The sequence below is a fragment of the Triticum urartu genome, chromosome 7 (assembly GCF_003073215.2).
Source record: "Triticum urartu cultivar G1812 chromosome 7, Tu2.1, whole genome shotgun sequence".
Lineage (NCBI taxonomy): Eukaryota > Viridiplantae > Streptophyta > Magnoliopsida > Poales > Poaceae > Triticum > Triticum urartu.
In genome coordinates, this window is record NC_053028.1 from 377,002,410 (window position 1) to 377,074,498 (window position 72,089).

Consider the following 72,089-nt stretch of genomic DNA (forward strand, 5'->3'; position numbering starts at 1 on the left):
CTTGGGACGAGATCCTTTCGTAGTGGTGGAGTGTTGTAACACCCCGGATGTAATTTACCTTATATGTATCCCAACTCTTGCCGTTTCCAGCGCTAAGTTATTTTATTTTTCCTCGGGTTCAGGTTTTTGTCTTCGTGTGTTGTTGCCTTTGTCATGCATCTCATATCATGTCATCATATGCATTGCATTTGCATACGTGTTCGTCTCATGCATCCGAGCATTTTTTTCCCCGTTGTCCGTTTTGCATTCTGGCGCTCCTATCTCCTCCGGTGGCCCTTTCCACCTGTTTTCATGTGTGGGGGTTAAACATTTCCGGATTGGGCCGAGACTTGCCATGCGGCCTTGGTTTACTACCGGTAGACCCCCTGTCAAGTTTCGTGCCATTTGGACTTCGTTTGATACTCCAACAGTTAACCGAGGGACCGAAAAGGCCTCGTGTGTGTTGCAGCCCAACACCCTCCCAATTTGGCCCAAAACCCACCTAAACCCCTTCTATCGTCTAGAGCGTTCGATCATGATCGCGTGGCCGAAAATTGTGCTTAATTTGGAGCCTCCTAGCTCCTCCTACCTATAAAACTAGGCCTCTCCCGAAATTTTCAGATCTTCCACCCCCAAACCCTAGACCTTTCCCTCTCCTCGCGCGCCGGACAAAGAAGCCGCTGACGGACATGTCTGCTGGACTCCTGCCGCCGCCACGTGGCGCTGCCTGAGTCGCCCGCCCGGCGCCCACCTCACCGAAGCCCGCCAGGCCCGCGCACGGGCCAGAGGCTGCCGCCCGCGCCGCCTTCGTCCCTCCCCTCGCCGGCCGCCTCCGCCGCCCGCTAGCTCGACTCCGGCCGCCGCCTCCCTCTCCGACCGCCGCCACCGTCGCCGAACTCTGCCGCAGCGCCTACCTCGCCGCCCCACGCCCCCGTGGAGGCCGCGTGGTGCCCGAGCCACACCACCTCGTCGTTCGGCCTCAGCCTCCCACGCGCCGGCTAGCGCCGCCAAGTCCGGCCACCGTGCTGCTCCTCCCCTCCGGCGAGCTACAGTGCAACGGCGGTGAACCTCGGGATCCGTTCCGGCCAGATCCAGATCTGGATCTGAAACTTCACGGTTGACCTTTTTACCCCCGAACCCTAATCTTTTTGCAAACTTTGGCATGCTATAACTCATCCGTAGCTCCGATTTGCGCGTGTAGCATACCAAAATGTTCGTCTCAGAGAGTACATCATTTCATCTCATTGCATCATTTTCATTTGAGCTCATCTTGATGCCCGAAATGCTGTTGGAAGAGGGCTATGTGATAAACTTGGCAGATCTGTTTCATCAAATAGCTATTTGTCATTTTTGCCATGATTAATGTGTGCTTGATATGCTCCTGAGCTCTACATGAGTTTTGTTATATGTCATGCCATCTTTATAGAGGTGCTTACCATGTATTTTTGTGATATGTGTGGTGACTAGCACAAGCTTGCAAAGTAGCGTAATCGGTAATGCTGATTTCAGGGACTTAGAATTTCACTAAGTCCTTGTCCTGATTTTGTCATTATGCCATATGTTCATGTTCTTTCCTAGTGATCCGTGCCTCTTTTGAGGATGATCAGTAAGGATGATTTGTTAACTTTGTGGTGCTCTATCCGTCCATGTCATTGGTTGCATTTATGGAGCAACCTAGCTTGAGTCAATCGAGCTCTACTTTTGCTATTTCGTGAATCCTGGCAGATTGTTGACTTGTTAGCGATTTTGCCGAGGATGTTGCTATTGATCCATGCATGCTATGTTGTTATTCTTGCCATGTCTAGCTTCTATGACATGTATTATTGATGGGTGTATGCTTAGTTTGTCATGCCATGCTCTGTAGAGAGTGCATCGAGCTCGTAAACATGCCTACTCGTAACAGATTTGCATGCTCCAGTTTTTCACTAAGTCTGTAATCTGATTATGTTTTTGCCATGTTCACATGCTTGCAATTGTATTTTCTGATCCCTTTTGGCTCAAGGTCACTAAGGGACTTTTGTTAAGTGCTTTGAGTAGCTTCATGTCATGCCTTGCTTTGCCATGTTAAGTTCCTGTAGCATATAGTTTTCATGCTCCAAAGTGTGCTACCTGATGTTAAATTCCAGACTTGTGTTAATTTCACTAAGTCTGAAACCTATTATCATTTGCACTTTTGCCATGCTTGTTTGAACCTGTTAATGGATGAATTGGCCGTATCTCAGTGTTCATATTTTGTCAAGCATCATGAGTGGATCCCTGCCATGTATTTTGTTTTCATGTTTGAGTGCTGTAGCATATTTATCCTGATGCTTTTAGATGGCTACTTGCTGATTATCGCAGACCGGTGCCATATTTGTTTTGCTTGCCATTTCCAAACCGTGCATCCGATTCCGGTGATCTTTATATCGATTTCAACCGAAATCACCTCACCTTTCCAGTGGCACTCTTGGATTTCCAGGTTGAGTCCAGGTTCAATCATTCCTTGTCAAATCTTGCATATGCATCACATATCGCATCCCGCATAGCATACCATGTTTGCATCATGTTGTTCGAGCATTGCACGTGGTTGATTGTGTTCCTTTTGCTTGTTTGTCTTGTTTGGGTAGAGCTGGGAGACGAGTTCGCTAATGAGGAGCCCGTTGAGTTTGCTTACGAGGATCAAGTCAACTCTGACAACTTTGCAGGCAAGATGATCATACCCTCGAAATCACTTCTATCTTTGCTTGCTAGACGCTTGCTCTTTTGCTATGCCTATGCTACGATGCCTACCACTTGCTTATCATGCCTCCCAAATTGCCATGTCAAACCTCTAACCCACCATGTCCTAGCAAACCATTGATTGGCTATGTTACCGCTTTGCTTAGCCCCTCTTATTGCGTTGCTAGTTGCAGGTGAAGATTGGAGATCGTTCATTGTTGGAACTTTGTTTATTATTGGGATATCACCATATTATCTTGTTTATCTTAATGCACCTATATACTTGGTAAAGGGTGGAAGGCTCGGCCTTTTGCCTAGTGTTTTGTTCCACTCTTGCCGCCCTAGTTTCCGTCATATCGGTGTTATGTTCCCGGATTTTGCGTTCCTTACGCGGTTGGGTTATAATGGGAACCCCTTGACAGTTCGCCTTGAATAAAACTCCTCCAGCAATGCCCAACCTTGGTTTTAACATTTGCCACCTAGCCTCTTTTTCCCTTGGGTTTCCGGAGCCCGAGGGTCATCTTATTTAAACCCCCCGGGCCAGTGCTCCTCTGAGTGTTGGTCCAAACTAGAGCCCCTTGCAGCGCCACCTCGGGGAAACTCGAGGGCTTGTTTTAGTTGTACGGATTGCTTATCCGAGTGTGCCCTGAGAATGAGATATGTGCAGCTCCTATCGGGATTTGTTGGCACATTTGGGCGGTGTTGCTGGACTTGTTTTACCATTGTCGAGGATGTCTTGTAGAACCGGGATACCGAGTCTGATCGGAATGTCTCGGGAGAAGGAATATCCTTCGTTGACCATGAGAGCTTGTGATGGGCTAAGTTGGGACTCCCCTGCAGGGATTTGAACTTTCGAAAGCCGTGCCTGTGGTTACGGGCAGATGTGAATTTGTTAATGTCCGGTTGTAGATAACATGAAACTTAACTTAATTAAATGAATCAACCGCGTGTGTAACCGTGATGGTCTCTTCTCGGCGGAGTCCGGGAAGTGAACACGGTGTTGGAGTAATGTTTGACATAGGTTGTTCTAGGATCACTTCTTGATCATAATTCTTCGTTCGTGCTTTGCCTTCTCTTCTTGCTCTCTTTTGCGAATAGGTTAGCCACCATATATGCTAGTCGCTTGCTGCAGCTCCACATATTACCTTGCCTTACCTATAAGCTTAAATAGTCTTGATCGCGAGGGTGCGAGATTGCTGAGTCCCCGTGACTCACAGATTACTTCCAAACCAGATGCAAGGACCGACGATACCATTCCAGACGATGCGCTTGAGATCAAGTGGGAGTTCGATGAAGACTCTCGCCGTTACTATGTGTCTTCCCAGATGATCAGTAGTGGTGCCCAGTTGGGGCGATCGAGGACCGTGTCGCATGTTGGGGTTGATCTTTTATTTTTGTACCGTAGTCGGACCATGAGTGTATTGGATGATTGTAATGTTAGTCATGTATTTGTGTGACGTGGCGAGTGTAAGCCAACTATGTTTCCTTTCCCCTTTTATATATTACATGGGTTGTTGTGAAGATTACCTTACTTGCAACATTGCTTTCAATGCGGTTATGCCTCTAAGTCGTGCTTCGACACGTAGGAGATATAGCCGCATCGAGGGCGTTACATTAAACCTACTGTATTCCAACTTCTCTATAGTTTATAAACTCTTTTACTAGCCATAAATTCATCAAAATAAGCAAACAACACACGAAAAATAGAATCTGTCAAAAACAGAACAGTCTGTAGTAATCTGTAGCTAACGCAAACTTCTGGAACCCCAAAAATTCTAAAATAAATTTTTGACGTGAGGAATTTATCTATTAATCATCTTCAAAAATAATTAACTAAATAGCAATCTCCAAATAAAAATGGAAGCAATTCTCGTGAGCGCTAAAGTTTCTGTTTTTTACAGCAAGATCAAAAAGACTTTCCCCAAGTCTTCTCAATGGTTCTACTTGGCACAAACAATAATTAAACACAAAAAATACAACCAAAAAAGATTCTAGATAAATTATTTATTACTAAAAAGGAGCAAAAATCAAGGCATAAAAATAAAATTGGGTTGCCTCCCAACAAGCACTATCGTTTAACGCCCCTAGCTAGGCATAAAAGCAAGGATAGATCTAGGTATTGCCATGTTTGGTAGGCAATCCATAAGTGGATCTCATAATAGATTCATAAGATAATTTAATTTTCTTTATAGGTAAGTGTTCCATGCCTTTCCTTAACAGAAATTGGAATCTAATATTCCCTTCCTTCATATCAATAATTGCACCAATCGTTCTAAGGAAAGGTCTACCAAGAATAATCGGACATGAAGGATTGCAATCTATGTCAAGAACAATGAAATCTACGGGCACATAGTTCCTATTTGCAACAATAAGAACATCATTAATTCTTCCCATAGGTTTCTTAATAGTGGAATCCGCAAGGTGCAAGTTTAAAGAACAATCATCAAATTCATGGAATCCTAGCAAATCCCATAAAGTTTTCGGAATCGTGGAAACACTAGCACCTAAATCACACAAAGCATAGAATTCATGATTTTTAATTTTAATAGTAGGTTCCCACTCATCATAAAGTTTTCTAGGGATAGAAACTTCCAACTCAAGTTTTTCTTCATAAGATTGCATCAAAGCATCAACGATATGTTTAGTAAAAGCTTTATTTTGACTATAAGCATGAGGAGAATTTAGCACGGATTGCAACAAGGAAATACAATCTATCAAAGAGAAATTATCATAATTAAATTCCTTGAAATCCAAAATAGTGGGTTCATTGATATCTAAAGTTTTTACCTCTTCAATCCCACTTTTACCAATTTTTGCATCAAGATCTAAAAACTCTGAATTTTTGGAATGCCTTCTAGGTAAAGGTGGCTCATCTTCAGTCCCATCATTATCAAGATTCATATTGCAAAACAAAGATTTAATAGGAGACACATCAATAACTTTTAGATCTTCATCTTTATTTTCATAGAAACTAGAACAACACGCTTTCACAAAGCAATCTTTCTTAGCACGCATCCTAGCGGTTCTTTCTTTGCACTCATCAATGGAAATTCTCATGGCTTTGAGAGACTCATTGATATCATGCTTAGGTGGAATAGATCTAAGTTTCAAAGAATCAACATCAAGAGAAATTCTATCAATGTTCCTAGCCAATTCATCAACCTTAAGCAATTTTTCTTCATGCAAAGCATTGAAATTCTTTTGCGAATTCATAAACTCCTTAACACTAGTCTCAAATTCAGAGGGAATCTTATTAAAATTTCCATAATAATTTTTGTAGGAATTACCATAATTATTAGAGGAATTACTAGGAAACGGCATAGAATTAAAATTACTTCTATACGAGTTATTACCAAAATTGTTCCTACCAACAAAATTCACATCCATAGATTCATTATTATTCTCAATCAAGGTAGACAAAGGCACATCATTAGGATCAGAGGAAACACTCATATTAGCAAACAATTTCATAAGTTCATCCATCTTTCCACTCAAAACATTAATTTCTTCTATCGCATGCACTTTTTATTAGTAGATCTTTCGGTGTGCCATTGAGAATAATTAACCATAATATTATCTAGGAGTTTAGTAGCTTCTCCTAAAGTGATTTCCATAAAAGTGCCTCCCACGGCCGAATCTAAAATATTTCTAGAAGCAAAATTCAATTCGACATAATTTTTTTGTATAATCATCCAAAGATTCAAACCATGTGTAGGGCAATTACGTATCATTAATTTCATCCTCTCCCAAGATTGTGCAACATGTTCATGACCAAGTTGCTTAAAATTCATAATATCGTTTCTAAGAGAGATGATCTTAGAGGGAGGAAAATACTTAGAGATAAAAGCATCTTTGCACTTATTCCATGAATCAATACTATTTTTAGGCAAAGACGAAAACCAAGCTTTAGCACTATCTCTAAGCAAAAACGGAAATAGCTTAAGTTTAACAATATCATTATCCACATCTTTCTTCTTTTGCATATCACACAAATCAACAAAGTTGTTTAGATAGGAAGGGGCATCTTCACTAGGAAGGCCGACGAATTGATCTTTCTTGACAAGATTCAACAAAGCAACATTAATTTCACAAGATTCAGCATCGGTAAGAGGAGCAATCGGAGTGCTAAGAAAATCATTGTTGTTGGTATTGGTAAAGTCACACAATTTATTATTGTCTTGAGCCATCTTGACAAGCAAGCAATCCAACACATAAGCAAACAAGAAGCAAGCGAAAAAGAGGCGAACGGAAAAAGAGAGGGCGAATAAAACGGCAAGGGTGAAGTGGGGGAGAGGAAAACAAGAGGCAAATGACAAATAATGTAATGCAAGGGATAAGAGTTTGTGATGGGTACTTGGTATGTCTTGACTTGTGCGTAGACTCCCCGGCAACGGCGCCGGAAATGGCTCGTTGTCGGGAGTCAAATCTTGACTTGACTTGGCACGAATCTCCCCGGCAACGGCGTCCTTCTTGCTACCTCTTGAGCTCTGCGTTGGTTTTCCCTTAAAGAGGAAAGGGTGATGCAGTAAAGTAGCGTAAGTATTTCCCTCAGTTTTTGAGAACCAAGGTATCAATCTAGTAGTAGATCACGCTCGAGTCCCACGCACCTACACAAACAAATAAGAACCTCGCAACCAACAGGATAAAGGGGTTGTCAATCCCTTCACGGTCACTTACGAGAGTGAGATCTGATAGATATGATAAGATAATATTTTTGGTATTTTTATGATAAAGAGAAATAAAGATGCGAAGTAAAATAAACGGCAATAGAAATAGCTAAGTGTTGGAAGATTAATATGATGGAACATAGACTCGGGGGCCATAGGTTTCACTAGTGGCTTCTCTCAAGAGCATAAGTATTACAGTGGGTAAACGAATTACCGTCGAGCAATTGATACAATTGAGCATAGTTATGAGAATATATAGGTATGATGATGTATATAGGCATCACGTCCGTGACAAGTAGACCGAAACGATTCTGCATCTACTATTATTACTCCACACATCGACCGCTATCCAGCATGCATCTAGAGTATTAAGTTCATAAGAACAGAGTAATGCTTTAAGTAAGATGACATGATGTAGAGGGATAAACTCATGCAATATGATATAAACCCCATCTTTTTATCCTCGATGGCAACAATACAATCCGTGCCTTGCTGCCCCTGCTGTCACTGGGAAAGGACACCGCAAGATTGAACCCAAAGCTAAGCACTTCTCCCATTGCAAGAAAGATCAATCTAGTAGGCCAAACCAAACTGATAATTCAAAGAGACTTGCAAAGATAGACCAATCATACATAAAAGAATTCAGAGGAGATTCAAATATTGTTCATAGATAAACTTGATCATAAACCCACAATTCATCAGATCTCGAAAAACACACCGCAAAAGAAGATTACATCGAATAGATCTCCAAGAGAATCGAGTAGAACTTTGTATTGAGATCCAAAGAGAGAGAAGAAGCCATCTAGCTAATAACTATGGACCCGAAGGTCTAAAGTAAACTAATCACACATCACCGGAGAGGCCATGGAGTTGATGTAGAGGCCCTCCGTGATTAATGCCCCCTCCGGCGGAGCTCCAGAAAAGGCCCCAAGATGGGATCTCTTGGGTACAGAAGGTTGCGGTGGTGGAATTAGGTTTTCGTGGTGCTCCTGGATGTTTGGGGGGTACGTGGACTTATATAGGAGGAAGAAGTACGTCGGTGGAGCAATGAGGGGCCCACGAGGGTGGAAGGCGCGCCCAGGGGGGTAGGAGCGCCCCCTGCCTCGTGTCCTCCTTGATTGTTTCTTGACGCCACTCCAAGTCTCCTGGATCACGTTTGTTGAGAAAATCATGTTCCCGAAGGTTTCATTCCGTTTGGACTCCGTTTGATATTCCTTTTCTTTGAAACCCTAAAATAGGCAAAAAACTGCAATTTGGGCTGGGCCTCCGGTTAGTAGGTTAGTCCCAAAAATGATATAAAAGTGTAAAATAAATCCCATTAACATCCAAAATAGATAATATAATAGCATGGAGCAATCAAAAATTATAGATACGTTCGAGACGTATCATATCGCTCACGAGAATTGCTGCCATTTTTTTTACTGGAGAGTGCTATTTAGTTAATTCTTTTTGCAGATGATTAATAGATAAATTCCTCACGTCCAGCAATTTATTTTAGAATTTTTGGTGTTCCAGAAGTATTCGAAACCTACAGATTACTACAAACTGTTCTGTTTTTGATAGATTCTATTTTTCGTGTGTTGTTTGCTTATTTTGATGAATCTATGGCTAGTAATAGAGTTTATGAACCATAGAAAAGTTGGAATACAGTAGGTTTAACACCAATATAAACAAAGAATTAGTTCATTACAGTACCTTGAAGTGGTGGTTTGTTTTCTTTTACTAACGGAGCTCATGAAGATTTTCTTTTAAGTTTTGTGTTGTGAAGTTTTCAAGTTTTGGGTAATGATTTGATGGATTATGGAACAAGGAGTGGCAAGAGCCTAATATTGGGGATTCCCAAGGCACCCCAAGGTAAAATCTAAGGACAACCAAAATCCTAAGCTTGGGGATGCCCCGGAAGGCATCCCCTCTTTCATCTTCGTCCATCGGTAACTTTACTTGGAGCTATATTTTTATTCGCCACATGATATGTGTTTTGCTTGGAGCGTCTTGTATGATTTGAGTCTTTGCTTTTTAGTTTACCACAATCATCCTTACTGTACACACCTTTTGGGAGAGACACACATGAATTGGAATTTATTAGAATACTCTATGTGCTTCACTTATATCTTTTGAGTTGGATAATTTTTGCTCTAGTGCTTCGCTTATATCTTTTAGAGCACGACGGTGGTTCTGTTTTATAGAAATTATTGATCTATCATGCTTCACTTATATCATTTTGAGAGTCCTTTAGAACAGAATGGTAATTCACTTTGGTTATAAATTTTAAATGCTAAGAGAAGCTGGATGCTTGATAGATGGTTTTGAGATATAAAGGTGGTAATATTAGAGGTGTTCTAGTTGAGTAATTGTGAAATTGATGAATACTTGTGTTGAAGTTGGCAAGTCCCGTAGCATGCACGTATGGTAAACGTTATGTGACAAATTTGAAGCATGGGGTGTTCTTTGATTGCTTTCCTTATGAGTGGCGGTCGGGGACGAGCGATGGTTTTTTCCTACCAATCTATCCCCCTAGGAGCATGTGCTAGTGCTTGGTTTTGATGACTTGTAGATTTTTGCAATAAGTATGTGAATTCTTTATGACTAATGTTGAGCCCATGGATTATACACACTCTCACCCTTCCATTGTTGCTAGCCTCTTCGGTAACGTGCATTGCCCTTTCTCACCTTGAGAGTTGGTGCAAACTTCGCCGGTGCATCCAAACCCCGTGATATGATACGCTCTATCACACATAAGCCTCCTTATATCTTCCTCAAAACAGCCACCATACCTACCTATTATGGCATTTCCATAGCCATTCTGAGATATATTGCCATGCAACTTTCCACCGTTTCATTTATTATGACACGCATCATCATTGTCATATTGCTTTGCATGATCATGTAGTTGACATCGTATTTGTGGCAAGGCCACCATGCTTAATTTTTCATACATGTCACTATTGATTCATCGCAATCCCGGTACACCGCCGGAGGCATTCACATAGAGTCATATTTTGTTCTAAGTATCGAGTTGTAATTCTTGAGTTGTAAGTAAAAAGAAGTGTGATGATCATCATTATTAGAGCATTGTCCTAGTGAGGAAAGGATGATGGAGACTATGATTCCCCCACAAGTCGGGATGAGACTCCGGACGAAAAAAAAAGAAAAGAAGAAAAGAGGCCAAAAGAAAAAAAAGAAGGCCCAAATAAAAAAAGATGAGAGAAAAAGAGAGAAGGGACAATGTTACTATCCTTTTTCCACACTTGTGCTTCAAAGTAGCACCATGATCTTCATGATAGAGAGTCTCCTATGTTGTCACTTTCATACACTAGCGGGAATTTTTCATTATAGAACTTGGCTTGTATATTCCAATGATGGGCTTCCTCAAATGCCCTAGGTCTTCGTGAGCAAGCGAGTTGGATGCACACCCACTTAGTTTCTTTGATGAGCTTTCATATATTTATAGCTCTAGTGCATCCATTGCATGGCAATCCCTACTCCTTGCATTGACATCAATCTGTGGGCATCTCCATAGCCCATTGATTAGCGGCGTCAATGTGAGACTTTCTCCCTTTTTGTCTTCTCACACAACCTCAATCATCATATTCTATTCCACCCATAGTGCTACGTCCATGGATCGCGCTCATATATTGCGTAAAAGTTGAAAGAGTTTGAAAAGGCTAAGTATGAAACAATTGCTTGGCTTGTCATCGGGGTTGTGCATGATGAGAGCATTTTGTGTGATGAAAATGAAGCATGGCAAAACTATATGACTTTGTAGGGATACGTTTTCTTTGGATATGGTATTTTGATAAGACATAATTGCTTGATTAGCCTACTTGGAGTATTACTATTTTTATGTCAACAATAAACTTTTATCTTGAATCTTTCGGATCTGAACATTCATGCCACAATAGAGAAAAATACATTGAAGAATATTCTAGAAAGCATTCCACATCAAAAATTCTGTTTTTATCATTTACCTACTCGAGGCCGAGCATGAATTAAGCTTGGGGATGCTGATACGTCTCCAATGTATCTATAATTTTTGATTGTTCCATGCTATTATATTATCTGTTTTGGAAGTTAATGGGCTTTATTTTACACTTTTATACTATTTTTGGGACTAACCTATTAACCGGAGGCCCAACCCAAATTGCTGTTTTTTTGCCTATTTCAGTGTTTCGCAGAAAAGGAATATCAAACGGAGTCCAAATGGAATGAAACCTTCGGGAGCGTGATTTTTGGAACAAACGTGATCCAAAGGACTTGGAGTGGACGTCAAGCAATCAATGAGGCGGCCACGAGGCAGGGGGCGCGCCTACCCCCCTGGGCGTGCCCTCTCCCTCGTGGCTCAGCCGACCTACTTCTTCCTCCTATATATGTTCACATACCCCGAAAACATCCAGGAGCACCACGAAACCCTATTTTCACCGCCACAACCTTCTATACCTAAGAGATCCCATCTTGGGGCCTTTTCCGGAGCTCCACCGGAGGGGGCATTGATCACGGAGGGCCTCTACATCAACTCCATGGCCCCTCCGATGATGTGTGAGAAGTTTACCTCAGACCTTCAGTTCCATAGTTATTAGCTAGATGGCTTCTTCTCTCTCTTTGGATCTCAATACAAAGTTCTCCTTGATTCTCTTGGAGATCTATTCGATGTAACTCTTTTTGCGGTGTGTTTTTCGAGATCCGATGAATTGTGGGTTTATGATCAAGATTATCTATGAACAATATTTGAATCTTCTCTGAATTCTTTTATGTATGATTGGTTATCTTTGCAAGTCTCTTTGAATTATCAGTTTGGTTTGGCCTACTAGATTGATCTTTCTTGCAATTGGAGAAGTGCTTAGCTTTGGGTTCAATCTTGCGGTGTCCTTTCCCAGTGACAGGAGGGGCAGCAAGGAATGTATTGTAGTGTTGCCATCGAGGATAACAAGATGGGGTTTTCATCACATTGCATGGGTTTATCCCTCTACATCATGTCATCTGGCTTAAAGCGTTACTCTGTTCTTATGAACTTAATACTCTAGATGCATGCTGGATAGCGGTCGATGTGTGGAGTAATAGTAGTAGATGCAGGCAGGAGTCGGTCTACTTGTCACGGACGTGATGCCTATATATATGATCATACCTACATATTCTCATAATTATGCTCAATTCTATCAATTGCTCGACAGTAATTTGTTCACCCACCGTAATACTTATGCTATCTTGAGAGAAGCCACTAGTGAAACCTATTGCCCCCGGGTCTATTTTCCATCATACAAGTTTCCAATCTATTTTATTTTGCAATCTTTACTTTCAATTTATATCATAAAAATACCAAAAATATTTATCTTATTATTATTATATCTATCAGATCTCACTCTTGCAAGTGGTCGTGAAGGGATTGACAACCCCTTTATCGCGTTGTTTGAGAGGTTCTTATTTGTTTGTGTAGGTACGAGGTGACTCGCGCGTGGTCTCCTACTGGATTGATACCTTGGTTCTCAAAAACTGAGGGAAATACTTACGCTGCTTTGCTGCATCACCCTTTCCTCTTCAAGGGAAAACCAACGCATGCTCAAGAGGTAGCAACCCATCAAATCTTACACTGGCGATTTAAAGTCAAAATCCAGGGCGGGTTAATACCCAACAATCCAGGGCGACTCATAGTCATATCCAGCCTGTGAAAAAATTACATTGGTGGCTTATAGCCATAGTAAACTCAACATGGAGCAATATAACCCGGTGCTGTATAACCCTGCAACTTCTCATTTGTAAGAGGTTTCCGCAAAACAGAAATAGAGATCATTGAAGGAAATATGCCCTAGAGGAAATAACCCGATTGTCGGAGAGGTATCTCTGGGCCCTCTCGGTAATGCACATCACATAAGCCTTGCAAGCATTACAACTAAAATGTTATTTGTGAGATGATGTATTACGGAACGAGTAAAGAGACTTGCCGGTAACGAGATTGAACTAGGTATTGGATACCGACGATCGAATCTCGGGCAAGTAACATACCGATGACAAAGGGAACAACGTATGTTGTTATGCGGTCTGACTGATAAATATCGTAGAATATGTAGGAGCCAATATGGGCATCCAGGTCCCGCTATTGGTTATTGACCGGGGATGTGTCTCAGTCATGTCTGCATTGTTCTCGAACCGTAGGGTCCGCACGCTTAACGTTACGATGACAATTATTATGAGTTTATGCATTTTGATGTACCGAAGTTAGTTTGGAGTCCCGGATGTGATCACGGACATGACGAGGAGTCTCGAAATGGTCGATACATAAAGATTGATATATTGGAAGCCTATGTTTGGATATCGGAAGTGTTCTGGGTGAAATCGAGATTTTACCGGAGTACCGGGAGGTTACCGGAACCCCCCGGGAGCTATATGGGCCTTAGTGGGCTTTAGTGGAAAGGAGAAAAGGGGCAGCCCAAGGTGGGCCGCGCGCCTCCCCCCTCCCCTAGTCCTATTAGGACAAGGAGAGGTGGCCGGCCCCCATCTCTCTCTTTCCCCCTCGGGGAATCCTATTCCAACTAGGATTGGGGGGGGGGGGAGTCCTACTCCCGGTAGGAGTAGGACTCCTCCTGCGCCCTCCTCCTGGCCGGCCGCCCCCTCCCCCTTGGATCCTTGAGACACACAAGTTGATCCTTGAGATCGTTCCTTAGCCGTGTGAGGTGCCCCTGCCACCATATTCCACCTCGATCATATTGTAGCGGTGCTTAGGCGAAGCCCTGCGACAGTAGAACATCAAGATCGTCACCACGCCGTCGTGCTGACAGAACTCCTCCCCGACGCTTTGCTGGATCGGAGCCCGGGGATCGTCATCGAGCTGTACGTGTGCTAAGAACTCGGAGGTGCCGGAGTAACGGTGCTTGGATCGGTCGGATCGGGAAGACGTATGACTACTTCCTCTACGTTGCGTCAACGCTTCCGCAGTCGGTCTGCGTGGGTACGTAGACAACACTCTCCCCTCTCGTTGCTATGCATCACCATGATCTTGCGTGTGCGTAGGAATTTTTTTGAAATTACTGCGTTCCCCAACAGTGGCATCCGAGCCTAGGTTTTATGGTTTGATGTTATATGCACGAGTAGAACACAAGTGAGTTGTGGGCGATATAAGTCATACTGCCTACCAGCATGTCATACTTTGGTTCGGCGGTATTGTTGGACGAGACGACCCGGACCGACATTACGCGTACGCTTACGCGAGACCGGTTCTCCCGACGTGCTTTGCACATAGGTGGCTTGCGGGCGACAGTCTCTCCAACTTTAGTTGAACCAAGTGTGGCTACGCCCGGTCCTTGCGAAGGTTAAAACGGAGTCTATTTGACAAACTATCGTTGTGGTTTTGATGCGTAGGTGAGATTGGTTCTTGCTTAAGCCCGTAGCAGCCACGTAAAACTTGCAACAACAAAGTAGAGGACGTCTAACTTGTTTCTGCAGGGCATGTTGTGATGTGATATGGTCAAGGCATGATGCTGAATTTTATTGTATGAGATGATCATGTTTTGTAACCGAGTTATCGGCAACTGGCAGGAGCCATATGGTTGTCGCTTTATTGTATGCAATGCAATCGCGATGTAATGCTTTACTTTATCACTAAGCGGTAGCGATAGTCGTGGAAGCATAAGATTGGCGAGACGACAACGATGCTACGATGGAGATCAAGGTGTCGCGCCGGTGACGATGGTGATCATGACGGTGCTTCGGAGATGGAGATCACAGGCACAAGATGATGATGGCCATATCATATCACTTATATTGATTGCATGTGATGTTTATCTTTTATGCATCTTATCTTGCTTTAATTGACGGTAGCATTATAAGATGATCTCTCACTAAATTATCAAGAAGTGTTCTCCCTGAGTATGCACCGTTGCGAAAGTTCTTCATGCTGAGACACCACGTGATGATCGGGTGTGATAGGCTCTACGTTCAAATACAACGGGTGCAAAACAGTTGCACACGCGGAATACTCAGGTTATACTTGACGAGCCAAGCATATACAGATATGGCCTCGGAACACGGAGACCGAAAGGTCGAGCGTGAATCATATAGTAGATATGATCAACATAGTGATGTTCACCAATGAAACTACTCCATCTCACGTGATGATCGGACATGGTTTAGTTGATTTGGATCACGTGATCACTTAGAGGATTAGAGGGATGTCTATCTAAGTGGGAGTTCTTAAGTAATATGATTAATTGAACTTAAATTTATAATGAACTTAGTCCCTGATAGTATCTTGCTTGTTTATGTTGATTGTAGATAGATGGCTCGTGCTGTTGTTCCGTTGAATTTTAATGCGTTCCTTGAGAAAGCAAAGTTGAAAGATGATGGTAGCAATTACACGGACTGGGTCCGTAACTTGAGGATTATCCTCATTGCTGCATAGAAGAATTACGTCCTGGAAGCACCGCCTGCTGCTGGAGCAACACCAGATGTTATGAACGTCTGGCAGAGCAAAGCTGATGACTACTCGATAGTTCAGTGTGCCATGCTTTACGGCTTAGAACCGGGACTTCAACGACGTTTTGAACGTCATGGAGCATATGAGATGTTCCAGGAGTTGAAGCTAATTTTTCAAGAAAATGCCCGGATTGAGAGATATGAAGTCTCCAATAAGTTCTATAGCTGCAAGATGGAGGAGAACTGTTCTGTCAATGAGCATATACTCAAAATGTCTGGGTATAATAATCACTTGATTCAACTGGGAGTTAATCTTCTGGATGATTGCATCATTGACAGAATTCTCCAATCACTTCCACCTAGCTACAAGAGCTTCGTGATGAACTATAATATGCAAGGGATGGATAAGACAATTCCTGAGCTCGTCGCAATGCTAAAAGTTGCGGAGGTAGAAATCAAGAAGGAGCATCAAGTGTTGATGGTCAACAAGACCACTAGTTTCAAGAAAAAGGGCAAGGGGAAGAAGAAGGGGAACTTCAAGAAGAACAGCAAGCAAGTTGCTGCTCAGGACAAGAATCCCAAATCTGGACCTAAGCCTGAAACTGAGTGCTTCTACTGCAAGCAGACTGGTCACTGGAAGCGGAACTGCCCCAAGTATTTGGCGGATAAGAAGGATGGCAAGGTGAACAAAGGTATATGTGATATACATGTTATTGATGTGTACCTTACTAAGCTCGCAGTAGCACCTGGGTATTTGATACTGGTTCTGTTGCTAATATTTGCAACTCGAAACAGGGACTACGGATTAAGCAAGACACTGGCTAAGGACGAGGTGACGATGCGCGTGGGAAATGGTTCCAAAGTCGATGTGATCGCGGTCGGCACGCTACCTCTACATCTACCTTCGGGATTAGTATTAGACCTAAATAATTGTTATTTGGTGCCACGTTAAGCATGAACATTATATCTGGATCTTGTTTGATGCGAGACGGTTATTCATTTAAATCAGAGAATAATGGTTGTTCTATTTACATGAGTAATATCTTTTATGTCATGCACCCTTAAAGAGTGGTCTATTTTTAAATCTCGATAGTAGTGACACACATATTCATAGTGTTGAAGCCAAAAGATGCAGAGTTGATAATGATAGTGCAACTTATTTGTGGCACTGCCGTTTGGGTCATATCGGTATAAAGCGCATGAAGAAACTCCATACTGATGGGCTTTTGGAACCACTTGATTATGAATCACTTGGTACTTGCGAACCGTTCCTCATGGGCAAGATGACTAAAACACCATTCTCCGATACTATGGAGAGAGCAACAAATTTGTTGGAAATCATACATACAGATGTATGTGGTCCAATGAATGTTGAAGCTCGTGGCGGATATCGTTATTTTCTCACCTTCACAGATGATTTAAGAAGATATGGGTATATCTACTTAATGAAACATAAGTCTGAAACATTTGAAAAGTTCAAAGAATTTCAGAGTGAAGTTGAAAATCATCATAACAAGAAAATAAAGTTTCTACGATCTGATCGTGGAGGAGAATATTTGAGTTACAAGTTTGGTTCACATTTGAAACAATGCGGAATAGTTTCGCAACTCACGCCACCCGGAACACCACAGCGTAATGGTGTGTCCGAACATCGTAATCGTACTTTACTTGATATGGTGCGATCTATGATGTCTCTTACAGATTTACCGCTATCATTTTGGGGTTATGCTTTAGAGACAACCGCATTCACGTTAAATAGGGCACCATCAAAATCCGTTGAGATGACACCTTATGAACTATGGTTTGGCAAGAAACCAAATTTGTCATTTCTGAAAGTTTGGGGCTGCGATGCTTATGTGAAAAAGCTTCAACCTGATAAGCTCGAACCCAAATCGGAGAAATGTGTCTTCATAGGATATCCAAAGGAACTATTGGATACACCTTCTATCACAGATCCGAAGGCAAGACTTTTGTTGCTAAATTCGGAAACTTTCTGGAGAAGGAGTTTCTCTCGAAAGAAGTGAGTGGGAGGAAAGTAGAACTTGACGAGGTAACTGTACATGCTCCCTTATTGGAAAGTAGTACATCACACAAACCAGTTTCTGTGACACCTACACCAATCAGTGAGGAAGCTAATGATGATGATCATGAAACTTCCGAAAAAGATACTACTGAACCTCGTAGATCAACCAGAGTAAGATCTGCACCAGAGTGGTACGGTAATCCTGTTCTGGAAGTCATGCTACTAGATCATGATGAACCTACGAACTATGGAGAAGCGATGGTGAGCCCATATTCTGCAAAATGGCTTGAAGCCATGAAATCTGAGATGGGATCCATGTATGAGAACAAAGTGTGGACTTTGGTTGACTTGTCCAAAAATTGGCAAGCAATTGAGAATAAATGGATCTTCAAGAAGAAGACTGACGTTGACGGTAATATTACTGTCTACAAAGCTCGACTTGTCGCAAAAGGTTTTCGGCAAGTTCAAGGGATTGACTACGATGAGACCTTCTCACCCGTAGCGATGCTTAAGTCTGTCCGAATCATGTTAGCAATTGCCGCATTTTATGATTATGAAATTTGGCAAATGGATGTCAAAACTGCATTCCTGAATGGATTTCTGGAAGAAGAGTTGTATATGATGCAACCAGAAGGTTTTGTCGATCAAAGGGAGCTAACAAAGTGTGCAAGCTCCAACCATCCATTTATGGACTGTTGCAAGCCTCTCGGAGTTGGAATAAACGCTTTGATAGTGTGATCAAAGCATTTGGTTTTATACAGACTTTTGGAGAAGCCTGTATTTACAAGAAAGTGAGTGGGAGCTCTGTAGCATTTCTGATATTATATGTGGATGACATATTACTAATTTGGAAATGATATAGAATTTCTGGATAGCATAAAGGGATACTTGAATAAGAGTTTTTCAATGAAAGACCTCGGTGAAGCTGCTTACATATTAGGCATTAAGATCTATAGAGATAGATCAAGACGCTTAATTGGACTTTCACAAAGCACATACCTTGACAAAGTTTTGAAGAAGTTCAAAATGGATCAAGCAAAGAAAGGGTTCTTGCCTGTGTTACAAGGTGTGAAGTTGAGTAAGACTCAATGCCCGACCACTGCAGAAGATAGAGAGAAAATGAAAGATGTTCCCTATGCTTCAGCCATAGGCTCTATCATGTATGCAATGCTGTGTACCAGACCTGATGTGTGCCTTGCTATAAGTCTAGCAGGAAGGTACCAAAGTAATCAGGAGTGATCACTGGACAGCGGTCAAGAACATCCTGAAATACCTGAAAAGGACTAAGGATATGTTTCTCGTTTATGGAGGTGACAAAGAGCTCACCGTAAATGGTTACGTTGATGCAAGCTTTGACACTGATCCGGACGATTCTAAATCGCAAACCGGATACGTGTTTACATTAAACGGTGGAGCTGTCAGTTGGTGCAGTTCTAAACAAAGCGTCGTGGCGGGATCTACGTGTGAAGCGGAATACATAGCTGCTTCGGAAGCAGCAAATGAAGGAGTCTGGATGAAGGAGTTCATATCCGATCTAGGTGTCATACCTAGTGCATCGGGTCAATGAAAATCTTTTGTGACAATACTGGTGCAATTGCCTTGGCGAAGGAATCCAGATTTCACAAGAGAACCAAGCACATCAAGAGACGCTTCAATTCCATCCGGGATCTAAGTCCAGGTGGGAGACATAGAGATTTGCAAGATACATACGGATCTGAATGTTGCAGACCCGTTGACTAAGCCTCTTCCACGAGCAAAACATGATCAGCACCAAGGCTCCATGGGTGTTAGAATCATTACTGTGTAATCTAGATTATTGACTCTAGTGCAAGTGGGAGACTTGAAGGAAATATGCCCTAGAGGCAATAATAAAGTTATTATTTATTTCCTTATATCATGATAAATGTTTATTATTCATGCTAGAATTGTATTAACCGGAAACATAATACATGTGTGAATACATAGAAAAACAGAGTGTCACTAGTATGCCTCTACTTGACTAGCTCGTTAATCAAAGATGGTTATGTTTCCTAACCATGGACAAAGAGTTGTTATTTGATTAACGGGATCACATCATTAGGTGAATGATCTAATTGACATGACCCATTCCATTAGCTTAGCACCCGATCGTTTAGTATGTTGCTATTGCTTTCTTCATGACTTATACATGTTCCTATGACTATGAGATTATGCAACTCCCGTTTGCCGGAGGAACACTGTGTGCTACCAAACGTCACAACGTAACTGGGTGATTATAAAGGTGCTCTACAGGTGTCTCCAAAGGTACATGTTGGGTTGGCGTATTTCGATATTAGGATTTGTCACTCTGATTGTCGGAGAGGTATCTCTGGGCCCTCTCGGTAATGCACATCACATAAGCCTTGCAAGCATTGCAACTAATGAGTTAGTTGTGAGATGATGTATTACGGAACGAGTAAAGGGACTTGCCGGTAACGAGATTGAAGTAGGTATTGAGATACCGACGATCGAATCTCGAGCAAGTAACATACCGATGACAAAGGGAACAACGTATGTTGTTGTGCGGTTCTACCGATAAAAGATCTTCGTAGAATATGTAGGAGCCAATATGAGCATCCAGGTTCCGCTATTGGTTATTGACCGGAGACGTGTCTCGGTCATGTCTACATTGTTCTCGAACCCGTAGGGTCCGCACGCTTAAGGTTTCGATGACAGTTATATTATGAGTTTATGCATTTTGATGTACCGAAGTTTGTTCGGAATCCCAGATGTGATCGCGGACATGACGAGGAGTCTCCAAATGGTCGAGACATAAAGATTGATATATTGGAAGCCTATATTTGGATATCGGAAGTGTTCCGGGTGAAATCGGGATTTTACCGGAGTACCGGGAGGTTACCGGAACCCCCCGAGAGGTATTTGGGCCTTAGTGGGCTTTAGTGGAAGAGAGGAGAGGTGGCCAGGGCTGGGCCGCGCGCCCCTCCCCCCTAGTCCGAATAGGATAAGGAGAGGGGGGCGGCGCCCCCCCCCCTTCCTTCTCTCTCTCCTCTTTCCCCCTCCCGAATCCTATTCCAACTAGGAAAGGGGGGGGAATCCTACTCCCGGTGGGAGTAGGACTCCTCCTGGTGCGCCCTCCTCCTGGCCGGCCGCACCCCCCCTTTGATCCTTTATATACGGGGGCAGGGGGCACCCCTAGACACACAAGTTGATCCACGTGATCATATTCTTAACCGTGTGCGGTGCCCCCTTCCACCATAGTCCTCGATAATATTGTAGCGGTGCTTAGGCGAAGCCCTGTGACGGTAGTACATCAAGATCGTCACCACGCCGTCGTGCTGACGGAACTCTTCCCCGACACTTTGCTGGATCGGAGTCCGGGGATCGTCATAGAGCTGAACTTGTGCTAGAACTCGGAGGTGCCGTAGTTTCAGTGCTTGATCGGTCGGGCCGTGAATACGTACGACTACATCAACCACGTTGTGCTAACGCTTCCGCTGTCGGTCTACAAGGGTACGTAGATCACACTCTCCCCTCTCGTTGCTATGCATCACCATGATCTTGTGTGTGCGTAGGAATTTTTTTGAAATTACTATGTTCCCCAACACTGTGGATGGAGTTTGGTGGGATCCTATCCAGCCATGCCCGCGTCGATCCTGAAAGGCATAACGCGACGTGTCAGAGGGTGTTTCCTTTGTCGCCTTGTGCTAACTCAACAAACGTTAGGTAGTCACTGAGCCGGAGTTTGGGTTTGGTATCCCCCGAATACTTTTCGACCCCGTGCATAAGGAATGGCTGAGGGAATTGATGTGTAACGACAACGTAGCCAAAACATGCAGGCGTGATGCTAGACGTTAGCCGAGGGGTCGGGGCTTCATATTCTGGTCAGAGGCATTCCATGACCTGGACTCTTAGATGACCGCGATGAAGGAAATATGCCCTAGAAGCAATAATAAAGTTGTTATTTATTTCCTTATATCATGGTAAATGTTTATTATTCATGCTAGAATTGTATTAACCGGAAACATAATACATGTGTGAATACATAGACAAATAGTATGTCACTAGTATGCCTCTACTTGACTAGCTCGTTGAATCAAAGATGGTTAAGTTTCCTAGCCATAGACATAAGTTTTCATTTAATTAATGGGGTCACATCATTAGAGAATGATGTGATTGACTTGACCCATTCCGTTAGCATAGCACTTGATCGTTTAGTTTGTTGCTATTGCTTTCTTCATGACTTATACATGTTCCTATGACTATGAGATTATGCAACTCCCGTTTACCGGAGGAACACTTTGTGTGCTACCAAACGTCACAACGTAACTAGGTGATTATAAAGGTGCTCTACAGGTGTCTCCGAAGGTACTTGTTGGGTTGGCATATTTCGAGATTAGGATTTGTCACTCCGATTGTCGGAGAGGTATCTCTGGGCCCTCTCAGTAATGCACATCACTTAAGCCTTGCAAGCATTGCAACTAATGAGTTAGTTGCAGGATGATGTATTATGGAACGAGTAAAGAGACTTGCCGGTAACGAGATTGAACTAGGTATTGAGATACCGACGATCGAATCTCAGGCAAGTAACATACCGATGACAAAGGGAACAACGTATGTTGTTGTGCGGTCTGACCGATAAAAGATCTTCGTAGAATATGTAGGAGCCAATATGAGCATCCAGGTTCCACTATTGGTTATTGACCGGAGACGTGTCTCGGTCATGTATACATTGTTCTCGAACCCGTAGGGTCCGCACGCTTAAGGTTTCGATGACAGTTATATTATGAGTTTATGCATTTTGATGTACCGAAGTTTGTTCGGAGTCCCGGATGTGATCACGGACATGACGAGGAGTCTTGAAATGGTCGAGACATAAAGATTGATATATTGGAAGCCTATATTTGGATATCGGAAGTGTTCCGGGTGAAATCGGGATTTTACCGGAGTACCGGGAGGTTACCGGAACCCCCCGGGAGGTATTTGGGCCTTAGTGGGCTTTAGTGGAAGAGAGGAGAGGTGGCCAGGGCTGGGCCGCGCGCCCCTCCCCCTAATCCGAATAGGATAAGGAGAGGGGGGCGGCGCCCCCCTTCCTTCTCTCTCTCCTCTTTCCCCCTCCCGAATCCTATTCCAACTAGGAAAGGGGGGAATCCTACTCCCGGTGGGAGTAGGACTCCTCCTGGCGCGCCCTCCTCCTGGCCAGCCGCACCACCCCTTTGATCCTTTATCTATGGGGGCAGGGGGCACCCCTAGACACACAAGTTGATCCACGTGATCATATTCTTAACCGTGTGCGGTGCCCCCTTCCACCATAGTCCTCGATAATATTGTAGCGGTGCTTAGGTGAAGCCCTGCGACGGTAGTACATCAAGATCGTCACCACGCCGTCGTGCTGACGGAACTCTTCCCCGACACTTTACTGGATCGGAGTCCGGGGATCGTCATCGTGCTGAACGTGTGCTAGAACTCGGAGGTGCCGTAGTTTCAGTGCTTGATCGGTCGGGTCGTGAAGACGTACGACTACATCAACCGCGTTGTGCTAACACTTCCGCTGTCGGTCTACAAGGGTACGTAGATCACACTCTCCCCTCTCCCATCAATTAGGATTTGTCACTCTGATTGTCGGAGAGGTATCTCTGGGCCCTCTCGGTAATGCACATCACTTAAGCCTTGCAAGAATTGCAACTAATGAGTTAGTTGCAGGATGATGTATTATGTAACGAGTAAAGAGACTTGCCGGTAACGAGATTGAACTAGGTACTGAGATACCGACGATCGAATCTCGGGCAAGTAACATACCGATGACAAAGGGAACAACGTATGTTGTTATGCGGTCTGACCGATAAAGATCTTCGTAGAATATGTGGGAACCAATATGAGCATCCAGGTTCTGCTATTGGTTATTGACCGGAGACGTGTCTCGGTCATGTCTACATTGTTCTCGAACCCATAGGGTCTGCACACTTAATGTTTTGATGACAGTTATATTATGAGTTTATGAGTTTTGATGTACCGAAGGAGTTCGGAGTCCCGGATGAGATCAGGGACATGACGAGGAGTCTCGAAATGGTCGAGACGTAAATATCGATATATTGGATGACTATATTCGGACATCGGAAAGGTTCCGAGTGATTCGGGTATTTTTCGGAGTACCGGAGAGTTACGGGAATTCGCCGGGGAGTATATGGGCCTTATTGGGCCATATGGGAATAGAGGAGAGAGGCCAAAAGGAAGGAGGCGCGCGCCCCCCCTCTGGTCCGAATTGGACACGGGGTGCAACCCATTTTTCCTTGTTCCTCTCCCCCTCTTTCCTTCTCTCCCACTCCAACAAGGGAAGGAGGAGTCCTACTCCCGGTGGGAGTAGGACTCCCCCCTTGGCGCGCCCTCCTCCTAGGTCGGCCACCTCCCTCCCTTGCTCCTTTATATACGGGGGCAGGGGGCACCCCATAGACACAACAATTGATCATTGATCTCTTAGCCGTGTGCGGTGCCCCCCTCCACCATAATCCTCGATAATATTGTAGCGATGCTTAGGCGAAGCCTTGCGACGATAGAACATCGAGATCGTCACCACGCCGTCGTGCTGACGGAACTCTTCCCCGACATTCTGCTGGATCGGAGTCCGGGGATCGTCATCGAGCTGAACGTGTGCTAGAACTCGGAGGTGCCGTAGTTTCGGTGCTTGATCGGTCGGGCCGTGAAGTCGTATGACTACATCAACCGCGTTCTTATAACGCTTCCGCTTCCAGTCTACGAGGTTCGTAGACAACACTCTCCCCTCTCGTTGCTATGCATCACCATGATCTTGCGTGTGCGTAGGAATTTTTTTAAATTACTACGTTCCCCAACAGTGGCATCCGAGCCTAGGTTTTATGCGTTGATGTTGTGCACGACTAGAACACAAGTAAGTTGTGGGCGATATAAGTCATACTGCTTACCAACATGCCATACTTTGGTTCGGTGGTATTGTTGAATGAAGTGGCCCGGACCGACATTACGCGTACGCTTACGCGAGACTGGTTCTACCGATGTGCTTTGCACACAGGTGGCTGGCGGGTGTCAGTTTCTCCAACTTTAGTTGAACCAAGTGTGGCTACGCCTGGTCCTTGCGAAAGTTAAAACAGCACCAACTTGACAAACTATCGTTGTGGTTTTGATGCGTAGGTTAGAACGGTTCTTACTAAGCCCGTAGCAGCCACGTAAAACTTGCAACAACAAAGTAGAGGACGTCTAACTTGTTTTTGCAGGGCATGTTGTGATGTGATATGGTCAAGACATGATGCTAAATTTTATTGTATGAGATGATCATGTTTTGTGAGGGAGTCCTGGATTATGGGGTGTTCGGGTAGCCGGACTATACCTTCAGCCGGACTCCTGGACTATGAAGATACAAGATTGAAGACTTCGTCCCGTGTCCGGATGGGACTTTCCTTGGCGTGGAAGGCAAGCTTGGCGATGCGGATATTCAAGATCTCCTACCATTGTAACCGACTTTATGTAACCCTAACCCTATCTGGTGTCTATATAAACCGGAGGGTTGTAGTCCGTAGGCAATCAACTCCATATACAACAATCATACCATAGGCTAGCTTCTAGGGTTTAGCCTCCTTGATCTCGTGGTAGATCTACTCTTATACTACCTATATCATCAATATTAATCAAGCAGGATGTAGGGTTTTACCTCCATCAAGAGGGCCCGAACCTGGGTAAAACATCGTGTTCCCTGCCTCCTGTTACCATCCGGCCTAGAAGCACAGTTCGGGACCCACTACCCGAGATCCGCCGGTTTTGACACCGACATTGGTGCTTTCATTGAGAGTTCCTCTGTGTCATCGCCTTTAGGCCAGATGGCTCCTTTGATCATCAACAACGATACGGTCCAGGGTGAGACTTTTCTCTCCGGACAGATCTTCGTCTTCGGCGGCTTCGCTCTGCGGGCCAATTCGCTCGGCCACCTGGAGCAGATCGAAAGCTACGCCCCTGGCCATCAAGTCAGGTTTGGAAGCTTAAACTACACGGCTAACATCCACGGAGACTTGATCTTCGATGGGTTCGAGCCACGGCCAAGCGCGCCGCACTATCTCGAGGGGCATGACCTAGCTCTACCTCCGGACAGTGTCCTGGAGGCCGCACACGCATCGGTTCCGACCCCTAACTCGGGGGCTTCGATCTCAAAGGCGATCGAGCCAAACGCTAGCCCCGCACTCTGCATGATCCGTGACTCCGAGGATCCCGACTCCTTTCCGAACTCCGAACTCCCCGCGCTCCCGCCGATCGAATCCGATTGGGCGCCGATAATAGAGTTCACCGCCGCAGACATCTTTCAGCATTCGCCTTGTGGCGATATCCTGAACTCTCTCAAGTCTCTCTCCTTATCAGGAGAGCCCTGGCCGAACTACGGTCAGCGAGGATGGGATACGGATGATGAAGAAATTCAAAGCCCACCCACCACCCACTTGGTAGCCACTGTCGACAATTTAAACGACGTGCTCAACTTCGACTCTGGAGACATCGACAGCATGGATGACGATGCAGGAGATACCGACGAACCAACGCCCATAGGGCATTGGACAGCCACCTCATCTCACGATGTGTACATGGTGGATACCCCTAAAGGAAGCGACAACGAGGAAAAAGGGGATGGGACGGGAGATCGACCCCCCGAAAAGCAATCAAAGCGTCGGCGTAAACGCCGACCCAAGCCCCGCCTTGACAAAAACCCAGCCATAGAGCAGGACGAACTGGTAGACAACGAACAGGCCTTAGAGCAACCGTCCGAACAGGGCAAGATGGATAGAGAAACCGAACATCACTCCTCTGGTGAAAACGGCATTCCGGACGACCTCACGCCGAATAAACCTATGGAGCAGAAGCGGAAACTAAAAACAGCGGAAGATGCACTCCGGATTAGATGGAGCAAAGTAATCAATACCACAGATAAGTACGGCGACAGTCGCCGCACTAAAAGCTATCCGAAAAGAAAGCTATTGCTTGAATTCGACGAAGAGGCCCTAGAGCCCTCACATACAAAAAATGAAAAAGCCACACGGTCGGATAGACGACCCCATAAAGCGGAAAGCGGCACCGCACCTAAATCGGCATGCGACCCACTTAAGGACTCGCATCATGGCCCAGTCAGGTCCATTTATGGGCCAAGAAAGCAAGCTCTCGTAAGCAACGCTATGAAGCCATCATCAGAATCCGGCACACCCAAATACAGGGGCGCCGCACACCCCCTATGTTTTACCGATGAGGTCCTGGACTATGAATTCCCAGAGGGATTCAAACCAGTAAACAAAGAGGCATATGATGGAACAACAGACCCTGGAGTTTGGATCGAGGATTATATCCTCCACATACACATGGCTAGAGGAGATGATCTCCACGCCATAAAATATATACCCCTTAAGCTTAAAGGGCCAGCCTGGCATTGGCTTAAAAGCCTTCCCGAAAACACAATTGGAAGCTGGGAAGAGCTCGAGGATGCTTTCCGAGCAAACTTTCATGGGACCTATGTCCGCCCTCCGGATGCAGACGATCTTAGTCACATAACTCAACAACCCGAAGAATCAGCTCGGCAGTTCTGGAATAGATTCCTCACTAAAAAGAATCAGATAGTCAACTGTCCGGACGCCGAAGCCTTAGCAGCTTTCAGGCATAACGTCCGAGACGAATGGCTCGCCAGACACCTCGGCCAAGAAAAGCCAAGAACAATGGCCGCACTAACAAGCCTCATGACCCGCTTTTGTGCAGGGGAGGACAGCTGGTTGGCAAGGTGCAGCCCCAGCAACCCAAGTACATCCGAAACTAGGGATGGAAACGGAAAACCATGACGCAACAAGGACCGTCGCTGGACTAAGGACAAAAGTCCGAAGAGCACGGCAGTCAATGCCGGATTCAAAGGCTCACGACAAAATCAGGAAAAATCGCCCCCAGGATAACAGGGATGATCCATGCAACCTAAATAAAGTCTTGGACAGGATATGTCAGATACACAGTACTCCTGGGAAGCCTGCTAACCATACCCACAGAGACTGTTGGGTTTTCAAACAATCTGACAGACTCAATGCCGAACACAAGGGGCTCGACACACCAAGCGAAGACGAGGACGAATCCCAAAAGCAGAGCACTAGGAAACAAAAGAACTTCCCACAAGAAGTAAAAACAGTGAACTCACTTCACATAACAAAACGTGTGGCGCCCGTAAATGTATGCACCACACGGCCCATCCCCAAAGGGTCCTGCCACTGGTTGTCAAAACCGATCATCTTCGATCAGCTAGATTATTCTAGGAATATCAAGAATGTAGGCTGGACTGCCTTGATACCCGATCCAATAATTGGCGGACTCCAGTTTTCAAATGTCCTTATGGACGGCGGCAGTGGACTAAACCTGATATATCAGGATACAATCCAGCACATGGGGATAAACCCAGCAAGAATCCGCCACAGCAAAACCTCCTTTCAAGGGGTAATACCTGGTCTGGACACCCATTGTATGGGTTTTCTCCGGCTCGAAGTCATATTCGGCTCTGCCAATAACCTCTGCCGCGAAAAGCTGACCTTCCATATCGTCCCTTCTCAAGTCGCTATCAAGCACTACTGGGACGCGAAGCTTTCACTCGCTTTAACGCAATACCGCATTATGCATCTCTTACGCTTAAGATGCCCGGTCCATGAGGCATCATCTCTTTGAAGGGGAAGCACTAAAGTGCACCTCCCCAAGCGGAGGACTGTGCGGCCGCTTTGACAGCCCCACAGCAAAATGGCCTCACCGGCCAAAAAAAACTTTGAAATAGGTCATTCAAGGCCACGAACGCGGATAGACGAGTTCGGTGCAAAATCATCATTGATGCAGGCCTAGAAGCCATATACCCCCGCACTAGGGGCTCCACGCATATACAATAAGAGACAATAAAGCTCAATCTTATATATCTTACGTTATACTTTGCTTATTTTAAACTTTTTCGGCACGACCCGTTTTCAACTCAGTTCCTCTCTTTTACAGATGAACGTCGTGCGGCGCCCGTCCAGGTTACGGCACAACGGAGACACAGGCGCAGACGTGCAGTAGGGACCCATCCTAAAGGATTCTTTTCAGATTAAGACCCTGCGTAAACCTTTTTTACTGTCTCTTGTTGCTACACATCCCTTGGTTTTTTTCTTTCTGATATAACCAAGGAGGAGGCTGGTGTCTTGGCATGTGGCCACGTCAGAATTTTTGCACGTACCTGGACACTAGGGGCTTTTTTAATAAAGAGTGTTGTTTCGCCCGCACTCATAAAGACCGAACACCTTAGGGAGTGTTCGGCGTCGCGAGTTTTGGCATTATATGCATCAGCTCCGAATCATGTCTTTGGTCAAATGTTGGGTTGCCCGGCTCCTGAGTTCGGCTACCTTACGTTCCGCTCTATCGGCTAAGGTAGCACCAGGAGAACTACTGCGATTGTGCCCCGTTTCGGCCGGGCGAGCACCTCAGTAGAGAAAGCCGAAAACTGACTGTCATGATGTAGCGTGAGACTGGTCAGCCACTCGATGACCTATCGGAATCTATCGGATTCCTCCGCTTTAATGAAGGGCCGCTTCCCGGTCAGGCACATACGTGCCCGAACTCGGACGAGCGCAGTTGCCACCAAGGGGCTACCTAAATAGTCTCACTGTCAAACTCCTATGGCTAAGTGAAAGTGTTAAAGCATTATAGTCCAGTTGCCTGGCCCGCTGCGCTATCACCTCCTTTGTAGGACCAAGACGTTGGGTTAAGTGTGAAAATGCGTCTTCTGCGAGCACCCCCGCACTATGTGCGTGGGGGCTGAAGCCAACGACTGCCATCTTTCAGATTCTATATATATATATATATATATATATATCTTAAAACGGCCGCACAGGAGGTGTTCCCAATACTTGGAGGCACAAGTATAAAAAAGGCCACTACAGTTTATCAAAATATTACTTTATTATTACATATGCTATCATAACATAGCATCTTTCGGGCATTGCGTCTCTATTACATGAGCGCTTTCAAGAACTTCCTGAAAATAGTGCTCGGAGGGTACTCGGCTTTTGTCCGAATCTCGGGACGCAACAACGGTGGTCTCCAACTCTGCCCAGTATGTCTTAACACGGGCAAGAGCCATCCTATCACCCTCTATGCATGCTGACCTCTTCATTGCATTTATACGCAGCACCGCGTCAAGGAATTGCTGCACCAAGCTGAAATAACTCTTCGGCTCCGATCTCCTCGGCCACAGGTGACCCATGACGTACTTCATGACGAGTCCAGACAACCTATTCAGTTCGGCCCATTGAGCCAAACGATCATCCACTGCCAGTGGACGCTCTGGATTGTGAAACTACGACCAGAAAAGCTTTTCCACTTCGCGATCTTTCTGATCTCGAAAGTGTTCGGTCGCATCAGCAGCACTCGCTGCCAAGTCCAGATAGGTATCCTCCACACTCCACATCCGGTCCAACGGAGAAAACTTCGGATCACAAAATTTCCTTCGCAGCATAAAGGGCTTTCCAGCCACAATCTGTTCGGCCTGACGTAGCTCCTCCTTCACAGCTCTCATCGCAGAGCGCGCGTCCTTGGCATTGGCAACGGCCTTCTCTAAGTCCGTCTGTTTCACCTGGTCTTCTTTTTCAAGAAGTCTGCAACGGTCTGTAGCGCTTTTTAACTTTTCGGCCATCTCGGCCATCTCTTCCTTGCTTCGGCAATGAGCAGCCTGTTCGGCTCTCAGCTCTTCAAGGGATTTCCTGGTGGCTGCATCACTTTCGCTGGCTTGTTCTTTAACTCAGGCAAGTTCTGCCCTAAGACTCTCCATGGCGGCCGCACCATCTGCGTCAAGCACACACATCGTAAGACATAGGCATAAAACTGTTCTTACCTGATGCCGCCCGAGGAATTACATACCTTGAGCCTCATCAAGCCGCTTATTGACAAGCGTGATGTCGGCATCTGCCACGTCCAGTTGTCGCTTTAGTTCGGCAAAATCTTCAGTTCGGCTCGATTCCGGACACCCTGCCGCCTACATTCAAAGGCGACATCTTAGACCTGGGATTATGATCCTCCGCGTGCCGTCATTTCTTGACGACACGCAGAGTCTCAGGGGCTACTATCTACACAGTGAAGGAAATATGCCCTAGAGGCAATAATAAAGTTATTATTTATTTCCTTATTTCATGATAAATGTTTATTATTCATGCTAGAATTGTATTAACCGGAAACATAATACATGTGTGAATACATAGACAAACAAAGTGTCACTAGTATGCCTCTACTTGACTAGCTCGTTAATCAAAGATGGTTATGTTTCCTAACCATGAACAATGAGTTGTTATTTGATTAACGAGGTCACATCATTAGTTGAATGATCTGATTGACATGACCCATTCCATTAGCTTAGCACCCGATCGTTTAGTATGTTGCTATTGCTTTTCTTCATGACTTATACATGTTCCTATGACTATGAGATTATGCAACTCCCGTTTGCTGGAGGAACACTTTGGGTGCTACCAAACGTCACAACGTAACTGGGTGATTATAAAGGAGCATTACAGGTGTCTCCAAAGGTAGATGTTGGGTTGGCGTATTTCGAGATTAGGATTTGTCACTCCGATTGTCGGAGAGGTATCTCTGGGCCCTCTCGGTAATACACATCACATAAGCCTTGCAAGCATTACAACTAATATGTTAGTTGTGAGATGATGTATTACGGAACGAGTAAAGAGACTTGCCGGTAACGAGATTGAACTAGGTATTGGATACCGACGATCGAATCTCGGGCAAGTAACATACCGATGACAAAGGGAACAACGTATGTTGTTATGCGGTCTGACCGATAAAGATCTTCGTAGAATATGTGGGAGCCAATATGGGCATCCAGGTGCCGCTATTGGTTATTGACCGGAGATGTGTCTCGGTCATGTCTACATTGTTCTCGAACCGTAGGGTCCGCACGCTTAACGTTACGATGACAGTTATTATGAGTTTATGCATTTTGATGTACCGAAGGTTGTTCGGAGTCCCGGATGTGATCACGGACATGACGAGGAGTCTCGAAATGGTCGAGACGTAAAGATTGATATATTGGAAGCCTATGTTTGGACATCGGAAGTGTTCCGGGTGAAATCGGGATTTTACCGGATTACCGGGAGGGTTACCGGAACCCCCCGGGAGCCAAATGGGCTAACATGGGCCTTAGTGGAAAGGTGAGAAGGCAGCCCACATAGGGCTGCGCCTCCCCCCCTCTCCCTAGTCCTATTAGGACTAGGAGAGGGGCCGGCCACCTCTCTCTCCCTCTCCCCTTTAAGGAATCCTATTAGGAATAGGATTGAGGGGGGGAGTCCTACTCCCGGTAGGAGTAGGACTCCTCCTGCGCCTCCCTCCTTGGCCGGCCAGCCTCCCCCCTTCATCCTTTATATATGGGGGCAGGGGACACCCCAAGACACACAAGTTGATCCTTGAGATCGTTCCTTAGCCGTGTGCGGTGCCCCCTGCCACCAAATTCCACCTCGATCATACCGTTACAGTGCTTAGGCGAAGCCCTGCGTCGGTAGTACATCAAGATCGTCACCACGCCGTCGTGCTGACGGAACTCTTCCTCGATGCTTTGCTGGATCGGAGCCCGAGGATCGTCATCGAGCTGAACGTGTGCTAAGAACTCGGAGGTGCCGGAGTAACGGTGCTTGGATCGGTCGGATCGGGAAGAAGACGTACGACTACTTCCTCTACGTTGTGTCGACGCTTCCGTTGCGATCTACAAGGGTACGTAGATCATACTCTCCCCTCTCGTTGCTATGCATCACCATGATCTTGCGTGTGCGTAGGAAATTTTTGAAATTACTACGTTCCCCAACACACAGGGCGCATCTTACTCATGCGCAACTGACAAAAGTATACATTATCTAATGTACCTCGAAACCCGTTAGCAAACTTTTGACGGCCTCATACAATCCGCTCTCTACGGATGAAATCCTTTCAATCACCGTGCCCATCAATGCGTGGTGCTCCTCTGAGATAGAAGCTCGCCCCAGCAGAATCTTTAGCTCCTCCGACCGAGCACCAGACGGTGCCGGGCTCGTCCCATGACCTCTTTCGAAGGCCGGACGCGGAGAACCTTGGGGGGCCGCATAGCCACCTTCCGCCCCTACCGGATTTGGAGAAACCCTCCGCGACGACACCTCAGGGTCGCCCACCTCGCTAGGCAGCACGGCAGGGGTAGGTGTCCCGCTCTCCATCATCTCCGAAAGGAGATCCCCCGAAGACGAGCTCTGCTGAGAAGGGCTGAGGTCCGAGCTACAATATAAAGGTTTGGTTAATCTTCTCAGATATAAATGAAGGACTTCCCTCATCCCTCAAAAGGAAAATCTTTTCTCCACTTACGGCTCACTGGAGGGCTGATCCCCTTGAGGGCATAGTCCGGCCGAGGAACTCCCCGGTGTCGGACCCTCTGACGAGGATTTTCTCCCCCATTTCGAGGCCATGGTTTCCGGGTCGTCAGAGGTGGCTCTCTTCTTCCCCTTAGGAGAGGAATTGTCGTTTCCTCCCTTCGGAGCAGCCTCCTTCGAGGAGGCCATAGCTTCCTTGTCCTCCCCCTCCAAAGGCATTATCTCCAGCATCCTTACCAGCACGGGATCCGTCCTGGTTTCAGGAAGGGGAGCCGGACACCTGATCAGCTTTGCCTTCGCTATCCACTCCTGTTTAAAAGGACGGCTCTTTTAGGGGCAAGTTTATGACAATTATACGGATAGAAGGTCCGGACGCAAGGTTGCTTACTTGAGTATCCGGGCGATTGCAGCTTAGGCCTGCGTCCTTGGTTAAATCCGGACACAACTTTTGTGATCCGAAGAACAGTCTATACATCTCCGCGGGCGTTGCGCCCATAAAGTTCTGGAGAGCTCGCGGTCCCTCTGGATTAAACTCCCACAAGCGAAGGGGGCGGCGTTTGCCGGGCAATATTCGGCGAATCAGCATGACCTGCGTCACCTTCACCAAGCTGAGGTCTCCTTCCAAGAGATCCTTAATCCGGCCCTGTAACAGGGGCACGTCTTTGGGCAAACCCCAATCTAACCCTCTGTTAACCCATGACGCTAGCCGTGGTGGGGGAACCGAGCGAAAGGCAGGAAGCGCCACCCACTTGGTGCTCCGGGAAGCGGTGATATAAAACCACTCTCGTTGCCACAAGCCTAGCTCCTCTTGAAAAGAGCCCTCGGGCCATGGAGCATCAGCATTTTTGCTTATAACAGCGCCTCCGCACTCTACGTGCCGTCCCTTGATCATCTTCGGCTCCACTTTGAAAGTCTTGAGCCATAATCCAAAGTGAGGGGTAACACGAAGGAACGCTTCGCATACAATGATAAACAAGGAGATATGGAGGATGGACTCCGGAGCTAAGTCGTGGAATTCCAACCCGTAATAAAACAGCAGTCCCCTCACAAAGGGGTCCATCGGGAAGCCTAACCCCCGAAGGAAGTGAGACACGAACACTACGCTCTCACCGGGCTGGGGACTGGGGATAGCCCGCATTTGAGCAAGCAACCTGTGTGAAATTTCGGCAATCAAGAACTTAGCCTCTCTCAACTTTAGCACGTCCTCCTCCGTGACGGAGGAGGGCATCCATCGGCCTTGAAGGTCGGAACCGGACATTGTCGAAGGTCTGAGGCGCCCGGAATCTGGAGCCTAGGGTGTTGGAACTCGAGGCGAGGGGCGAACTTGTTTTGGGATTGGAGAAAAGGAGTAAGGCCCTAGTCTCTTTATAAGAGGTTGAATACTAGGAGCCCTCCCCGTAACCGTTCGGGACTCGCCTTTAATCGAGAAAACATGCTAACGGGCACGATTGGGTTACCCACATCCGTATTGATGTGAATCTCGTAAAAGGGGGGCACACGATCTCTGCTTTGACAAGACGTGCCAAGGAAACCGCCTCGCAAAACACGCTGAGGTGGAAAAGTGAAAACGATTCGAATGAAGGACTTGGCTGTAGTGTGATGACGCACTGTGGAATACGTCAGCAGAATTGATTTGTGTTAATATTATTCTCTCTAGGGAAATATGTGGAAGCTTATTTTGCAGAGCCGGACACTACTCTTGGTGTTTACAATCTTCTATGAAGAACTTGGAGGAGGAACCCTCCTTGCAATGCCGAAGACAATTTGCGCACCGGACTCGTCGTCATTGAAGCCTGGTTCAGGGGCTACTGAGGGAGTCCTGGATTATGGGGTGTTCGGGTAGCCGGACTATACCTTCAGCCGGACTCTTGGACTATGAAGATAAAAGATTGAAGACTTCGTCCTGTGTCCGGATGGGACTTTCCTTGGCGTGGAAGGCAAGCTTGGCGATGCGGATATTCAAGATCTCCTACCATTGTAACCGACTTTATGTAACCCTAACCCTATCCGGTGTCTATATAAACCAGAGGGTTGTAGTCCGTAGGCAATCAACTCCATATACAACAATCATACCATAGGCTAGCTTCTAGGGTTTAGCCTCCTTGATCTCGTGGTAGATCTACTCTTGTACTACCTATATCATCAATATTAATCAAGCAGGACGTAGGGTTTTACCTTCATCAAGAGGGCCCGAACCTGGGTAAAACATCGTGTTCCCTGCCTCCTGTTACCATCCGGCCTAGACGCACAGTTTGGGACCCACTACCGGAGATCCGCCGGTTTTGACACTGACATTTTGTAACCGAGTTATCGGTAACTGGCAGGAGCCATATGGTTGTCGCTTTATTGTATGCAATGCAATTGCGCTGTAATGCTTTAGTTTATCACTAAGCGGTAGCGATAGTCGTGGAAGCATAAGATTGGCAAGATGACAATGATGCTACGATGGTGATCAAGGTGTCGTGCCGGTGACGATGGTGATCGTGACGGTGCTTCGGAGATGGAGATCACAAGCACAAGATGATGATGGCCATATCATATAACTTATATTGATTGCATGAGATGTTTATATTTTATGCATCTTATTTTGCTTTGATTGACGGTAGCATTATAAGATGATCTCTCACTAAATTTCAAGATAAAAGTGTTCTCCCTGAGTATGCACGATTGCCAAAGTTCGTCGTGCCCAGACACCACGTGATGATCGGGTGTGATAAGCTCTACGTCCATCTACAATGGGTGCACGCCAGTTTTGCACACACAGAATACTCAGGTTAAACTTGACAAGCCTAGCATACGCAGATATGGCCTCGGAACACTGAGACCGAAAGGTCGAGCGTGAATCATATAGTAGATATGATCAACATATTGATGTTCACCATTGAAAGCTACTCCATTTCACGTGATGGTCGGTTATGGTTTAGTTGATTTGGATCACGTGATCACTTAGAAGATTAGAGGGATGTCTTTCTAAGTGGGAGTACTTAAGTAATATGATTAATTGAACTTAAATTTATCATGAACTTAGTCCTGGTAGTATTAGCATATCTATGTTGTAGATCAATAGCTCGCGATGTTGCTCCCCGTTTAATTTTTTATATGTTCCTAGAGAAAACTAAGTTGAAAGACGTTAGTAGCAATGATGCGGGTTGGATCCGTGATCTGAGGATTATCCTCATTGTTGCACAGAAGAATTATGTCTTTGATGCACCGCTAGGTGATAGACCTATTGCAGGAGTAGATGCAGACGTTATGAACGTTTGGCTAGCTCAATATGATGACTACTTGATAGTTTAGTGCACCATGCTTAACAGCTTAGAATCAGGACTTCAAAGACGTTTTGAACGTCATGGACCATATGAGATGTTCCAGGAGTTGAAGTTAATATTTCAAGTAAAAACCCGAGTTGAGAGATATGAAGTCTCCAACAAGTTCTATAGAGAAAAGATGGAGGATAATAGCTCAAGCAGTGAGCATGTGCTCAGATTGTCTGGGTACTACAATCGCTTGAATCAAGTGGGAGTTAATCTTCCAGATAAAATAGTGATTGACATAATTCTCTAGTCACCATCACCAAGTTATTAGAACTTCGTGATGAACTATAATATGCAAGGGATAATGGAAAAGATTCCCAAGCTCTTCGTGATGCAAAAATCGGCGAAGGTAGAAATCAAGAAAAACATCAAGTGTCGATGGTGGACAAGACCACTAGTTTCAAGAGAAAGGGCAAAGGGAAGAAGGGGAACTTCAAGAAGAACGACAAACAAGTTGCTGCTCAAGTGAAGAAACCCAAGTCTGGACCTAAGCTTGAGACTAAGTGCTTCTACTGCAAAGGGACTAGTCACTGGAAGCGGAACTACCCCAAGTATTTGGCGGATAAGAAGGATGGCAAAGCGAACAAAGGTATATTTGATATACATATTATTGATGTGTATTTTACTAGTGTTCGTAGCAACCATAGTATTTGATACTGGTTCAGTTGCTAAGAGTAGTAACTCGAAACGGGAGTTTCAGAATGAATAGAGACTAGTTAAGGGTGAAGTGACGATGTGTGTTGGAAGTGGTTCCAAGATTGATATGATCATCATCGCACACTCCCTATACTTTCGGGATTAGTGTTGAACCTAAATAATTTTTATTTGGTGTTTGCGTTGAGCATGAATATGATTTGATCATGTTTATTGCAATACGGTTATTCATTTAAGTAAGAGAATAAATTGTTGTTCTATTTACATGAATAAAACCTTCTATGGTCATACACCCAATGAAAATGATTTGTTGGATCTCGATCATGGTGATACACATTCTCATAATATTGAAGCCAAAAGATGCAAAGTTAATAATGATAGTGCAACTTATTTGTGGCACTGCCGTTTAGGTCATATTGCTGTAAAGCGCATGAAGAAAATCCATGCTGATGGGCTTTTGGAATCACTTGATTATGAATCAGTTGATGCTTGCGAACCGTGCCTCATGGGCAAGATGACTAAGACTCCGTTCTCCGGAACAATGGAGCGAGCAACAGATTTGTTGGAAATCATACATACTGATGTATGTGGTCCGATGAATATTGAGGCTTGCGGCAGGTATCATTATTTTCTGATCTTCACAGATGATTTGAGCAAATATGAGTATATCTACTTGATGAAACACAAGTCTGAAATATTTGAAAAGTTCAAAAAATTTCAGAGAAAAGTGGAGAATCATCGTAACAAAAATAAAAGTTTCTACGATATGATCGCAGAAGTAAAATATTTGAGTTACGAGTTTGGCCTTCAGTTAAAACAATGTGAAATAGTTTCTCTACTCACGCCACCTGGAACACCACAGTGTAATGGTATGTCCGAACGTCGTAACCGTGCTTTATTAGATATGGTGCGATCTATGATGTCTCTTACCGATTACCACTATCGTTTTGGGGTTATGCATTAGAGACAACTACATTCATGTTAAATAGGGCACCATCTAAATCCGTTGAGACGACACCGTATGAACTGTGGTTTGGCGAGAAACCTAAGCTGTCGTTTCTTAAAGTTTGGGACTGCGATGCTTATGTGAAAAAGTTTCAACATGATAAGCTCGAACCCAAATCGGAGAAGTAAATCTTCATAGGATACCCAAAAGAAAATGTTGGGTACACCTTCTATCACAGATCCGAAGGCAAGTTATTCATTGCTGAGAATGGATCCTTTCTAGAGAAGGAGTTTCTCTCGAAAGAACTGAGTGGGAGGAAAGTGGAACTTGATAAGGTAATTGTACCTTCTCCCTTATTGGAATGTAGTTCATCACAGAAATCTATTCCTGTGACTACTACACCAATTAGTGAGGAAGCTAATTATGATGATCATGTAACTTTAGATCAAGTTACTACCAAACCTCGTAGGTAAACCAGAGTGAGATCCGCACTAGAGTGGTACGGTAATCCTGTTCTGGAGGTCATGTTACTTGACCATGACGAGCCTACGGACTATGAGGAAGCGATGATGAGCCCAGATTCCGCGAAATGGCTTGAGGCCATAAAATCTGAGATGGGATCCATGTATGAGAACAAAGTATGGACTTTGGTTGACTTGCCCGAGGATCAGCAAGCCATAGAAAATAAATGGATCTTCAAGAGGAAGACGGACGCTGGTAGTAGTGTTACTATCTACAAAGCTAGAATTGTCGCAAAAAGGTTTTCGGCAAGTTCAAGGTGTTGACTACGATGAGAGTTTCTCACTCGTATCTATGCTTAAGTCTGTCCGAATCATGTTAGCAATTGCCGCATTTTATGAAATCTCGCAAATGGATAAACAAAACTGCATTCCTTAATGGATTTATTAAAGAAGAGTTGTATATGATGCAACTAGAAGGTTTTGTCAATCCTAAAGGTACTAACAAAATATGCAAGCTCCAGCGATCCATCTATGGACTGGTGCAAGCATCTCGGAGTTGGAATATACGCTTTGATAAGTTGATCAAAGCATATAGTTTATATAGACTTGCGGTGAAGCCTGTATTTACGACAAAGTGAGTGGGAGCACTACAACATTTCTGATAAGTATATGTATGACTTATTGTTGATCGGAGATGATGTAGAATTATTCTGCGAAGCATAAAGGAATGTTTGAAAGGAGTTTTTTTTCAAAGAAAGACCTCGGTGAAGCTGCTTACGTATTGAGCATCAAAATCTATAGAGATAGATCAAGACGCTTGATAAGTTTTTCAATGAGTACATACCTTGACAAGATTTTGAAGTAGTTCAAAATGTAACAGTCAAAGAAGGAGTTCTTGCCTATGTTACAAAGGTGTGAAGTTGAGTAAGACTCAAAACCCGACCACGGCAGAAGATAGAGAGAGAATGAAAGTCATTCCCTATGCCTTAGCCATAGGTTCTATAAAGTATGCCATGCTGTGTACCAAACCTATTGTATACCCTGCCCTGAGTTTGGCAAGGGAGTACAATAGTGATCTAGGAGTAGATCACTGGACATTGGTCAAAATTATCCTTAGTGGAATAAGGATATGTTTCTCGAGTATGGAGGTGACAAAAGGTTCGTCGTAAAGAATTACGTTGATGCAAGTTTTGACACTGATCCAGATGACTATAAGTCTCAATCTGGATACATATTGGAAGTGGGAGCAATTAGCTAGAGTAGCTCTGTGCAGAGCATTATTGACATAGAAATTTGCAAAATACGTACGGATCTGAATGTGGCAGACCCGTTGACTAAACTTCTCTCACAAGCAAAACATGATCACACCTTAGTGCTCTTTGGGTGTTAATCACATAGCGATGTGAACTAGATTATTGACTCCAGTAAACCCTTTGGGTGTTGGTCACATGTCAATGTGAACTATGGGTGTTAATCACATGGTGATGTGAACTTTTGATGTTAAATCACATGGCGATGTGAACAAGATTATTGAATCTATTGCAAGTGGGAGACTGAAGGAAATATGCCCTAGAGGCAATAATAAAGTTATTGTTTATTTCGTTATATCATGGTAAATGTTTATTATTCATGCTAGAATTGTATTAACCGGAAACATAATACATATGTGAATACATAGACAAACAATATGTCACTAGTATGCCTCTACTTGACTAGCTCGTTGAATTAAAGATGGTTAAGTTTCGTAGCCATAGACATGAGTTGTCATTTGATTAACGGGGTCACATCATTAGAGAATGATGTGATTGACTTGACCCATTCCGTTAGCATAGCACTTGATCGTTTAGTTTGTTGCTATTGCTTTCTTCATGACTTATACATGTTCCTATGACTATGAGATTATGCAACTCCCGTTTACCGGAGGAACACTTTGTGTGCTACCAAATTTCACAACGTAATTGGGTGATTATAAAGGTGCTCTACAGGTGTCTCCGAAGGTACTTGTTGGGTTGGCGTATTTCGAGATTAGGATTTGTCACTCCGATTGTCGGAGAGGTATCTCTGGGCCCTCTCGGTAATGCACATCACTTAAGCCTTGCAAGAATTGCAACTAATGAGTTAGTTGCCGGATGATGTATTATGGAACGAGTAAAGAGACTTTCCGGTAATGAGATTGAACTAGGTATTGAGATACCGACGATCGAATCTCGGGCAAGTAACATACCAATGACAAAGGGAACAACGTATGTTGTTATGCGGTCTGACCGATAAAGATCTTCGTAGAATATGTGGGAACCAATATGAGCATCCAGGTTCTGCTATTGGTTATTGACCGGAGACGTGTCTCGGTCATGTCTACATTGTTCTCGAACCCGTAGGGTCCGCACGCTTAAGGTTTCGATGACAGTTATATTATGAGTTTATGAGTTTTGATGTACCGAAAGAGTTCGGAGTCCCGGATGAGATCAGGGACATGATGAGGAGTCTCGAAATGGTCGAGACGTAAAGAGATATATTGGACGACTATATTCGGACATCGGAAAGGTTCCGAGTGATTCGGGTATTTTTCGGAGTACCGGAGAGTTACGGGAATTCGCCGGGGAGTATATGGGCCTTATTGGGCCATACGGGAATAGAGGAGAGAGGCCAAAAGGAAGGAGGCGCGCGCCCCCCCTCTGGTCCGAATTGGACAAGGGGTGCAACCCATTTTTCCTTGTTCCTCTCCCCTCTTTCCTTCTCTCCCACTCCAACAAGGGAAGGAGGAGTCCTACTCCCGGTGGGAGTAGGACTCCCCCCTTGGCGCGCCCTCCTCCTAGGCCGGCTGCTTCCCTCCCTTGCTCCTTTATATACGGGGGCAGGGGGCACCCCATAGACACAACAATTGATCATTGATCTCTTAGCCGTGTGCGGTGCCCCCCTCCACCATAATCCTCGATAATATTGTAGCGGTGCTTAGGCGAAGCCTTGCGACTGTAGAACATCAAGATCGTCACCACGCCGTCGTGCTGACGGAACTCTTCCCCGACATTCTGCTGGATCAGAGTCCGGGGATCGTCATCGAGCTGAACGTGTGCTAGAACTCGGAGGTGCCGTAGTTTCGGTGCTTGATCGGTCGGGCCGTGAAGACGTACGACTACATCAACCGCGTTGTGATAACGCTTCCGCTTCTTGTCTACGAGGGTACGTAGACAACACTCTCCCCTCTCGTTGCTATGCATCACCATGATCTTGCGTGTGTGTAGAATTTTTTTGAAATTACTACGTTCCCCAACACCCGAAGATCTGGGTGGAAGCTGAGGGGGCCGCGAACGAATCCCCCTTTTTTTTAGAAAAGGAGAATGACCCCCGGCCTCTGCATCTGGACGATGCATACGGCCACAAACGTCTAACTTCTTGCACTCACGGCTTGTATTGTGTGTTGGAGGTCGTCAGCGCATAGCGTCTCGTCGTACCTCTTGACATTGCCTGCCTCCCGGCCTTTTGGTGTCAGGTCATTATTGGGCGGTCTATGGGCACCCGTTGCATGGTGTGTTTGCTTCTCTTGGAGCTCGGTTGTCCTGTGAACAACTTTGATGAGGTTGGCGAGGATTCTGGGGTCAGCGGGTGCGGCTCCGAGCTTGTTGACCAACATGACCCCTTCTTGTATGCCCAGCGCTGCTGTAAGGCGCTCCGTTGGGTTGTTTTCGTTAGTGGCTTCCTTGTCATTCTCACAATTAACGGCCTCTGGCTTTTGTTGATGGCCTCCATGCCATACTCGCCTGGTGTGGTTTATCATTGCTTATTCCTTTTTTGCGGCTACTTCTGATAGCGTGTGGCGCACAGCCCCAGGCTTGAGGATCTCGCGAAGCTCATCCTCTTGGGATTGGGGTGGGTTGCCCTCATGGGTTGTTGGGCTCGGGAGCTTCGTGGATTTTTCCACCATTGTGGTGGTTGAGTGCGGTGCACTGCTACTTTTGCGAACATCGCCTTGTGTAGACAAATCGGCTGCGGGGCGTATGGTTCGGCGCCTTCCTCTGTTTCCTGTTGTTCGCAAAATTTCAAGGTGTTTTGCTGTTCGCCTCGGCCTTTCTACTATGGAGATCTGATTTTAGTTGGCGAGGTTGCAGCATTTTCAGACTCGGCCTCTTTTGGTGAGGTCGGTTCGCCGTCTGCGTCCTTGTGGTCTGGTAATGTGTAACGACCCGAGACCGATGCTCTAAACGTCTTCCATATATTTTGAGTTTCATCGTGCATGTTTTATTTGTTTGTTACATTTTATCATGGCATCATACGCATTGCATCCGCATCTTTTAAAGCCTGCATCTGTTTGTAGTTGTCGCATCTCCTCATTGTCTTCATTGTCCTTTCTGAGGCTAACCAGGTTTTTTCCGAGTCCCTCTTGTCTGACCACCTAATCTCTCTGCAGAGTCATGGACCACCCCTTCACAACCTCGCGCGCGTCCGAAACTCGCCCCTGAACCCGAACTGCTCAGTCGTCACCATTGGGTCCGAATCATCCCCAAACATCCCTAAAACATCTTTGGTTTCTTATTTGGACTACCTAACCTATTTATCTCGGACCGTCCGATTAAGATTGGAGGGACCAAACAACCCCTACTCAAATCCACTTGCTATATATAGTGGACAACCTAGGATCTAGGTAGACTGTCCCATCCTTCCCATTCGTGTCGCCGCCACACTCCACCGGACTGAGATCCAGTGCCTTTATCAAGTGAAGTCACGCTGCAACTTTACCCTTCTAATCTCCATCCAAAACATATCCAACGGTGTACGTTAGACATAGGCAAAAACTTCAGCAGTTATCAGTTTGGGCAAGGGCGGGCAGGAAATTGGGGGTTCGCGGGCTATAGCGCCTCGTCCGGAACACTCCCGCGCCACCGGAGGAGAGGAGGGGCAGGTCGCGCCGCCACCGGAGGAGGAGAGGAGGGGCAGGTCACGCCATCGTCGCTCGGGGAGAGGAGGGTCAGCCGCCGCCGGAGAAGAGGAGGGGCGGGCGCACCGTCGCTGGGGAGAGGAGGGGCGTGCGCGCCGTCGCTGGGGAGAGGAGGGGCGGCCGGCGCCGGAGGAGAGGAGGGGCGGGCCACGCCGTCGCTGTGGGAGAGGAGGGCCGGCCGCGGTGGAGGACAAGGTCCATCGCTGCATAAGAGGTAATTTACAGGTCCATCGCTACAGAAATCGTTGCAGAAATTGCAGATGAGATTCGTCTTTGCCCCAGTACATATTTGTTCCATACTTAGGCACTTTGATTTTGGTTTAGCGTGTCAGGAGGAAAATGTACCTCAGCAGGCATTCGCAAACTTAAACGCCTCCAGCATTTTGTCTGAAAATACATATATTAAATTTCATTATTGCTGGACATGTTTGTTCATGTACATAGTGCGATGGAATCTTGGAATCTATAATTACTGCCCAGAGGATGATCACTCCTGCAGTTATCTGAGAGCAAGCAAGTTCTGCATAAGTCGTTCTAGTCTTAGGCCCAATTTTTGTTTTCTTGTTCATACTTGCATTGAGAATGTTCATACTTCAAATATCACTTTGAGTGAATATGAATTACTAAATTAGGAAGATGTGCATGGCTGACGGTTTACTGTCATCGTGTCCTACCATTTCTACGGATTTCATCTATAACAATTGCTGCACATCTTTTCCCTGTTACTATGGTTGATAACTTGATACCTGAATTAAATTCCTACTTTTGCCTGAATACCAGTACCTGCTTGCTCTTGGTTGAGTCATCCAGTGAATATGTTGAGTGCCTGAATACATGGTACCTCAAGACTGGCTAGAACATGAATATGTAGGACTAGGACCAGTAGGCGTGAGAGAGGAGCAGCCTGTAGGCAAAGGGAACGTGCCTAGCTGGCTCTAATGCATTTTTTTGGTTCAGATTTATTTTACTTATTTGAGTAATTTTTAACTGAACTTTTTAGCATACAAATATTGTCACTAACTGAACTTTGTCCAGGCGTGAGTAACTGAAGTTAGCATGAGTGCTCTGCTCTAAAAATTGAGAACTCTATTGTGCCTGACAATTTCCAGTGTTGTGGGATGGCAAAAAGTGGTAAGGGAATACCTCAAGTTGGTATGAGGTTCAGAAGTGTAGATGAGGCTTGGGCATTTTGGAATGCATATGGGGGTCACACCGGCTTTGATGTGAGAAGGAGATACGCAAACAAAAGCAGACTTGATGGTCAGGTTGGTTCATGAAGATTTGTTTGTTCCAACAAGGGTCATCGAAGAAAAGGGCTAACTGACACAGCACCAAAGCGTTTTAGATCTGAAACAAGAACCAATTGCCAAGCTCATATGTGTTTCCAATTGGATCAAGAGGCCGGAAATTATGAAGTAACTGAGGTTGTGCTTGAACACAACCACTTGCTTCAATTGCCACAACCCCGCCACTTGATGATATCCCAAAGAAAGATTTCAGAACGACAAGCTTTTGAAATTGAAACCGCTGATGATTCCGGCATTATGCCACAAGCTGCACATGAGTTTGCTTCTCATCAAGTTGGTGGACCGATTAACCTTGGATATACTTGCCGTGACCAAAAAAATCATTTGCGAACCAAGCGACAGAGGGAGTTGGCTTTTGGACAAGCTGGAAGTATGTTGAAATATTTTCGTGAAAAAATTGCTGACAATCCATCATTCCAATATGCACTACAGTTGGATTGTGAGGAGGATATAACCAACATATTCTGGGCTGATGCTAAAATGATCCTTGACTATGCGCATTTTGGTGATGTTGTCACTTTTGACACTACTTTTGGCACAAATAAAGAGTATAGGCCATTTGGTGTTTTTCTTGGGCTCAATCAGTTTAGAGAAACCACTATTTTTGGTGCTGCCTTGCTGTTTGATGAAACGAAGGACTCATTTATATGGCTATTTGAGACTTTTCTAGCTGCGCATAATGGACGACAACCTAGAACTATTTATATGGATCAAGATGTAGCAATGGGAAAAACTATAGAGAAAGTATTCACGGAATCATATCACGGGCTGTGCACCTTTCACATTATGATGAATGATGTCAAACATTTATCTCCAGTCAAGGATGATGAGAAAGATGAAGGGGAGGTGGAAGAGGAAGATGAAGGGGAGGAGGAATCTCATATTCTCTCTGATTTTAGTGCTTGTATGTATGGCTATGAGGACAAGGCAGCATTTCAAGAAGCATTTGACAACATGAGACATAAAGTGCATAAGCAAACTTGGTTAGATAGCATCTACAAGGTGAAAGAAAAATGGGCTGAATGTTATATGAGAGATGTCTTCAGTTTGAGAGTGAGAAGTACACAACTAAGTGAGAGTTTCAACAATGCATTGAAGAACCATTTGAAATTTGATTTCCATATTGTCCGATTCTTGAAGCATTTTGAGAGAACGGTTGAAGTAAAAAGGAGAAAGGAATTGGAATCTGAATATGAGGCAAGAAAAAAATTGCCAAGAATCATGATGTGCACACCCATGTTGGTGCAAGCAAGTAAAGTGTACACTCCAACTATTTTTGAATCTTTCCAAAGTGAATATGAAAGATCCATGGCTGCTTGCACTAGAGTGTTGGAGGAAAATAACCAATTTGCTGTTGCCATTGGGAGGTTGCATGGTGATTTGACCTATGAGGAGGAGGAGCGCATAGTGATTGGTGATCCGTTGAACCAAACCGCTTCATGTAGTTGTCAAATGTTCGATAGGGCTGGAATATTGTGTGGGCATAGTTTGAAAGTTCTTGATTTGATGAATGTAAAGACATTGCCAACACATTATCTCCTAAAGAGATGGACTAGAGAAGCACGCAACGGAAGTATACATGACATGCAAGGAAGGAAAGTGGTAGAAAATCCAAAATTGGAAGCTCAACTTTGGTACAAAGATATGTCTCATAAATTTCATGATATGACATATAAAATAGCCAACTCTCTCGAATGTCGTTTGATTCTAGAAGATGCACTTGCTTGTCTTTGGCCACAACTAGAGGATAAACTCAATGCATCAGCCACCGGTGCTACTGATGCATGTTCCAATGACCAAGAAAATGTTGTTCCAAATGTGCAGCAAGCCAATGACTTGCTTAGTTCTGCACGACTGAAGAAAAAGGAGGTTTCATCTAAAAATTTGAGGAGAAAGCCAACCTGGTTTGATAAGTTACGCAAAGGACGAAAGCCAACTAAATCAGCGGCAACGACAAAAAAGGAGCAAAGGTAAGGTGTAGTATGTATGTAATATGAGTTGTTATTCATTCTTGTACTAACAAAATAAGTTTTCATTTTCATTAGCAGCAACAACAACAACAAAAGAAAAAAAAATAGTGCGCAGCCTCAAGTGCAAGTCGAGAACAATGGCAATAGTCTGCAACCTGAAGTGCAAGTGCGGGTGAAAGAAAGTAGTGAGAAGCGTCAAGAATATGATACAATTGACAGCTTTACCGAGCTCTTGACAACTTCACGAGTTGACGATCATATCTTTATGATGATATGATCTAGTATCTTCAAAGTTGTTAGGTAGTATTTTGGACAGTGCTAACAACAGTATTTTGGGGGGGTTGCGATAGTCTCTTTTGGCCTAAATGTATAAGTAAAATGGCCTGCTTTTGTGTAGATGATTACTCAACATTGACACTTATTGCTGTAGCATTCGGACATTATGCGCTGCAGCCTTTTAATATCAAGTTCTACTGGATTTAGTGTCAACTGCAATTGATTTATTCCACTTTGATTGCATAATGCACTACTGTATAACTAGACCAAATTTTGTTTTATAGTCTGCTCATGAGTATCTACAGATCTTTATTTTTTGGATTTTAATCTGTTCAAATAAAACTGAGTTCAAGTGCCATTGCATCGTTGTTTGCAGCTAGTCTGTATTGATGTTTGCTGCTATGCTGAAAACTGCTAAGTGTTGAGAGCCTTTCCCCTTGTGTGATCTGGACCGTAGGATGTGGATTGGATAGAGATTAGAAGGGTAAAGTTGCAGCGTGACTTCACTTGATAAAGGCACCGGATCTCAGTCCCACTCCACCTGGTCTCCTCCTCGTTTTCCCCATGGACCCAATCCCACACGCAGCCAAGCCTCCACCTTCTTCCCGATTCCACTCCAGTCGCCAACGCATAGGAGAGGAGCTCCTCGATCCCCTTGGCTCCAACCTCTGCGTCGTGGCCTCGAGCTCGACCTCGCCTTGATGACCGGCTCCACTTCGGATGACCACCTCCAGGACCCCCTCCGTCGCGCCCTCGCCCCACGCCGGCAAGCGATCCCATCGTCAAGCTGCTCCGACCCGCAGGTCCTCCTCAGCGCGTCTTCTCTCTGTTTCTCATTAGCTCCTGCTACTACCTCTAACCGTGTCGTCGTCGTGTTTCTCCTGCAAGGGCCGCGCCACCAAGCCCAAGAACGACGTTGGCCTCCTCAACTCTCGTCGCTGCCTCCAATTCAAGCCGCCAGACCGCTGCTTCACCTCCCCATGCCTGGGTTCGTGCCCCCGCAAGCTGCGCTCGAGGCAGCTGCCTCCTCGCGTGCTGAGGCGTGAGCACAACCCTGTGGCCCTGCCTCTGCCCGAGCTCCTCCAGCAGCTCCCCATCACCCTCGATTCCGCCCCGTCGTCCGGCCGACACCGGCGGCCGGAACCTCACCAGAGATGAGTGCCCGACAGCCCTGCTCCTTTCCCCTCATGCTTATCTATCTCTCTCTTTCTCATGATGTCCCTCTCCCTCTCTCTGCTTTCGCTCACAAGAGACCACCATGGCCGCTGCATCAAGCTCCGCCGCTGCGCTAACTTCCACCGCCCCATCCTCGCCTTGCCGGAGATGCCCCGCCTTCGTCAAGTCCCAGCGCCGCCAGCCTCTGCTCGCTCTGCATCGAGCAGAGGGGCTTCGCTCGTCCCGCACAGGCCTTCCCTACCCGCGTTGACCCTGCCTCTAGCGCCCCGCTTCCTCTCTAAGGCCCAGATCCCACCCCAACCGGCCTGCTTCCGCCAAGGCCCAGGGTGAGCAGCCCCCGGCCTTTTCCTCTGTTGGGCTTCCTATTCAGATGCGGGCCGTATCTTGTTTTTTCCAGTTTTGTGAATTTGCTAATTATTCCAGGAAAACTGCATATTTACATATTGCACCCTCATGTTCATGCATATGATAACTTCATAACCGTGCATCGGATTAAAACAAACTAAATATGTAACATGCTTAGAATTTTATCTAGTTTCATAATATGCTGCTTTCATCCATGTTAAAAATGTTTAAGTTATTGTTTGCATTATTTTGCTCAAAATGTCATGTTAAAATGGTTTATTTCATAACTAAATAACCGTAGCTCCGAATTAAATAAACTTTATATGTAAATGGGGTGGAAAATGCATAGATTAACATGGTGTCATTACTTTGCATGTTTAACAACTCTAAAATTGTGTATAGGGCAGAATACTAGCAAATTCGACATATGCATATGGGGATTTTCCGAAATTGTTGTTTGTTATTTCCGGCCTCATTTAAACTTGCCTAAATAGTTAGTTTAGTTATGTTTCACCTCTTGCCATGTTTAACAATATTTAATATTGTTGGGTATATAAAGGAGAGAGAACTAAATAATCGAATGTGGTGTTTCGTCAATATGCAACCCGTTGCATATTGAGCTTCACTTAATTTGAAGTATTGTTTGTTGCACTTTGCCATGCCATGCCTTATTAAACCGGACATGAATCATACTTGATTGTGCATCATGCCATGATTATGCTTGTTGGTTTACTGTGTTGTTTTCTTCTTTCTGGTTGTGCTTCTTCTCGGTAGTACCGGTAATGTTGCAATTGTGAGGATTCGTTCGACTACGTTGGTTCGTCTACTTCAGGGATTCGGTCTTCTTCCTAGCGGGATTTCAGGCAAGATGACCGTTACCCTAAATATCACTACTATCTTTTCTTTGCTAGTTTTCTCGATGCTATTGCTATGTCGCGCTACCTACCACTTGTTTATCAAGCCTCCCAAATTGCCATGATAAGCCTCTAACCTTTTCCACCATCCCAGCATACCGTCGTTTGGCTATGTTACTGCTTTGCTCAGCCCCTCTTATAGCGTTGCTAGTTGTAGGCGCAGTATCAGGTTATCCATGTTCGGACATGGCTATCATGGGATATCACAATATCTCTTATTTAATTAATGCATCTATATACTTGGTAAAGGGTGGAAGGCTTAGCCTTTTGCTTGATGTTTTGTTCCACTCCTGCCACCCTAGTTTCCATCATACCAATGTTATGTTCCTTGATTTTGCGTTCCTAACACGGTCGGGGTTTATGGACCCCCTTAACAATTCGCTTTCAATAAAACTCTTCCAACAAGGCCCAACTTTGGTTTTACCATTTGCCTAATAACAACTAAAACTTGCATAGGGACTTACCGGTACCCGAGGATAATTAATCAAAAACTTGGGCCAATGCTCCTCATGAGTGTTGGTCCAAACTGGGTGATGTCCGGCGCCCCCTGGGCAACTAGGGTCTCAGCCAACCCGACGTCTTGCCCATCCGGTGTGCCCTGAGAATGAGGTACGTGCGACTCCTATCAGGATTGTCGATACATCGGGTGGTGTTGTTGGTTTTGTTTTACCATTGTCGAAATGTCTTGTGAACCGGGATTCTGAGCTTGATGAGGTTGTTTTAGAATGGAGGATTTTCCTCCGCGGATCATGAGAGTTTGTGATGGACTAAGTTGGGACACCCCTGCAGGGTTTAATCTTTTCGAGAGCCGTGCCCGCGGTTATGTGGAAGATGGGAAATTTATAATATCCGGTTGTCGAGAACTTGACACTAGATCCGAATTAAAATACACCAACTGCGTGCATAACCGTGACCGTGTCTTTTTGAGTGAATTTGAGAAGAGAACACAGTGGGGTTATGATTGACTCGTAAGTAGTTTAGGATCACTTCTTGATCATTACTAGATTGCGACCATTATGTGTAGTTTCTCTTCTTATTCTTGTACTCATAAGTTAGCCACCATACAAATGCGTAGTGCTGCTGCAACCTCACCACTTATCCATTCCATGCCCATTAAGCTTTGCTAGTCTTGATACCCATGATGATGGGATTGCTGAGTCCTCGTGGCTCACAGATTACTACAACAACATCTGCAGGTACAGGTAATGCGATGCTATGACGTGAGAGCGATGCTTGCTTGTTTTGGAGTTCTTCTTCTGCTTCTTCTCCGATCAAGGGATAGGTTCCGGGTCGGGAGCCTGGGATTAGCAGGGCAGGTGTCGTTCTTCTTTTTCGTTTGATTTCATTCATAGTCGGATACTGCTCTTTTGTATGATGATTGCTATGCATTGATGAACTGTTGTATTCATGTTGTAGCTTGTGGCGAGTGTAAGCCTTTATCTTGTATTCTCATCTATTCAGCACATGGTATGTTGTAATGATATCCACCTTGCTATGCGCTCGAAATGCGGTTGTGCTCCAATCATGAATTCATCACGTGATTGGGATAGAATCACATCTTGGACGCTACATAATGATAGCAGGTATGTAGTGTCGATGCTACAATCTGAGATCGTTTCATCAAGGAAGCAGTCTTCGGGTGTGTGGTCGATGTAGCAGTTGTCACACACCATGGCAACGAGCTATACGTTTTTCTAATGATGTTGATGGAGCTCGCTCTGATATGCAGCCCCGTGTTCTTTAGCCCGAACAAGAAGCGGCTGGCGGGGCTGGTCGCTGAGGTCATCGGAATCGGGAGTTTGCCATGTCCTCCGCGTTGGACAGGTGGTAAGCATAGTCGGAGGTCATTGTGCGTGTTGGTGATGAAGGCGACGTTGCCGATGTAGATCGTGCGTGTGAGACAGTCCGGTGGGTCAACCCGGCCCGCGTCATTCGCGATGAATGTCCGAGAGCCAATGGTTAGGCTTTCCCCTCGTGAGAGGCCACCAGAGGTAGAAAAAATCCGACCCATGATCGGTCTCCCGCCGGCACCACCCGTGCCTGCGTGCCAGCCGACAGAGGAGATTTCCATCAGATCCCTTGGTAGGGGTCCAAGTGCAGCTGGAAGTCATGATCGAAGGTCACACGAGGGGTTTATCCAGGTTTGGGCCACCGGAGAGTAATATCCTACGTCCTACTGGTTTCAGTCTTTCATAATGGAGGGATACCTCGTGCGAGGGGTTACAATGGTGTATGATATTGCTACCGAGAGTTCTCCTATCTAAAGATAGATGATCAGGAGGAACCCTAGACCCCCCCTTTATATAGACATGAGAGGTCTAGGGTTTACATGTTGGATGCGATCTGGGGCACCTCCATCCTCTAGTCTTGGGCGTCAAGAAGGTCATCTAGACTCCTAGGGTTAGCGTTGCATCGTGGGCCCATTAGGCCCCCTTGTAATTGATGAGGTCGGGCTCCTTGGCATTAGCCACCCCTGGTACAGGACCCCGCCATCTACCGTGACACCATGCTCAAGCTGGGCATCAATGAGAACTAGTTGCAGCCCAGCCGGACAGTGTTCCACGACATTGCCAGGGCACTCTTGCTCCCCTGTCGGCACGATCCGGCTGGACGTTTCATTCAGCACCAAGGGCCACTTCCACCATGAGCCGACCTGGTTCGAGGTGGTCGACCTGAGCAGCCCCTACCACACGCTCTTGGGCTGGCCCGTGCTGTCCAGATTCATGGCGGTGCCCCACTATGCCTACGTGAAGCTGAAGATGTCGGGTCCCAAGGGCATCATCGCCATCGCCGAGGACTACAAGAAGTCCCTCGAGTGCGCTGCAGCCGGCTCCCGGCTGGCCGAGCCTTTGGTCATCGCTGAAGAGAAGCGCTAGTTCGACCGGCTCGTGGCTCTGGCGAGCGAGCAGGTAATAACCCACAAGTGTGGGGGATCAATTGTAGATTTTTTGATAAATAAGAGTGTCGAACCCAACGAGGAACTAAAGGTAGGATTTATATTCCCTTCAAGTTCTATCGACCACAGATACAACTCTATGCACACTTAACGTTACCTTTACCTAGAACAAGTATGAAACAATTTTGTAGGTGCACTAGTGCAGAACCAGGATGTATCACCGGTTCGTAAGGGCCTTTAGTGTCGGTTCTGCAACCGGCACTAAAGAGTGGGGACTAAAGGTCCCCCCTTTAGTACCGGTTCTGCACGAACCGCCGCTAAAGGGCCACTACGTGGCACGAGCCAACGTCGGGGGCGGGGAGCCCTTTAGTATCGGTTTGCTGGTTTTGGTTTATTTTTTATTTTCCCTTTAATTTTGTGTATTCCATTTAATTATTTTTTGTTTGCTGGTATTTTATGATACTACATATTGTACACGTTATGCATATATATAAATAGAATTTCTTGTAGAACCGATCATATATATATATATATATACATCTGGGCTATTCTGTTACTAGTAACATAATATTATTCTGTTACCCTTTTTGAACTAACGGTTTCAGGTGGTTGAACTGATGTTTTCGAAGCGGTTGAACTGATGCTTTCAGTTGTGTTTAACACATCGTCTTCTTTAGTTCAAAAACTTTTTGTAATTTTTTTGTCGAAACATGGCGTGTAATATATCGTTGGAAAGCTCTTGACAACCATATTTCAAGTATATTGAACGTTTTTGCAAAATCATTATGGTTTAAAGGCAGTTTTGAAAAAACCATTTTTTTCAAAACCGAAAACATGAATCGTATTTTGGACTCAATTTTCTAACGGTTTGTCAGAATTGAGCAAATAAGATGGCGTTGGAAAGCTGGTGAAAATCCGCATCTTCCATATATGTATTGTTGTTTCTAATTCTATATGATTTAAAAGTAATTTGAAAAACGGTTTAATTCTGGACGAAACGTATTTTCGCAATTTTTTTTGCAAACGGTTTGTCGGATTGACGCAAATGATATGGCGTTGGAAAGCTATGTAAAATGCGCAACTTTTTCGTATAGAAATGTTTTTCTAATTCCTTACGATTTAAAAATGGATTCGAATACGGTCAAATTTGATTTTGAACGCGATTTTTTTAAAAAGTTTATCGAAATATGGCAAATAATATACCGTTGGATAGCTATAGAAAATGCGAAACTTAGTCATGTTGAACATTTTCTCTACTTCGCAACTGCTTAAGAGTAATTTTGAATACGGCATGACGGTTCCTGCTGTTTTCTCATGTGAAAAATAGAGTAGTCGTACTGATATATATGTATGTTTGTACTGAGCTATTTTTTTAGATTAATTTTGAATGGTTCCGAAAAAGGGTATTTGTACTGATGCTTGCATGGGTTTGTACTAAGCGTGTTTTCACTAACTAGACTTTTCTCTGTTTTTTGGTAATATTTTCTCGTAAGTTTTCAACGGTTTACTGTATCGTCGCCCCTGTACTTCTATGGTTTGTATCATCGAACTGAATGATATTTTATTTAAAAAGAAAATGTGTTTGTTTTGTTTCCTTTTTTAACTCAACATTTTTTTGACAACGTTGTTATGAACTTCTCTCATTTTACGACTTGTACTGAGGTACTTACTAAGCAGGATTTTCATGGGGTTTCTTTTTTGCTTGAACTTTACAATTTGAATTTCTGCCATTTCTTTTATTCCGAACGGACCACCATTTTTAACTCGTACTGAGGTACTTACTACGCCCAAACTAGGGTGGCTGTTGCGTGTCTTGGCGTGTTTTGAACTCGATGATATTTTTCATCAATTTACTGCCCATTTTTTTCATCACACTTGAGAGTGATTAATATGTTTACTTACTGGCCAGTAACACATGAACTCCTCAGGCAATAATACATGAACTCCCCGGGGAGGGGGTGCGGGGCGGCACGCTGGAGGGAGGGACTGCGGGGTTGCGCGCTGGGGGGAGAGGGTGGCGGGGCTGCGCGCTGGAGGAAGAAGAAAGGCGGCGTAAGTGGGGGTCGCGGCGGCATGGGTCTGGTCTGCGGCATCGGGGTGCATCTGGCGGGGGTGTCGCGCGGCGGGGAGGGAGGAGGTGGCGCGCCGGCGGGGAGGGGGCAGTGCACGGCGGGGGAGGGAGGAGGGGGCACAGGGGGGAGGGAGGGTGCGGCGCACCGGCGGGGGAGGCGCACGACGGGGGAGGGAGGGGGTGGTGCACCGGCAGGGAGGTAGGGGGCGGCGCACGGTGGGGAAGGGAGGGGGCGGAGCGCCCGGCGGGGTGGGAGGGGGCGGCGCGCTGGAGGAGGAGTTGGGGATCTAGAGGGAGGTGGTGGGTTCGGTCACCGTCGCTCCTATATAGGGCCGGAGGGTAACGGAATATTATTCTGTTACTAGTAACTTATGAAACTTCGCTGGGGCGGCTGCAATCACGTGCGCTCGTTGGTGTTGGGATCTGGTCCCTCCTCTTTCCTTATTTGCATTTTCGTGTTATTAATCGTTTGATGATTATTTCCTTTTATAGAGGAAGATGACCCACGCAGTCTGCAACGCTAGAGTGCTGCGCATGCGCTAGGCTGCCAGGATGGTAGTGCAACAGGCAGTGACCACTAGTGTTCGGCTCGAACAGCTCCAACATTAATCTGGAGAACCGTCGGCTCCAACAGTAGGGTGTGTGGCAGCTTCTGACTTTGCCATGTTGATACATCTCCATAAAGTTCTCCAAAACAATTACCCAGCTGGCCCATGTGAACTTTTTTGGTCGTATCTGCCTGAGGTTATCGAAAGGCATCACCAAGTCTTACCTGTACAAGCTAGCTCCTTGGCAAACCATTGGACATACGGTTAAATCTTCCTTTTTTGTGGCATTTTGGATTAAGTCTAGCACAGTACGTGTGTGACATTCAAATGAAGCACCTAGCAAACCAACCAATCTAGCTCTACCGAGCCATATGCAATAAAATAACTTGCTATACATATAGCAAAGTGCCGAGACTCACAAAGCTCATTCTGTCCCGACCCTTCCTCTCTATCGCTCATCACCATCGCTCTAGCATGGAGCCCAGTCGACCATGCGCCTGCCCTGGCCTCCCTAACAGAGTAGATCAGGATCGTGCTCTTCTCTTCCTCCACTGCTACGCCAGCCTCCACAACCGCCTTCTCTGCATTCATATCCTCCTCCCATGACCCGTATAACAGCAACAACGTCCCACCGCCCTCATGACCCGTCGATGGTGCCGCAACCACGACCATCAGCACTTCTGTCGTGGCTGAGATCTGCCCGAGGAGGCGACACCGCGAAATCAAGTCCAGCCGACGAAGGAGAGCTGCACATGGAGGAGGAGGAGCTCCATGCGGTCGCGACGCCCATGGAACTAGCAGCTGAGTGCAGATGAGTGATGGAGCCAGACCGTGCCATCCGATTTCCTTCCGCGCTCGTGGAGAGGTGCTCCGATACAAGCTGTCCACAGTCGTCAATGGCGCGAGGTGCTGCTGCCCACCCCCAACTCTGTCCTCCTCTCGGCGGCTGCGTTGGATGCAGCAGTGGGGCTTGTCGTCCTCGGGCACCCATACTTGAATGGCGTGGCGGCAATAGGCAAATAGAGAAGGCTGGGTTTCTATTCGACTACTCGTACGTGGTCGCCTCAAGGTGACCTGAGGCAAGCGGCTCGAACCAACCAGACCCATCCTTCCAAAACAATTGTCTTGTTTGTTCTATTCTTGTTTCCCCCAATGGATTCTTGTGCGTCTTTTTATTCTTTATTTATTTTCCCCTTCTTGAGATTGCAACACACAGATACTACAGTACTCCACGTCTCCTCAAGGAGTACCATTTAACTTGATAACGCTTTGGTCCAATTTTTAGCTGCACCTACGCCTCCACGTCGGAGCTCCTGCAGGAGAGGAGCTCCCGAGCACCGCCGCTTGGCCACCTGCAGGTCGCCATCCCAGGCGCCGCCGGCGAGCTGCCGCCGCACCTCTCTCCTCCTCTCATCTATTCATTCTCTAGTGTGCTCGCGTCGAGTCTCGATTGAGTGGATAAAGGTGTGGGGCGAGGGGTCGCTCTCGCTCGTGCATGAAACCCGAACGAGCAAGGAAATATGACATGGTAGAATTCTGTTCCAAGATTTGTGTGCAAAAAACCGAGGGTGAATTCAGCGTTCAAGACGAGAATTGAAAAAATGACACCTTCGACACTTATTGATTCCGATCTATTTTGTGGTCTCCAAAATTAGTACTCATACTCTTCTTGATGAACACTGCTAGTTTAAGCTTAAAATCATCGAACAAACCAACAACGATATGAACCATTCCCGTAAAAAAAATGATATGAACCACGACACGTACTGGTAGTTCAACCGACCCACATGCGCGAGGCAAAGGTAGCCACAGCAAACAACACAACCCAAAAATCAGCGGTACATAGATGGGAACGCCAACTCCGGTCATGCTGCTGGTCAGAACTGTTGTTTCGGAAGGCGGGACTATTGGAGTAGTACGTCGTTCTCCTCCTCCAGCACACGGATCTTGTCACGCAGATCCACCAAAGGCTGACGCATGTACAGGATCGGCTTGGGATCAAGCCAGTGCCAGCGAGGATGGCGGCAAACCACCATCCATTACAAAGCTCGTCTTTTCACACATGTCGTCGCCCATTGACCAAGCCCTGCGACAGGAAAAAGATGAACTGCGCGCTCACCGTCACCCGTGAGCAAGATAGGTATCTCCGGCCTGGGTTGGCATCTGTCCACAAGATCAGGCGGGCTGCCTTCGCGCCGCAGCTGCAAAAAACAGCCTGCTGCTCGTGAACCGAGACGAGGCGGAGCTACCGCTGGACATGGCTGCTAACTACAGAATTGCAGAAGATATGAGTAGGGTGAGCCTTTAGGCATTTGGACCAATGGATGTTGAATTATTTCAATGGCTGACATTGGTATTTTTATAGTGATGTCGAGCTGGGTGTATGACAGACGATTGCATGCCGCCACACCCGTGAGCCCTAGAGATCATGATCTCCCTTAATGCCACGGCCACGTTCGATACAACACGCAACATTATAGAGCATGGACTACGAGCAAGTAGGATGCTCATGGGCGCATCGTAAAAGTCAAAATCATTCTCTCTCGATCTTTTTAATGCGGGTAGTTAACAATTCATATACTTCACGTAGGACCACGTACTTGCACCCATTAATTCTCCCATATAAAACTTTATTATTCTGATTTTGATTTAGTTCTATTTCTTTTCTTTTCTTTTGAAGGATAATACCGATGCCACTTATTCATTCTTCCTTATAAAACTTCAGTATTTTGATTATTTATTCATTTTTAGTTTTTGTTCCATTTTCTTTCTTCTTTTAAAGGTAATACCGATGTTACTAATTCATAATTCCTGATAAATTTTTTATATTTTGATTTTGATATTGTTTTTAGTTCATTTCCTTCTTCTTTTAAGGGTTATATCAATGACACTAATTAATCCCTCATAGAAATCTATTGTTTTTGTGAAACTTTCACTATTATATGCTTATTCTTGCATATTATAAAGGCGTGTGTTCTGTGTAAATTATGTACAAATTTTGTCTTTATTTGTTTTAGTTTCCTTTATACTTGCATATTATAAACATTCACAATTTATTTGTAAATTGTGTGCAAATTTTATCATTATTGTTGTATGTTATAATTTATTTATTTCAAAGGGTAACACCAATGATTAATTCATTCTTTATTTCTAAATGTATACATGTATGTTGTATACAATATGTGTCTAAATTATGCTAGACTGCGGAAATTGCACTATTATATGCTTATTCTTTCTGTATTATAAAAGGTGCATTTTTAGTGCAAGGTTATGTGTAGGTTTTTTTAAGGTTTTCCCATTTCATTTTATTTCTTCTTAAAGGGCAATATCAATGTCACTAATTCAATCTTCATTATTTGGTTTTACCTTAATTTAATTTAATTTCCCTTTCTTCTTTAAAGGTAATACGTATCAATGTCACTAATTCATTCCTTCTTAAAGTTTTTACGAAACTTTTACTATTGTATGCTTATTATTGCATACTATATAAATAATGTAAGTTTTGTGTAAATTATGTGCAAGTTTGCATGATTTGTTTTCATATTTTTATTTTCTTTCTTCTTTAAGGGTTATATCAATGTGCCTATTTCATTCTTTCTTAGAAAATTTTATTTTTTGTTTTACTTTATTTTTTTCTGCATTTTATTCTTGATGGTGGATCCAACACAAGTACCACATTTCAAAGCTAAAAGTGTGTTTTTCTTCATTTACAATATAATGTTTGGGCGTGACTTCTTGTTTTTTATGTTGCAGGTAGCGGCTTAAAGGTGAAGAATGTTCGAGTGATGCCTTTACCAGATCGATACCCAATTCAGGTAAAATGTTACGTGCTTCTGTAAGAATATTTTGAAGATTCAGTATGGCCCGTATATTTTTTTAGTATGATTCTAATATTAAGTTGTCTTGTGTGATGATTACTAGAAATAAATATGTTAGAAATATGGGTTTAAATAGCCTCTTCTCTCCCTTCAAACTGATATGTATGTAAGTATATGCGTATATGTGTATTAGCCGGTTGGCTGTGCATGCATGTGTCCCGCCTAGAGGATAGAGTATACTACTACTACAAGACAGGGTGTGGGGCCGAGAGATTGTGCAGCTGTGTGCATGCATGCATTCGCATGGAAGTGGACAAGGACCGGTTCCAGCTCCGCACCGGCCACACGTGTGCATGTATGGACTCTCAAGATCGATCCATCCAGCGTTGAGCGCGTTCTGTCCCTCGGTTCCAGCTGGGTAGGAAATCGACTGAAACAATATTCGTGGTCAGCCGACTGACTCGAATTTTATTTTCAGTTGACTGACATATAGTCTGTCCCTTACTCCACAAACTTTAAGCTTATAAACTAATCTGGTACAAACGAACACAAAATGGATTCAAAGAAGTATACTACTTAAACATACAAACTGAAACTCGGTAAATTTTTCATAAAAAAACTAAATGCCAGTCAAGCTAAACCTTACTAATTTTAATTACTATCAGATGATTCGACGATCTCCTTCCACTCAGCTCTGGACAGACCCCTGATTAAGGGTACATGTCTGTGTCGTCGTCTAGGTCACCGTACATGCACCTACCGACCCCACTGCCGTTGTCGTCCGCCCTTTCCTATATTGCAGTCGTTGTTCCCGTCGTCGCCTTCTTCGGCGCCGTGGCGCCGTAGTCGGCAATGTCGACTACGAATGGGTCTCGGGTAGCATGTATGGGCGACAGGGGAGTTGATAAGTGGACAGGGGCGGTAGAGTGAGCGGCGCAAAGGGGGCGAGTTAATTTACTCCTCGGCAGCCGCTCGGAGTAAATTTTTTACTTCTCTATGAGTTTTACGCGATCGGCTAGATCCGGTTTAGAGGAGTAAACTAGTGTTTTCACTTCTCTAATGCGATTTAGGGATCGGCCAGAAATGCCCTTAAAGTCAAAGCTACTTGTCACAGCCAGGCATTACAACAACATTTTCCTCCACCCCCACCATTCTTACGTCTTGGGCGCGCTACGACGCGCCAACGATTAGTGACCACACACCATAATTAACCCTGTACAAACCATTTTTAGTTTAATATGATAAAAATTGTGATGTTCTCTTTTGAATAGGTTAATCAACACAACCGCGCACGCACGGGGGTGGGGGTGGGGGGGGGGGTTATGGTGAATAGTTACATATCCCATTTTAAATTGCCTGCCCATCCACACCAGATTTGTGCCCCATAGATGACAAAGGATGGGAGCATGGGCGTTGGGTTAGATGAAAAATGACCACCCGCAAATGCTTACATCATGTGAAGAACCTTCGTTTTACATTATCGGAACCACACCCACCGACCCGGAGGAACCCTTCTTTCTGCATTCGAGAACCTTCTCTATAGGATGAACCTTACATATCCACACAAGGGGGATTCTCCTTTTGTAGGTTTCACACGCACCACATTTTTTGCACCACGGGGATGATAAAAAAATGAGTTAAGATGAAAAATGATCACCGCAAAACACTCACATTACATCGAGAACCTCTGTTTTATATTGTCGGAACCACTCCAACCCACCACGAGGAACCTTTCTATGCGCATGAGAACCTTCTCTGTAGGTGTGGTTAGCAAATCCATCCCCTCTCTGTATATATGAAGAGCCTCCATTTTATATTATCGGAACCATGCACACTACATCAGAGTGCACCTTTTTTTCTGCACGAGGAACCCTCTCCATCCGTGGACATTGCAAACCCCACACTATTCGACACCATATGAGCTTTTACTATGCATACACGTTCAATAAGGTCTTAAAAAGTTAGAGAAAGACGAGTCGATAGATAAATAGATATAGGATCAATACAACTTTTAATTTACACGTGAAGCTCCATCTTACGTTGTAGGAACCATGCACACCGCATGGGGGCACATTCTTACATGCAAACATGAACATTTCACGTAGCACAGATATTGCACCTATCGACACAATTTCCACACATCATATGAACAATAATAGTGAAGGCGGGTCCAGCGTGCAACGCACAAGGTTGGTCGGTGGATATTAGATAGATAGTCACTGAGGGAGTCCTGGATTAGGGGGTGTTCGGGTAGCTGGACTATACCTTCAGCCGGACTCCAGGACTATGAAGATACAAGATTGAAGACTTCGTCCCATGTCCGGATGGGACTTTCCTTGGCGTGGAAGGCAAGCTTGGCGATGCGGATATTCAAGATCTCCTATCATTGTAACCGACTCTATGTAACCCTAACCCTATCTGGTGTCTATATAAACCGGAGGGTTGTAGTCCGTAGGCAATCAACTCCATATACAACCATCATACCATAGGTTAGCTTCTAGGGTTTAGCCTCCTTGATCTCGTGGTAGATCTACTCTTGTACTACCTATATCATCAATATTAATCAAGCAGGACGTAGGGTTTTACCTCCATCAAGAGGGCCCGAACCTGGGTAAAACATCGTGTTCCCTGCCTCCTGTTACCATCCGGCCTAGACGCACAGTTCGGGACCCACTACCCGAGATCCGCCGGTTTTGACACCGACATTGGTGCTTTCATTGAGAGTTCCTCTGTGTCGTCGCCTTTAGGCCCGATGGCTCCTTTGATCATCAACAACGATACGGTCCAGGGTGAGACTTTTCTCCCCGGACAGATCTTCGTCTTTGGTGGCTTCGCTCTGCGGGCCAATTCGCTCGGCCACCTGGAGCAGATCGAAAGCTACGCCCCTGGCCATCAAGTCAGGTTTGGAAGCTTAAACTACACGGCTAACATCCGCGGAGACTTGATCTTCGACGGGTTCGAGCCACGACCATGCGCGCCGCACTATCTCGAGGGGCATGACCTAGCTCTACCTCCGGACAGTGTCCTGGAGGCCGCACACGCATCGGTTCCGACCCCTAGCTCGGAGCCTATTGCGCCAATCGAGGATGAGCGGTTGGACGTCACCTCGGGGGCTTCGATCTCAAAGGCGATCGAGCCGAACGCTAGCCCCGCACTCTGCATGATCCGTGACTCCGAGGATCGGGACTCCTTTCCAAACTCCGAACCCCCTGCGCCCCTGCCGATCGAATCCGATTGGGCACCGACAATAGAGTTCACCGCCGCAGACATCTTTCAGCATTCGCCTTGTGGCGATATCCTGAGCTCTCTCAAGTCTCTCTCCTTATCAGGAGAGCCCTGGCCGAACTACGGTCAGCAAGGATGGGATACGGACGATGAATAAATTCAAAGCCCACCCACCACCCACTTGGTAGCCACTGTCGATAATTTAAACGACGTGCTCAACTTCGACTCCGGAGACATCGACAGCATGGATGACGATGCAGGAGATACCGATGAACCAACGCCCATAGGGCATTGGACAGCCACCTCATCTCACGATGTGTACATGGTGGATACCCCTAAAGGAAGCGACAACGAGGAAAAAGGGGATGGGACGGGAGACCGACCCCCCGAAAAGCAATCAAAGCATCGGCATAAACACCGACCCAAGCCCCGCCTCGACAAAAACCCAGCCATAGAGCAGGACGAGCCGGTAGACGACGAGCAGGCCTTAGAGCAACCGTCCGAACAGGGAAACACGGATAGAGAAACCGAACATCCCTCCTCCGGCGAAAATGGCATTCCGGACGACCTCACGCCGAATAAACCTATGGAGCAGAAGAATCTCCACGAGAGGCTCGTTGCAACTGCACGCAGCCTAAAAAGCAGAAGCGGAAACTAAAGACAGCGGAAGATGCACTCCGGATTAGATGGAGCAAAGTAATCAATACCACAGATAAGTACGGCGACAGTCGCCGCACTAAAAGCTATCCGAAAAGAAAGCTACTGCCTGAATTCGACGAAGAGGCCCTAGAGCCCTCGCATTCAGAAAATGAAAAAGCCACACTGTCGGATAGACGACCCAATAAAGCGGCAAGCGGCGCCGCACCTAAATCGGCATGCGACCCACTTAAGGACTCGCATCATGGCCCAGTCAGGTCCATTTATGGGCCAAGAAAGCAAGCTCTCATAAGCAACGCTATGAAGCCATCATCAGAATCCGGCACACCCAAATATAGGGGCGCCGCACACCCCCTATGTTTCACCGATGAGGTCCTGGACTATGAATTCCTAGAGGGATTCAAACCCGTAAACATAGAGGCATATGATGGAACAACAGACCCTGGAGTTTGGATCGAGGATTATATCCTCCACATACACATGGCTAGAGGAGATGATCTCCATGCCATAAAATATCTACCCCTTAAGCTTAAAGGGCCAGCCCGGCATTGGCTTAAAAGCCTTCCCGAAAACACAATTGGAAGCTGGGAAGAGCTCGAGGATGCTTTCTGAGCAAACTTTCAAGGGACCTATGTCCGCCCTCCGGATGCAGACGATCTTAGTCACATAACTCAACAACCCGGAGAATCAGCTCGGCAGTTCTGGAATAGATTCCTCACTAAAAAGAATCAGATAGTCGACTGTCCGGACGCCGAAGCCTTAGCAGCTTTCAGGCATAACGTCCGAGACGAATGGCTCGCCAGACACCTCGGCCAAGAAAAGCCAAGAACAATGGCCGCACTAACAAGCCTCATGACCCGCTTTTGTGCAGGGGAGGACAGCTGGTTGGCAAGGTGCAGCCCCAGCAACCCAAGTACATCCAAAACTAGGGATGGAAACGGAAAACCGCGACGCAACAAGGACCGTCGCTGGACTAAGGACAAAAGTCTGAAGAGCACGGCAGTCAATGCCGGATTCAAAGGCTCACGACAAAATCAGGAAAAACCGCCCCCCAGGATAACAGTGAAGATCCATCCAACCTAAATAAAGTCCTGGACAGGATATGTCAGATACACAGTACTCCCGGGAAGCCTGCTAACCATACCCACAGAGACTGTTGGGTTTTCAAACAATCCGGCAGACTCAATGCCGAACACAAGGGGCTCGACACACCAAGCGAAGACGAGGATGAACCCCAAAAGCAGAGCACCAGGAAACAAAAGAACTTCCCACAAGAAGTAAAAACAGTGAACTCACTTCACACAACAAAACGTGTGGCGCCCGTAAAGGTACGCACCACACGGCCCATCCCCAAAGGGTCCTGCCACTGTTTGTCAAAACCGATCATCTTCGATCAGCTAGATTATTCTAGGAATATCAAGAATATAGGCTGGACTGCCTTGATACTCGATCCAATAATTGGCGGACTCCAGTTTTCAAATGTCCTTATGGACGGCGGCAGTGGACTAAACCTGATATATCAGGATACAATCCAGCACATGGGGATAAACCCAGCAAGAATCCGCCGCAGCAAAACCTCCTTTCAAGGGGTAATACCTGGTCCGGACACCCATTGTATGGGTTTTCTCCGGCTCGAAGTCATATTCGGCTCTGCCGATAACCTCCGCCGCGAAAAGCTGACCTTCCATATCGTCCCGTTCTCAAGTCGCTATCAAGCACTACTGGGACGCGAAGCTTTTACTCGCTTTAACGCAATACCGCATTATGCATCTCTTACGCTTAAGATGCCCGGTCCACGAGGCATCATCTCTTTGAAGGGGAAGCACTAAAGTGCGCCTCCCCAAGCGGAGGACTGTGCGGCCGCTTTGACAGCCCCACAGCAAAATGGCCTCACCGGCCAAAAAAAACTTCGAAATAGGTCATTCAAGGCCACGAACGTGGATAGACGAGTTCGGTGCAAAATCATCATTGATGCAGGCCTAGAAGCCATATACCCCCGCACTAGGGGCTCCACGCATATACAATAAGAGACAATAAAGCTCAATCTTATATATCTTACGTTATACTTTGCTTATTTTAAACTTTTTCGGCACGACCCGTTTTCAACTCAGTTCCTCTCTTTTACAGATGAACGTCGTGCAGCGCCCGTCCAGGATACGGCACAACGGAGACACAAGCGCAGACGTGTAGTAGGGACCCGTCCTAAATGATTCTTTTCAGATTAAGACCTTGCGTAAACCTTTTTTACTGTCTCTTGTTGCTACACATCCCCTGGTTTTTTTTCTTTCTAATATAACCAAGGAGGAGGCTGGTGTCTTGGCATGTGGCCACGTCAGAATTTTTGCACGTACCTGGACACTAGGGGCTTTTTTAATAAAGAGTGTTGTTTCGCCCGCACTCATAAAGACCGAACACCTTAGGGAGTGTTCGGCGTCGCGAGTTTTGGCATTATATGCATCAGCTCCGAATCATGTCTTTGGTCAAATGTTGGGTTGCCCGGCTCCTGAGTTCGGCTACCTTCCTTTCCGCTCTATCGGCTAAGGTAGCACCAGGAGAACTACTGCGATTGTGCCCCGGTTCGGCCGGGCGAGCACCTCAGTAGAGAAAGCTGAAACTGACTGACATGATGTAGCATGAGACTGGTCAGCCACTCGATGACCTATCGGAATCTATCGGATTCCTCCGCTTTAACGAAGGGCCGCTTCCCAGTCAGGCACATACGCGCCCGAACTCGGACGAGCGCAGTTGCCACCAAGGGGCTACCTGAATAGTCTCACTGTCAAACTCCTATGGCTAAGTGAAAGTGTTAAAGCATTATAGTCTGGTTTCCTGGCCCGCTACGCTATCACCTCCTTTGTAGGACCAAGACGTTGGGTTAAGTGTGAAAATGTGTCTTCTGTGAGCACCCCCGCACTATGTGCGTGGGGGCTGAAGCCAACGACTGCCATCTTTCAGATTCTATATATATATATATCTTAAAACGGCCGCACAGGAGGTGTTCCCAATACTTGGAGGCACAAGTATAAAAAAGGCCACTACAGTTTATCAAAATATTACTTTATAATTACATATGCTATCATAACATAGCATCTTTCGGGCACTGCATCTCTATTACATGAGCGCCTTCAAGAACTTCCTGAAAATAGTGCTCGGAGGGTACTCGGCTTTTGTCCGAATCTCGGGACGCAACAACGGTGGTCTCCATCTCTGCCCAGTAAGTCTTAACACGGGCAAGAGCCATCCTAGCGCCCTCTATGCATGCTGACCTCTTCATTGCATTTATACGCGGCACCGCGTCAAGGAATTGCTGCACCAAGCTGAAATAACTCTTCGGCTCCGATCTCCTCGGCCATAGGTGACCCATGACGTACTTCATGACGAGTCCAGACAACCTATTCAGTTCGGCCCATTGAGCCAAACGATCATCCACTGCCAGTGGATGCTCTGGATTGTGAAACTGCGACCAGAAAAGCTTTTCCACTTTGCGATCTTTCTGATCTCGAAAGTGTTTGGTCGCATCAGCAGCACTCGCTGCCAAGTCTAGATAGGTATCCTCCACACTCCACATCCGGTCCAACGGAGCAAACTTCGGATCACAAAATTTCCTTCGCAGCATAAAGGGCTTCCCAGCCGCAATCTGTTCGGCCTGACGCAGCTCCTCCTTCGCAGCTCTCATCGCAGAGCGCGCGTCCTTGGCATTGGCAACGGCCTTCTCTAAGTCCGTCTGTTTCGCCTGGTCTTCTTTTTCAAGAGGTCTGCAAAGGTCTGTAGCGCTTTTTAACTTTTTGGCCATCTTGGCCATCTCTTCTTTGCTTCGGCAATGAGCAGCCTGTTTGGCTCTTAGCTCTTCAAGGGCTTTCCTGGTGGCCGCATCACTTTCACTGGCTTGTTCTTTAGCTCGGGCAAGTTCGACTCTCCATGGCGGCCGCACCATCTGCGTCAAGCACACACATCGTAAGACACAGGCATAAAACTGTTCTTACCTGATGCCGCCCGAGGAATTACATACCTTGAGCCTCATCAAGCCGCTTATCAACAAGCGTGATGTCGGCATCTGCCACGTCCAGTTGCCGCTTTAGTTGGGAAAAATCGTCAGTTCGGCTCGATTCCGGACACCCTGCCACCTACATTTAAAGGCGACATCTTAGACCTGGGATTATGATCCTCCGCGTCCGTCATTTCTTGACGACGCGTAGAGTCTCAGGGGCTACTATCTACACAGGGCGCATCTTATTCATGCGCAACTGACAAAAGTATACATTATCTAATGTACCTCGAAACCCGTCAGTAAACTTTTGACGGCCTCATACAATCCGCTCTCTACGGATGAAATCCTTTCAATCACCGTGCCCATCAATGCGCGGTGCTCCTCTGAGATAGAAGCTCGCCCCAGCAGAATCTTTAGCTCCTCCGGCCGAGCACCAGACGGTGCCGGGCTCGTCCCATGACCTCTTTCGAAGGCCGGACGCGGAGAACCTCGGGGGGCTGCATAGCCACCTTCCGCCCCTGCCGGATTTGGAGAAACCCTCTGCGACGACACCTCAGGGTCGCCCGCCTCACTAGGCGGCACGGCAGGGGGAGGCGTCCCGCTCTCCATCATCTCCGGAAGGAGATCCCCCGAAGACGAGCTCTGCTGAGAAGGGCTGAGGTCCGAGCTACAAGATAAAGGTTTGGTTAATCTTCTCAGATATAAATCAAGGACTTACCTCATCCCTCAAAAGGAAAATCTTTTCTCCACTTACGGCTCGCTGGAGGGCTGATCCCCTTGAGGGCGTAGTCCAACCGAGGAACTCCCCGGCGTCGGACCCTCTGACGAGGATTTTCTCCCCCGTTTCGAGGCCATGGTTTCCGGGTCGTAGGAGGCGGCTCTCTTCTTACCCTTAGGAGAGGAATTGTCGGTTCCTCCCTTCAGAGAAGCCTCCTTCGAGGAGGCCATAGCTTCCTTGTCCTCTCCCTCCAAAGGCATTATCTCCAGCATCCTGACCAACACGGGGTCCGGCATGGTTTCAGGAAGGGGAGCCGGACACCTGGCCAGCTTCGCCTTCGCTATCCACTCCTGTTTAAAAGGACGGCTCTTTTAAGGGCAAGTTTATGACAATTATACGGATAGGTGGTCCGGGCACAAGGTTGCTTACTTGAGTATCCGGGCGATTGCAATTAGGCCTGCGTCCTCGGTTAAATCCGGAGACATCTCTTGTGATCCGAAGAACAGTCTATACATCTCCGCGGGCATTGCGCCCATAAAGTTCTGGAGAGCTCGCGGTCCCTCTGGATTTAACTCCCACAGGCGAAGGGGGCGACGTTTGCCGGGCAATATTCGGCGAATCAACATGACCAGCGTCACCTTGACCAAGCTGAGGTCTCCTTCCAAGAGATCCTTAATTCGGCCCTGTAACAGGGGCACGTCTTTGGGCAAACCCCAATCTAACCCTCTGTTAACCCATGACGCTAGCCGTGGTGGGGGACCCGAGCGAAAGGCAGGAAGCGCCACCCACTTGGCGCTCCGAGGAGCGGTGATATAAAACCACTCTCGTTGCCACAAGCCTAGCTCCTCTTGAAAAGAGCCCTCGGGCCATGGAGCATCAGCATTTTTGCTTATAACAGCGCCTCCGCACTCTGCGTGCCATCCCTTGATCATCTTCGGCTCCACTTTGAAAGTCTTGAGCCATAATCCGAAGTGAGGGGTAACACGAAGGAACGCTTCGCATACAACGATAAATGAGGAGATATGGAGGATGGACTCCGGAGCTAAGTCGTGGAATTCCAACCCGTAATAAAACAGCAGTCCCCTCACAAAGGGGTCCATCGGGAAGCCTAACCCCCGAAGGAAGTGAGACACGAACACTACGCTCTCACCGGGCTGGGGACTGGGGATAGCCTGCCTTTGAGCAGGCAACCTGTGCGAAATTTCGGCGGTCAAGAACTTAGCCTCTCTCAACTTTAGCATGTCCTCCTCCGTCCATCGGCCTTGAAGGTCGGAACCGGACATTGTCGAAGGTCTAAGGTGCCCGGAATCTGGAGCCTAGGGTGTTGGAACTCGAGGCGACGGGCGAACTTGTTTTGGGATTGGAGAAAAGGAGTAAGGCCCTGGTCTCTTTATAAGAGGTTGAATACCAGGAGCCCTCCCCGTAACCGTTTGGGACTCGCCTTTAATCGAGAAAACATGCTAACGGGCACGATTGGGTTACCCACGTCCGTATTGATGAGAATCCCGTAAAAGGGGGGCACACGATCTCTGCTTTGACAAGACGTGCCAAGGAAACCGCCTCGCAAAACACGCTGAGGTGGAAAAGTGAAAACGATTCGAGTGAAGGACTTGGCTGTAGTGTGATGACGCACTGCGGAATACGTCAGCAGATTTGATTTGTGTTAATATTATTCTCTCTATGGCAATATGTAGAAGCTTATTTTGCAGAGCCGGACACTACTCTTGGTGTTTACAATCTTCTATGAAGGACTTGGAGGAGGAACCCGCCTTGCAATGCCGAAGACAATTTGCACGCCGGAGTCGTCGTCATTGAAGCCTGGTTCAGGGGCTACTGAGGGAGTCCTGGATTAGGGGGTGTTCGGGTAGCCGAACTATACCTTCAGCCGGACTCCAGGACTATGAAGATACAAGATTGAAGACTTCGTCCCGTGTCCGGATGGGACTTTCCTTGGCGTGGAAGGAAAGCTTGGCGATGCGGATATTCAAGATCTCCTATCATTGTAACCGACTCTATGTAACCGACTCTATATAAACCGGAGGGTTGTAGTCCATAGGCAATCAACTCCATATACAACCATCATACCATAGGCTAGCTTCTAGGGTTTAGCCTCCTTGATCTCGTGGTAGATCTACTCTTGTACTACCTATATCATCAATATTAATCAAGCAGGACGTAGGGTTTTACCTCCATCAAGAGGGCCCGAACCTGGGTAAAACATCATGTTCCTTGCCTCCTGTTACCATCCGGCCTAGACGCACAGTTCGGGACCCACTACCCGAGATCCGCCGGTTTTGACACCGACAGTCACACACACACACACACAGAGAGAGAAGAGTGATTCAAAGAGGGGATTGTTGTCGGTGGGAGGAACCCCCTTTTTCTGCACGAGGAACCCTCTCCATCGGGTTGACATTGCATGCACACAAAAAGAGATATCAAGGACTAGAGAACATGGAAGCGATAGATAACTAGACACATCAACCACCGCAACGCTTACATTACGTGGAGGACCTCCGTTTTACATTGTCGGAACCATGCACAAACCACCTGATGGAACCCTTCTATCTTCATGAGAACATCATATATAGGGGGATGTTGCAACCCCCCGACACCATCCTCCCCCCTATAAGTTGGCTTAGATGAAAAATGACCACCACAAATGCTTACATTATGTGAAGAACCTCCGTTTTAGATTATCGTAACCACACCCACCCAACCCGAGGAACCCTTCTTTCCGCGTTTGAGAACTTTCTCTATAGGATCAACTTTACATAAAAGCACAAGGGGGCCTCCCTTTGTGGGTTTCACGCGTGAAAGGGCATGTCTCTATTTAATTGGTTTTGGTGTTGATGACAATGTGTTTTGTGGACTAACCGTTGTTGTTCCCCACCCTCGCCGACCGTCCTTGTCGCTGCCTCGACCCATGCAACAGCTGCACCTGCGGTTGCGGCCCTTAGCGGCGATGTTTGCAGCCCGTGGTCACCTTGGTCACCGCCGTCAGGTGCACCCAACCGTCATGGTTGTAGGACGTGGTCACAGCCATGGGAGCACCCGGCCGCTGGCGACAGAGCTCGTGCTGGCTCCAGGATATTGTTGTGAAAGCAACTTCAACGCCCCGATGCATAGTATTCGCGTGACCGTTTGTGTCCGCGGAGGCAAAAGAGTTGCCCAACGAACATACTCATTTCTATTTTCTGTATATTTTGTGTCTGTCCGGACCCATTTTCGCCTTAAATTTGGGTCGAAGACGGGCACAAACCAGACGTCCGGAGCCCTCCCTGCTGCGGCGGCCTCCAATGAGGCGGCGGCGGGGGCGCTGGGGCTGCAGGAGATGGCGCGGGGCACTCCCTCCAACACCAGGCGCAACGGCCTCCAATGCGGCGGTGGCCGGGGTACCGAGCCAGCAGGAGACGAGGCAACCGCCGGGTCTGAGGGATCCGCCATGTCGCGCGTTTACTATGGCCTATCTTTCTTCTATTTACAAAAAGTTACAAGTCCGCTCGAAATAGGTCCTTCACGTTGGGTATCGGCCGCGTCCGTTTGTCCACCGGTGTCCATCTATCCGTTTGCCGACTCAGACGGACAAAAAACAGCCAAAATTCGTGTCCGTTTGTGTAGGCGTGTTGGAGTTGCCCTCATGGAGGAGGTGCTGTCATAGATCAGAGGGATGTTTGGCATCGATAAAGGGAGCACAACAATACAACATACTGCCAATGGTTGAAGCTGTGAAGATGATGTATGGGCCTCGGATGACAGTTCAGGAAAAGAACAAGTTCAAAGTGGCGCTGGTGATTTGCGCATGGACGTACCTTCTTTGTGAGAGGGTACCCCGCATCCTTATAGAGCCACTAACTATTCCATAGTCATCATTGCTACATGTGTCGTATTGGGTTTTTGTGAGAGGCGGTATAAACAAGCGAATTGTCCTATCTGAATCACATGCACCGAGTCTGACTGAACACAACGCCTGCATGTACTCCGAGTCGATCGATCGTCCTGAAAAGCGATGGACAACATGCTTACTGAATTTTGCAAGGCATGATGCTTATATTTCGCTGCCATGGCCGGTGCGAAAAAATATCACCTGTCCTCACCAGTGTCATCATCGATTTGGGAAGGCACAATGGTGGGGACCGAGATCAGGTGACTTGCCTCTTGCAAGTCACGCTGTAACTGGCGCCCCTATATCAGCCACCCAAATGATATTAAATGGGCATGATTGAGCAAACGAAATTTATCTCCTGGACATAAGAGTTGGTTACGCAGTGGTGGCTGGTTCTCACTTGCAATCGGCTGCACTGCAAACGGGTCTTCACCCCGGCAATGCTCACGGTTGAACTTCGGCTTCCGTTGCTCGCGTTCCCATCTCCCAAACCATGCATGTTTTCTCGCTCAAACGATACCACAGCCCGGTTTCAGGTCAAGCGGATGGTCGTTTTTGCGTCGTAAAGTTTCCGTCCGGTTTCAAGTCACTTGTATTTCGTCTGTATGTCACTAGTCTACAAAACACTGCTCCCGTATTCCCCTGTCTCGCTCGATCTCGCTTGGCGGTCAGGCCGATGAAAGCACCACAGTGGCTAGACCGGAGCACGGAGAGGCCAGCCCTGTTCGCCGGAGACACCTCCGTCAACCGCCAGCGTCGTCACATCCCACCGCATACCCTCCACCACTGCGGCCTGCCACTAACGACCAGCGTCCACCTCTACCCGGATGATTGCCCACGCGCCCCGAGCTCTGG

The 72,089-nt window shown here is 46.1% G+C and overlaps 1 long non-coding RNA gene across 1 annotated transcript; it reads left to right on the plus strand.

Annotated features, from left to right (window-relative positions):
• The first annotated feature begins 47,524 nt into the window (after positions 1-47,524).
• LOC125523782 lies at positions 47,525-50,593 on the plus strand. The gene is made up of 3 exons (XR_007290378.1): positions 47,525-47,795; positions 47,881-48,494; positions 49,288-50,593. It is a non-coding gene; the product is annotated as an uncharacterized LOC125523782 (long non-coding RNA).
• The last annotated feature ends 21,496 nt before the right edge of the window (positions 50,594-72,089 follow it).